Source organism: Cottoperca gobio, chromosome 6 (genome assembly GCF_900634415.1).
Source record: "Cottoperca gobio chromosome 6, fCotGob3.1, whole genome shotgun sequence".
NCBI lineage: Eukaryota > Metazoa > Chordata > Actinopteri > Perciformes > Bovichtidae > Cottoperca > Cottoperca gobio.
The window spans coordinates 14,212,584-14,284,672 of NC_041360.1; the positions used below are offsets into that span (position 1 = coordinate 14,212,584).

Below are 72,089 nucleotides of genomic sequence, written 5' to 3' on the forward strand. Positions count from 1 at the left end.
AAAAGCTCAAATATAACTACTAAATAGACCTTGTGGTGAGATTATATTATCAATTGATTAATTTGTGATTTATTGGTCTTTATGTGTCTTTATGTGTCCCAAGCTACGTTGTACCACTTGTAATTACACTCTAATAATGCTCATACTTAAAATGACATCTATTGTGGGGTTTTGTATACGGTACATTAAACTTCTGCTCAATCGGTTAATTTACGGTTTCCTCGTATTCTGCTGGAGGTACACGTACTGTATGTGTATATCCAATGTGCACTTAAGAGCAGCACAACCAATCAGATTGGATATTTATATGTAAACATACTTACGAAATGTTTTAATTATTTATGATTCTTGCTACATAGTAGCTATACTAACTACAACTATGTATGAGATGTTGAGAAACTGCCACTCCTCTTTTCTCCTCTTCTCACCTCTCTTTCACTCTCTTCTCTCCTCTTAAATGATCTTCTCTGTATCCTCTTCGCTCCTCTCTTCTGCCTCAACCTTTCTTGTCCCTAAATCTACAAACAACAAACTGTTTGTAAAGTATTTTAGTGGACCTTGGACCCCTAAGCTCTCAAAGCCTGAAGCATTGACAAGTCAATCATGAGTTAGAGTGTGTGTATGTGTGTGTGTGTGTGTGTGTGTGTGTGTGTGTGTGTGTGTGTGTGTGTGTGTGTGTGTGTGTGTGTGCGTGCGTGTGCGTGTGCGTGTGCGTGTTTGATTCCAGGGATTTGACATTCAGAGAAGCAGAGGGCCTATCTTCAGAGTTTAGCTTCTGTGAAATCTACTGCTACCAGTGCAAATCTCTATAACAAAAACTCCCAGGTGCTGACAAATAAATGAGACAACCCAGGCTGTGGTGCAGCATGTGGGCAATGTGTTCTTCAGCACGTCTAATATGGATGACATGGCCTTTTTTCCCGAGATCTATTTAGAATATGTTGGCTTCCTGAGTGTCTCATCTGCAGAATAACTCATCCTAATTCTCACGATAGTAAATCCCTTGTCAGTGTATTTGCTTTGTCTCTGTGTGTAAATACCACACAATGCAATGTGCAGACAAAGAGGTCTTGACTGTAAAACACTCACTTGGCTCATTATACACTGTAACGTACCATAAAATATAAAGTTATGCTACTACTCCCCAAAGCCTGTTGCTTTATATGAATAGTTGCAGTCAAATCCGCTTGTTAAATTGGCCTTAAATGGTCAGATGTATTATCCATAGGCATGGAAAATCTCTGCACATTCTTCCCATCCTTAAATCATGCATTTCCAACCATCCCTCGAGGTCCCAACCTAGTTTAATGGCAATGCTTCATAAATGCCATAAGGTGAGGCCTGCTCTCAGCCCGTCATAGTTGATCTATGAGGAGTCAGATCACTTCCTGCATGTAATGTATCACATTTCAGCACTTTCCATACGTATACAAATAGGTGAAGTACAGTGATTATTATCTGAACATCATCACACTGTTATCACAAATATAATCTAAGCTATTTTCAATGGCTAAAATAACATGGAGATGGTGAACAGTAATATACGCATTGTTGTTGAGCTGAGGTAGTTAAATTGTTCTGCTCTGGTTGCTGGGCTTTGATTACTGCAGCCTCTGGTACAACTCTGGATAATTAAACACACACACACACACGCACACACACACACACACACACACACACACACATTCAAATGGCAACTGGGTCAGACACTGCCCTACATTGTTTTTCAGAAACAGGAAGAGCAAATGAAAGCAAAACAGAAAGAGAGGTGAAGAAACAATATAAGTAAGAGAAACACAGATGTTGTGATGCCGTGACATTAGCACTAGATAGAGTAATGAGCTGGCCCATGGTGTGTATCTGGGTGGGCGGCTATGTTAAACTACAGTGTAATTACACAGCATTACAGAGGCAAAGACAAACGTCCAGACAAAATGGAATGAGGCATGGAAACACCAACAGCGACGTACCAAAACAACGCTTGGCACTCTGTTCATGCTCATGTAGTCTATACACTAACACCCCCGTGGCCAGTTCAGTCCTTCTACATCCTAAAAAGGACATTCAAGCTCTGACCAGCCTAGCACCCCCTGTCTATTTTACAACATGTTTTACTTGAGATGTGCAATTCGGCTAGGCTTGGTGATCTGATTCTGAAATACTCCTGGAACAGCCGAGCCAACATGAGTTCATTGTTACAAACTCAAAAAATCCCACATGATATGGTATTTGTCACATTCTTTTTTTTTTTTCACTTTTAAATGTTGCTCTGGACATCTAAGGCAGTGCAAAGCGTTTCATCTACAGAGTGGCTACTGGAATAACGGCGCTATTTAGGATCATAAAGAGACACAAAACCAGCGGGTTACAGTTTGCAACACTACCTTTACATAAGCAGTATTTTTCTCTCTGTGATCAGTGTAATCCAGAAGAATGCATTTGATCAATGGAGCCACTTCATTTTGGCTCATTTTGTTCAAACAAACATATCCTCATCATACACACATCCTAAACAACAAAACTGCTTTTCCTAAAACTGTATTGCTGTCATGTTTAGATACTGTATATGCCTCTCATATCTCTATAATGGTGCAGATAGATATGCAGGGTCAGTGATGAATTTGGACACAATCATACATTTATATTTACTTATATTTGCTTGTTATTTTTGCATTGAGGTGCTCAACAGTAAATGTTGTTTTTTCGTTTCGACAGCAATAGTGATGAACAAAGACGACAATCCGGTGGCTGTAGATTTTCCTCCGCAGAGGAATCAAAAGAAGAGCCCTTCACAACCTCCTCCATTCCTAATGGAAATTGAATTCAGCAACCAATCCAAAAAGATTGAAGGCCATGGAAATATAAAGATGGCGATATTGAATGGTCACCATCACAATAGCAATCCCAAGGATGTCAGCTACTAGTGTAATGGGCATTTAGAATGGATGCTGGGGCCTGCAAGTTTTTTACTCACATCCAAAAGAAGCATTTGAGGTCTTCATAATACAACATATGGAGAACATGTGGGTGAAAGGCAGTCAAATGTTTTTTTATTTTTTTTGTGTATACCTTGTAAATCCTTTCAAATAAAAAGAACCTGATAGAATTGACTAATTGACGTAGTACTCACTCACAAATATACACTGAGCATCCAGCAGATTTAGCACAAGGGGGTGTTAGCTGTTGAGTAGTTATTTGCTTTCACCATAGGCAGCACAAATACAGGTATTTCTGCTGTCACTTACAGTATAGTGTGTATTCCAAAAGGCTGCTATAAAAAAATATATTTTCTGATTTATCAGTCCAATCAGCAGTAGCTCTTTAGTTTGAATTGGTGACTTGTAAGCGTTACGCATCTCTTTAACGTGCTGTTGATGCTGTAGAATTGTATCAGCATTTTGCTGAGAGGCATTTCTAATAGTATGCAACATTAGAAAATGTTTGATAGATGCCAATTGTTGGTTCTGGTCATGTTACCACACATTAATTCAAGTAAAAATCTAATAGAAAATATTCTAAAAATTCTAAAAGATTGTGTTAAATGTGATCGCGTACAGATTTAGTCGGTAACTGAACACTATTTTAATTTACACTGGGTATGGGTCTCTCTTGTAAAATATATAATGTGTTTTGAGTAAGGTCCTGGTTATAGATTATTTTTTAAAGATTTTATTTGTGTTTATCTGCATTAATAAATGTAAATAAAAGTATAGCCCCCACCTACATTATAAACATAGAAGTCAACTCTATTATTCCCATGTTTCCCCATTCCCAACAGATTGACAGGTCTTTAAGACTCAAATAACTATAATAATATATATATAATAATAATGCTGTTAAAGGTTTGTTTATAGTTGTCAGCTAAACACAACATGCAGATTTTCTATCTTTCATATGACTCAAACTCTTGAATTACACAAAGTTACACAAAAATACTGCCATATATGCTGGCTCTTAATGAGGTGTTCAGGTGACTATGCAAACATCCTGAATGTGAACTGGATTTCAAGATAACTTTGTATGGAATTACCTATTTAAAGGCAAAGGAACGTCCTATTAAAAGTCCTATCACTGATTTTGCAAATGAACAATAGGATTGTGTTTCTATATGTGGGATGTACATTGTTGTATTATCACAGAGGAATTAATTATCTACAAGGATAGACACGATCTTTCCAAACTGGCAGACAAGGGCCAACTTTTTAAATGTTAAATAAAGGAACAGGGACAGTGCAGAAGCCACTTTAACTCCTCAACAACTTCATGGAGAAGCTGTCACAGAGCTCCGTGGCCACAGACATCCACCGGCGACAAACTGCTGATTACGGTAACCAACATTAATCACTGTCTGGAGACGAGCAGCCAGAGGAAATATTGTTTACCTTCAAGATTACCAATATTGCATGAATGAAACGACCTGCCCACCGTATTCTCACACCGTGAGTGCCTCATTAAATATACACTAATACTTCTCTATAAACGCCGAGCACTGCAAACCACTACAGTAACTGCTCGAAATGGGATTATAGGGGCTATACTTACATGAGCTGTGTCGGAAACTGCGATGCCAAAGACCCGTCCTGCCATACCAGGATCAGAAACACCCAGGCTCGTACCCTGCAGGTATCCATTGTAAAAAAGGGGGGAAATTCCCCGAAGCGCGTCAACACCAAATGTGCTCCGCTCCCCTTCGCCGCCGATGAATGGGAGCGGTGTGCAGAAGCAGCCTGAGTGGCAGTCTGTCTCGCCCTCACAGATTAACGAACCCTGACACCTCTAATCTGATCACCCGGCCATCCGGCGCTCTAACAGGTACTGAAACTGGATCACTGGATCACTGGATCTCTCTCTCTCTCGCTCTCTCTCTCTCTCTCTCTCGCTCTCTCTCTCTCTCTCTCTCTCTCTCTCTCTCTCTCTCTCTCTCTCTCTCTCTCTCTCTCTCTCACACACACACACGCGGTTGTTTTCCCCCATATGCTCCACGTAACACACATGTCCCTTTTATCTTGTAATATGACTTGTGTCAGTTCTACTCTTTAGTGGCTTGACCTAAAGCAAATTTGATCATCCCAATTTATTTATATTATAAAATCTAATAGTGTCCAATAGTAACCAAAACATTACAATGTATGTGATATTTCAAAATAAGATAGGCCTATATGTTTTGGTCCAAAAAGCAACACTCTCTCTATATTTGTTTTCCTTCACTTCAGGTGCACATAATTTGTTATTTGGAGCAACAAATTGTTTTCTTTTACCTCCCTATAAAGAAACACCTGCTAAAAGGAGGGTCTGACCACAGGTACCACACACACAGGCGCACACACACTGAATACAGATGCAGGTTTGGCTCTTTAAAATGCCCTACAACCTTTCAATTCCTGCAACCTGGAGGGATGGGAGAATTTACTGGCTTTGATAGCACAATCTTTGCCAGTCGCTATCAGTCATCCTGGTAGCATGAGTGGCAGTGAGCAGAGACACTGTCCCACAAGGGAATCCGTGCTAGTGTGACAGATTTATTGATTTCACACATATAGTGTAAAATATTATGGGAAAAGTACAGTAAGAGCCCAATAAATCTCAGTACCATTAATCATACCTGTTTTATAAGATTGAATTCTGTGATGTGCTGCGCATCCAAACACGAATGTATAATATATCCAGTATATAAAAATCACAGTTTCTGTCATCATTTTAAATTAAGAGCATCAACACTTTGATTGAATAATTAAATAAAAAAGCGAAAACATAAACCTCATGTGTTTTAGTGTGTACGTGTGTGTGTGTGTGTGTGCGTGTGTGTGTGCGTGTGTGTGTGTGTGTGTGTGTGTGTGTGTGTGTGTGTGTGTGTATGTGTAGCAGGGCAGGGCAGGGCAAGCGAGGTGCTTGGGGATTTGGTTATCAATCGTTGCTTGGCAACCACACACCATCTCTCGTGTCCTCTCCCCTTCCCCCTCCTCTCTTTCCCCCCCTTTCTCTCTTTATGTCTCCCATCGTTACCTCTCCCCCTGCTCTCACTATACTGCACTGTTGCTTCTCCCCCCTCAGTTTCTCCACCTTTCTCATCCCTTCACTCCCTGTCACATCACCCTCTCCACGTTCTCTCTCGCTACACCTTTCTCACACTCATTTCGCCCAGCAGAGGAACCAATGCAAAAGTAAGTGAATGGTGAGAACTGGAGAGGTGGCGTGGAGTAGGGGAACATAATGGCAAAGAGAGTTGTCGAGAGGATGGAGTACTCTTCTGCAGACATTCCCATTCAATACTTTTTTTTTTTTGGGAACATCTTCACACTACATCCAGAATAGGAAGAGGTGTCAGACTAATGTCTGCGCTGCTACACCTCCCCTCATGTATAATCTAAGAAATGGATATTAGTAATAGCATCTGTCAGACAGACCCTGAATGAGCGTGTATTTCTGTCTAAAGCCTGAGACATATTCCATAGACGCTGTATGGTTCTATTATTGAATTTATCTCACTTTTGCTTTTTGCTTTGCATGTAAGACTAATAACCCCATAGTCTTTTTTAGCATTTATTTCATAGCATTTTTACTCCACTCAAACTTGGAATTCCCAAACCATATACACATAACTATTTTGTAAACAAATGAATAAGCACCTAATACCATTTTATATGTCAGCCCAATAGGCTAATCCTGATTTAACATAAGAGAACCACCTGTAGACGTGGACATCTCTGGTAATGACGTTAACGTGATAATGTGTGAAGGCCCCACTGGTTGAGGATCAGCTATACAGTGAAGGTTGAGGTTATTTGATAAAAGATACTGCCATCTAGAGGTAATTCCTCAAAATTATAACAATGAATTTGGTCCCTTCCCCACTTCCTACCTCCCTAATTTTGGCATCCTTGCTCGAACCACACCTGTCTTCGACCTCAGCCGTCATTTTGATCTCTGCTACATCTCTGTAAAGATCTGTGATGTAAACACCCAGCTAAGTATTCAAAAGGACTTCTGCAGATGTCTCCAGGACAACATTTGGCCATGCTGACACACACAGACTCACAAGATAAAAACAACACCAGCGTTGCTCTTGTATGAATAAATGAATACAATGTAGTCTAAAAGAACAGGGTCCATAGCCTACTTTAAATATAAAAGCTAAAGAAAACACAATGAAAAATTCTTGAATTACAAATGACCTGCCTGTTTATTCCTCTGCATTTATTTAACCATTTTAGAGTGTTTACCTTTCTACATGAAACATGTAATAATGAATCAAATGTAAAGATATTCAATATTTGATAGCAGTAAAGCAGGGTATCCCGATTGTTGTGATTATTATAACATATGATAATGAGGGTGAGCATATCCAAATTAAATATAATTCAGCCAAGTATTGAGCTGTCAGTGTCCGACCCCCACATATAAGCAGGAGACACTTAACAACGGACACACTGGACAGTGTCTTTGATCAATATTGGAAATCAAATTCAGGGCAGTTTCATTAACTCAGAATCAATGTTCTGTAAGTCGGTTATGTAAGATGAATGATTAATTGTATGAAGGTCACACCACATTAAACAATACTACAGGAGAGTGACTTGCAGTCAACATAAACATATCAGTCATTGTCCTTAGATAAGTATATATGTCCCAGTAAAATGAGACAAATTTATCAAAAAACTATTATTTCCCTTGATAGTTAGTTGTTATGCAACCAGGTTTGTAATACATTTTGAACAAAGCTTCACTTCCTATGTAATTATGTGGAGTGTTGTACCCTCTCTGGAAGAAGTACTACCACCTACTACCACCCCAAACCAGATATCGTCACATAAGCACTTTTAAAATGTGATCTATATTCACTTATCCTACCTTCTAAAAAAAACAAAAAGGAGACAAAGACAAAAGTCTGCAAAAGAAAACTTCCCTGGCAGCACAGTGGCATGCCGTTATAATATAGCCTGTACAATTCAAATGACTTATAAAGCAGTAATTGCAACTATATGATCCCCAAGCCCCAATGTTCATTCATAAACTTCCAGCCTCACTGTGAACTTGTTTTCCTTTCCCGCACTGTCAAAGTTCGTAATTCAAGAACTTCAAACCACAAGCAGCATCTAGAATCCAAGTGATCATGTCCTACCTCGTAATAAGAGGCATCATGAAATACATCATGAAATACACTATAAGCCTCCTATTTCACAATAAGAGGCTCTTATCGTGAAGGGCCATCATTTTATGATGCTGTTAAGATGCTATGAATTATGTTTCCATTTAAATTCAGACTGTCATTTATTTATAATCAATCAATCTCTACTTAATAAAACATAACATCTATACAGGGACATAGGCTTTGGCTTTGTTTACTTACTCTAACGTTCTTTATTGAATTCTTATTGCTTAAAATGTTGCTTACTAAATTATTTACATGCTAAGTGCTGTTGTATTCAGATAACACAGAAGTCACTTGATAAAACAATTTTAGAGTTTTGGTGGTATTTCCAAATAAAAATGAATATGTGTGTAATTCTGGAATTATATTGCCATCCTCTTCTTTTAGAACCAGGATGCTCTTCTCTACAACCTCCTCATATGTTAGCTCTGCCTCAGAGAGGCCATGTCTTCACATTACAGCTGAATAAAGCATCAAAGGCATGACATGCTGTTGTATACATTTAGTTTCAGGTTCTTCTTTACAGTAAATGCACTGACTTCAAACTCAATAAAAAGAAAGGCAAAGTATGCATTGGCACATACTGCTTAGTCTTTTTAGTTAATGCTGATAGAAAGTGTTCTATGGAGGGTAATTTCCCCCCAAAGAGACACTTTAAAGTGTAAATGAGCTAGGTCTGCCACTCTGTATGCAACTCCTAATTTGAATGGCTATTTGCAGAGCAAGAGGTCATGGTCCACAGGTAGCTGTGGATCAAAACTTAAATGCAGTTGCCCTTGAGCGGGTCTTATTAATAGATGGTGATTAAACTACTCCAAACAATAAGGAATAAAGTGTTGCTGAGGGGTTCCTTTCTTACTGTAAATACGCCCTTTATTAAAAATAATATTCTTATCATGTTGGCACCATCTGGTAGTAGTATCAAGAACTACACTGTGGCAGGCAATACGGACTGCTTTTTTTTACATAAATGTGTACTCTGACTATTATCATGACTATACTTACACAGTGTGGTCCTTATTTAAGAACAACACATGTTAGTTTACATTTGTCAAAATGTAGTTTAATTGTTCAGAACAAAACCAAGCACAACTCTGCGTTTTTAATATAGCTCTTTGTAATATTTATTCTTTAGACTCAGGGGAAACAGCTGATTTTTACAGCACAATTTGCATAATATCTTAACACATCCTGTGTACAACCACAAAACCATAACATTAGATTCTTTGTTTTTACACTGAGTGAAAAACAAGACAATTTTACAAGCATATTTCTTTACAGTCAGCATACAGATAAATCTATACATATCTCTGTCTCTTTTTAAACACAATCTGTAGGCAAAATATACAGACAAACCATCAACAAAACATGCAACATCCAAAACATAAAGTCTCAGACAACTATTGAAGTTGAATAGATTTTTTTTCCCTATGTGTTTCAGCTGTGTACTGGAGGTGGTTGCACAGATAGTCATTGGTTGACAGCACATGTTTTGATTACACAGTCAACTCCCCTTATACAACTATAGACACACATTGCTGTACAATTATAAGTCTTTTGTGATTTTTTTCGACACTCACATGCTCAAACTTCGGACAATATAAACATTCAATCTTTGTAGAAAATAAACACTTTATATACACATGTCAAAGGACTTGAGTCACATTCACACCCGTCAGAACAACAACAAATAGATGGTTTCACGATTACAGGCAACAGCTGATTTGAACAAACAGTAATTAGCTTGAGGGAAGTCTAATGAAACACGAGGGGTTAAACAGACATGGCTGAGCATTTAGGGAATATGTCTTATTTACTGTACTTTGTACACAGACTGGTCAGTAGACTATGAGCAAGATGTAGTAAGAGTGATTTCTCCCCAGATTGTGCATTGTGTTTAGGAACCCCAACGTGTTTGCATTTCTTTTTCTTTTGCCACATAGATACAAAATGCACACCACAATATTTTCTGCCACCACATACACCATGATTCAGTTCATTTCAGTGCAGAAACACAAAACACATAATCTTGCATGTCATAACAGTTAAAATGAGACAAGGAAAATAAACAATGTAATAATAAAGTGCTTAAGCTCCATGTAGATGTCAACAGCTGTTAACATCAATTTATATTAAAATCAGTAAAAAAATCTATTTATTTAATATTTTCTTTCCATGATGTACAAATCAAAGTAATTTTTCAATAAGACATTTCTTTAGACCATATGTTCACAAATATAACATTTAGTTCCAAAAAACAAATGCATTCAAACACATCTATGTTGCATAGAATTAAGAACCAATGTGTCTGGAATAATAAAAATAAATCAAGGTTGGCACAGCAAAATAATTATTTGAATAATCAACCACGTTCCCTTCCTTATTATATTTTCTTTTTGTTATCCTTTGCTATGATTTAAGTGACATCTTGTCTAAGTGTGTTTGTTGTTTCCTCTGTTATATTTAATTCTTTAAAAAATTGCATCAGCCCTGTGATATGCCTAAATTCAACAACAATCTTTCTGAGGGTCACTTCATAGTGTTTTTTATTTTTTATTCTTTAGTTATGGTTGAAGAACATTACAAGAAGAATTAATGGGTCACCTGCTCCACATTAGTACTGAGACTTGTCCCCATCTAACTTATTATTAATATGACCGAACCTCAGTGGGCCAGGCAGTGAAAGAGGCTGGTTCACTGTGTTGCGGGAGCCACTGACAGAAAACAGCATAATGAGTTTTACAGCACATCCAGAAACACAGATGAACCTTGACATTTGACTGGTAATAACTTTTTTTTTTCTTCATTTTGAAATTATTTTTAGGTAAAACTCAGACTAGGGTTGTTGACTAATACACAGAAAGCAGAGCTGTCATACTGAGGTGATGACAGTTGCAGACACATGTACGGTTTTGACACAACTTGTGAATTACATGTCCATACCAACAGTGTAATTACACGATGGGCTGAACAGAAAGTAATATTAGCATACACTGAGAAACTTCAACAGCGTTAAAGTAAAAATGTTGTACACGTGACACAGATGTGATAAACTCTTCTCATCCTCAACAGTTGGCTTGTTACTTTCAACATAGCGTTTTGTGTTTTGGACTTTTAAACACACACTGCTGTTCATTGTATTTGTATTTCAACCTGCCTTTCACAGGAGCATGCCAGTGAAATCGCAATATGTCAATGGCATTTAACATTTTGAATCCATCACAGCCCTGTTGAATATCTAATGGTGCATCAGTGTGATCAGAGGACTGAAGGAGCTATTTTTCATGAACATCCTTGAGCTCACATAGGTCCACATTCACATAACGGCTATTAAGACTGCCTACACCATAGACTGAAGTAGCCTACTGGATTGTCAGTGCGTTACCCACGGCCTCAACCAGAGATCATATGTGTATATTGTATTATATATAATCTAGTGAGAAGAGAACAACTCTTATACTGTATATTGTATTTAGATATATTCTGCATCTGATATAGTTGTATATGATATAAACATCACACTGTACAATGTGGTTCTCTGATATGCTCTGTAATCTGCATGTGTGATATCTACAATCTGTGGTGCTGTACATGTATCTTCATCCCATAGCAAAAGTCAACTGTCTGTCTCTTTTTTTTTTTCTTTTTACATGAAACTGAAAGACTATCATACAAAAACATTGCACATTCCTTCATATTTAACATTTCAAGACCACTGATGTCAACGCACATCACAACCATCATATGGGCACTCCAACAATGACTCTTATATGAAGAAAACACAATGCTAATTCAATTTATGATCAAAGTAATTTTTTTTTTCCAGCTTTCCCTCCGATAGATATGTTAGCTTAGTTACACAGCCCCAAATCAACAAAGGCGTATGTGGATCATTTGAATTGGAACTATGGTAAGAAGGACATCACTGCACTCAGAGCCATATTGCTGCTGAGTGTGTTTCAGCGCTTGCTGTGGTATTTGCATGTTTGCATCCTACAAGCAAAGTCCACAGCCAGCACAGACTCAATATGGGAAGAGGTGGACATGTGTGCTGGCAGTGTTGGACTGATACAGTTGTTATGGTATTATCACATCACTCATGAACTAAGGAAGTGAATGAAATTGATCTTTTTTAGTTCCTCTTCTTAAGCTTTTTATTTTCTCTTATTCGTCTGTTTGTCAAATTGGATCTCTGAACTTCTTCTGGCTTCACCTTTCATCCATCTATCCCATCTCCATCTTTTTGTTGTGGCTCTCAGGGGTTGGTCTGATTGGAGCTGACAAACAACTTGTGCCAGCTGACCACTCTTTTCCTCATGTCTACCTTGTCCAGCCAGATGTAGGCCTCCCCTATCAGGGTCTTCTTCATGAACTTGCCTCCGTTGGACATCAAGAAAAGCTGGAAATACATTGGAGAGAAAAAGCAGATTGGTCATGGCTTAAAATCTTGAAAAGTGCATGGGTAAAAGCAGGTTATTCAGCATGAATAATGCAAGTACCATTTGGGTGAAGTGGTTACAACACAACAACATTTGATATATTGATTAGTTTAGCATTTAAATCAGGATGACATCTAGACATATTAGTATTACCCTTAATTACAAACAAGACATGTACATGTAATTATGTTTGTGACTTGAGTCAGTAAGCATGATGTTGTACGATTTGCTAGTATTTATTAAACTGCAACAGTCTGTGAATTTACTTATTATATAATTTACCAGCTAGTCATATCCTGCAGCAGGAGGTGTAATCTCCCAGCTGCTACATGAGGCAGCAGACCAGTATATAAAAACGTACCATAAAGAGGTTTATGACTTGTATCATCAAACATCATTACAAGCATCCAGTTTTAATTAGCTGCAATAAACCATGTTGGAGCTGCTGGATGTAAACTGAACTGGATAAATACACCAAATTACTGCAAATATATGCAGTACCAGTCAAAAGTTTGGACACACCTTCTCATTCACATTCACATTGAATGAGAAGGTGTGTCCAAACGTTTGACTGGTACTGCACATGGAAGTAATTTTCTATGAATATTAGGCCAACTAGATGTGCACACTATTGTTTTAACGTGATCATTTTGAAGCAGTTTTGTGTGACACTTCATGCTTGACAGGTGGACAAAGCCAGATCCATATCTGCCAGTCTCCAACTGTGTCATTTGGTGGCCGGTTCTACCTGTATGGAGTGTCCAGTTGAGTTGAGGGGGAATCTGAAGGTCTCATTGAAAGAAGGCTCTCTGTCATGTCGACAAACTCTGGTCTTCTTCTTGATGATCCTCTTCTGAGTGGCTACATTTACCACATACAACTTCACATACAGGTCTGAGGGCAAATGAGATAAATCATGAATATGGATTAATGATGCTGCAAACTATTTAAAGTATACTCACACTCATGCACGTGCACAAATACAAACTACTTCCAGACCTGGTAGGTGGTCAGGGCTTTTGAACTTGTAAGTGATGTTCCTGCATTGAAGGATCTCCAAGACCAGTTGGTCCCCTTCTGTCTTTACCTCCTTCTTGAGAGCCACCTTGATCTCCCCTATTACTTGTGTTTTACCGCCTGAAAATAAGAAACAAAAGAGATGTGGGTGATCAGTTTTTGGAATACATTTGGATATTTCTATATTTCTTTATTTGGATAGCCCTGGCTGAACCCTGCGCTAAGTACCTGCAGGCAGATTCCTATGGTTGCACAGAAAAGCGGATTATTTAAATTATTCAACAATTATGCATCACTAAACCTGGGTTCAGAGCAGAATGAAAGCAGGTCAGAGAACATTTTTGCTGTTTCACACGGGTCTTATTAACTGTCATGTGTCTCTATTGATATTTAAATGTAAGGGTTTTCTGAAGACAGGCGTTAAATGTGATGAGTCGTCCGGCACCATGGAAATGACCTCCTGACCCTTATCTGTGTAACAGCTACCAGGTTTAAGCCTAAAATGACCTTGGGCTCTTTGTTACACATTGTAACAAGAGATGGAAGGGCGGCACCATGACATCTGAGCTACCTGAAATGTAGATATAGTTATGACAGCGGGTAGGATAGTGTGACATCCACCTCACTTCCACCACCCCAGCCATGCATTAAGTCATTATGCTGCGTAAATATTGCTTCCTGACAATAAGCACTTAACCAAGCATTTGACTCCACAGTTCAATAGAGTCATTATGAAACACAGTTTAAACTTGTTTAAAAGAGTGTCTGGGTAAATAAGCAAAAATAAATACATAATGCTGTTATACAAAGTAGACAGCAGGTGGAGACCTACAACCAAGTAACAGCTGTAAACAGAGGACATTTCTGGAACTTGCCTTCATTTTCCGGAGTCCCTAGTTGGTGTTTGTCGGTGCCGTTAGGAATAGTCTTTCCGCTGTGAGAGAAAAACATATGAGCATCATCAGACCTCTTGAATGATGCATAAGTGTCAGCTTCAAGCATTACTGGAGGTGCTGAGAAAGAGCTATAAATGGTCTTACATGCGTGGGACTTGAAAAATGGCACTGTCCACTCCAGTGCCCACTCCCTCTTCCCCATCCAGACCTCCATAGGTGTCTCCCACAAGACTCGGGGCAGACAGCACCACTGACGCTGAGACATCACCCAGTCGGTGTCCTGGTCCTGAGCGTGGCAAGAGCGAGTGTGATGGTAAGGAAATGATCTATCAATCTATCTATCTATCTGTCTGTCTGTCTGTCTGTCTATCTATCTATCTGTCTGTCTATCTATCTATCTATCTATCTATCTATCTATCTATCTATCTATCTATCTGTCTATCTATCTATCTATCTATCTATCTGTCTGTCTATCTATCTATCTATCTATCTATCTGTCTATCTATCTATCTATCTATCTATCTATCTATCTATCTATATATCTATATATATATATATCTATCTATGGTTTTCTTTACAGCAAATCATTTGAACAAAGCAAAGAACAAAGCACGTCTTAACTGACTCATCTTTTGCATGCATGTCCAACAGAAACACTTCACACCCCCAGTTATCACTCACTCACAGTGACACTATCTGTCACACATAACTTTGATTGAGCATCACATAACAGCATATCAGGGGAGGGACAGATCAGCGTAGATGACAGCTCGTCCTTGCATTTAGCAGAGCATTGTGAATGACCTTGGTTAACTCATTAAGATCACAGCAAATCCCTTTCCTAGAAATACATGAAGGTCACTAAGTTGATTTCATTAATGAAAATGAATAGTGTGAGAATATGGATGTTTTCGATATATTTCATTATTTCCACTTGGCTCCTGGCTGCTGTTGAGTTCTGCTCATACAGTATGAAAGAGTGTGATTAGTTCAGGGAATATGTGAAGTGTTTCTGTCTAGACTAAGGGTTGATATACATTCTTTGCCTCCGTGATCTCAGTGTCCGCTGCCTACATTTGCTTTAAAACAATGACTAATAGAAACTCAATCCATGGAACAAATAGCTTGGAAGTCCATTTCTATAGCCATGAAAACACAATTAGATAATAATAAATCAAAAAAAGTAAAAACACGCACATGCACACTCTCAGACATTTACAGACTTACATACATGAAAATCATTAAATGAGATTTATGTTGTTACTTCAATTATTTACACATTTGGTTATATGGCTTACATTTGTTTCTTATCTATTTTTTTGGTTTTAGTGTTATTGGATTATGGTTAATAAATTAGGATTAATAATATTTAGCAGTACATTTTTCCTATGTTGCCTCACCTTCCCTCGACACTTCTGTTCCTCTCATGGTTAGCTGACCGCTTTACTCTCATTGGCCGGTGAGTGAGCCTCCTGTTCACTTTTGAACCTCTTGGTGTGCTTGTGTTTCCTGGTTTGACTGGTTCAGGCTCACATGTGTTTCCCCTTTGTTTTAGGAGGCAGGTTTGGGAGAGGATTGGGTAGGAAGGGGAGCCATACCTGTGTGTGTCTGTGTGCATGTTTTGTGGCTTTTCTAAGGGTTCATTCATATGGCACACACATGCACACACACAGAGCGACTGCAGCATCACAAAGTCCTCAGTGGCCAGGGAATAGTAGCCAGGGAAGTTGCAACTGCATGCTTAAAAAGCTCAGACACTAACTTATCTTATCTAAGGGATGACAACATAGTTCTTCCTTTTGAAGACATCACACTAAATATTATGCATGAACATAAATGGATATTGTTTAAATGTTGTTAATATGGTACAAGAGGTGAGGGATTGCCATCCCAGTTTGGTTTCTATACTGGGGTTGGAGATCTCCACACTTTAGGGCTCTGTAGAAACCATATGTTTGGGATTGGCACATGCACATTTCATGTAGAAACAGAAGGATCTGGAGCTCTTATTTCGGAAATAAATATATGTTTGTTCAGTTTGTTCATAAGTTGTTAAACTCTTCTGCTGTGTTAATAACTCACAGCAATATACCAACTGTATGTCCTTCTTAAGATACCAAAGGAAGCAAGATATTTAAGAGATGGAAATGTCAAATACTGTATTTGGGATATTTAGTGCAGATTTATAAATATTTAATTTTAGATTTAAAGACTGAAAAAAAAGCTTACAAGTTTAGGTTTTGATATATCTCAGTTATTTTTCATCTACCTTTGATTTTCTTTAGTGACTATATTAGTAAGATTGCTTCAACTAGGAGGAGTCAGAAATGTAATTATTGATCAACACAAATCACTTTGTGCTCAAAAAGTAAGATGTGGACAGCAGAAGGCAAAGGTAAAATGTTAAGGAGGTGAACGCACAGTGGTTTAGGTTTTCATGAAACAATCTCAACAAAGCTTGCATGTGCAGGAAAAAGGAAGCATGTCACAGGAAGTATATCATGGGAAGGGGCGGGATTTACTTGGTTGCAGGCGGGACTGTTGCACAGCCGCCTCGGCGGCAGCAATGGCTATCCCTGCGTCCTCAAGGTGAGCCTGAGTGACGCTGCTCTTGCTTTGGCTTCTGGAGGGGCCATGGGAGCGCAGTTGGCCATCAGAGGAAGACTTGGAGCTGCCTGGGCTGCTGTGAGACTTTTCCAAAGGCATCATCTGCATGTCTGCAGGAAGATGAAATGGAGGGTTATGACTGCTAATAGGAGAGGAGAGAGATGAATCCACACAGTTAACAGCTCCACAGTGGTCCTTAATGTGCCATGTAGCAGTTGACAATCACATAGAGTGTAATTACAGCTGTCAAGCAATTATTAAAATGTTTGTTTCTATGGTAACAGCTACTGTCTCTATGACAACTAAGTGACACATTTACGAATTATAGTTTTTGTCGCAAATGGGCGCACGCCAAGGATAGTCAGTGTCATGATGTGTCATATAGAAGAAACAGATTCATGGAAATTATGGACATTGAATATGTGTACAGTATGAGTGTCTCCCAGGCTAAATACAAGTACTTATTGAGGATCTTATTTTACCTTTGGCTGGATCAGGGAAGATTCCATGGCTTCTGCTCTTGATTACAGAGTTTTTAGGTGAATCATGACTCCCATCTGGTCCTTGGTCTAGTCCATGACCAGGCCCCATCCCAGGGCCTGACATATGGCCTAGGCTGTGTCCCTGACCATAACCCTGATCTGACCCAGACCCTGGAGGGCCTTGAGCAGCATGGTGGGCTTTGCTGTGCTCAATACTCTCACTCTGCTCTTTCAGAAACAGCCAGCGAGGAGTGTTGTCAAGCAGGGCAGTGTTGGACAAGTCAATCAACACCTGAGACACAGTTAACACACACACACACACACACACACACACACACACACACACACACACACACACACACACACGCACACACACACACACACACACACACACACACACACACACACACACACACACACAGTGAAATTAAGAGAAAAAAATACAACTATTCAAGACTCTAAAACAAAGCCCAACGCTCAGGTACAACAGGTAGAAAAATATACAAGGGCACACAGAGAGGAATTCATTTGGTAGATAACAGCACAGAGTGTGTAAATGCGAAAGAAATGTAATGCATTCTGCTGTTAGCACAAGATGAATAGCACTGCTCTCTCTACATATTTACAGACGTGAAGCGAAGCTTGACTTCACAGTTTGTGAGAGGAGGGAGATAAGGTTAATATTATTAGGTTGTTTTAAGAAAAGTTTGTGCCAGCGAAAAAATAAAGCAGCTGAAACCGTTTCTTTGAGGAAGTGTTTTTGACATTTTCAGTTGCTTTTTTTGAGATTCTAAAAGCACTCACCTCTCCGAGGAAGTCATTGGAGGAGGATCTGTCATAGTCCCACACTGTCACCTCCAGCGTCTTCTTCTTTAGCTGGATAGAAAAAGTGAAGAAGAAGAGAGATTATGATGAGGGATCTTGTGTGCATATGTATGTTTGAGTGTGCCTATGTTAGTGTGTGTGTGTGTGTGTGCGTGTGTGTGTGTGTGTGTGTGTGCGTGAGTGTGCGTGAGTGAGTGAGTGAGTGAGTGAGTGAGTGAGTGAGTGAGGGAAGGAAGCATGAAAGAAAACAAGCACACTGTATGTGCATGAATGAATGCAAACCTAGAAGGGTTGTTTACTGTAATAAGCAATGAAGCAATGACTTTTCATTAGATTTAGTTTGTTCCAATACATGTACACACATTAACTTGTGAATGTGTATGTGTATATAGGAATGTGTGGGAGGAGATGGAAACAATTCTCAGGGGGTGAGTGGGTGAGTGGGCGAATGAGCGATGTCGCAGCATTTTTAAGGCCGGCAGGCTCCAGCCAGCAATGAGACGTAATTAACAGAAGGCAGCCCCAGAGAGCCCACTGAAGGCTTCTATTCCCTGACCACTAAAGCTACTGCATCTGCACTCATCATCCCTTAATGTTGTAATTACTGTCTCGATGGTGTCTTTTTCACAAACAACACATGCTCCTAGCAAACATCCAAGAAGAAAACACAAACACCCATAAACACAGTAACACTGGCATAAGCACACAGGCGTACGATTACAAAGTTGTTATCACTCTCTTTGTTAAAATGACACGCAGTTAGCCTGTCTGTGTTGAGACTGCGTGAGAGCAACAATGATGGTTGTTAACTTGAGTCTTGGGAGTGCAGATAAGAGGTTGCACAGGGATACGGAGGACAGCCCCGGAGGCAAGGCATGAGGACAGAATCCTAATAAGGATATAATAAGATATCCACGGAGGGACAGTTTGTGTATGTGTGTGTTAATGTCATTCTGCACAGTACCTGCTCCAAATGAATGTTCTTGTAGATGACAGTCTGGTTCCATTCTGGGTTCATGGTCTTCTGGGCATACTTGGTCCTTCTCTTGTTATCAGCACTGATAAGTCATGATATTCAGAATGATTGGTTGTCAGTATGGTGAGTTACATTAACATTCTTCTTCCCTGCCTGACCCCATGGCAAACATTTACCACATTGTAATATGCTCAATAACTGTGGACTTAATAGATGCTTTTAAATTAGTCAATCTCCTGCTGTGGAGACATCAGAAACAAATTCAATGTTCTTTAAATTGTCTTAGATGCTTTTACAAAATCACAAAGCACTTCAGAGATAGAAGCTGAGGAGAGTTAAACGTGAGAGGCATGAAGAGAAAAAGCAATGACAGGAGTGTTCTTAAACACCATGAAGTAGAGCAGAAAATTGGACGAACAACAAAGGCCACAACAAAAGGATGGAAAACCACTTTGGAGACATAATTTACAGAAAGAAAAAACGTAACACCAACGAAAAGCAAAGATCAGCACCACGCTACCTTGCATTCTGGACAACCATGACTTGGCTGAGGGAGTCCAGAAGAGGAAGAGGAGGGCAGATATCACAAACAAGAAAAGCAAAAACACAAAAAACTGTCAGAGAAGCCCAGAGAGCCCAAAGAAAAGGCAGTAAAGGATAGAGAGCTGAGGCAATCAATATTCTCTGCAGGGTGTATTACTGTTGCCCAAGCAATGTATGTGACCGAGACCAAAAAACCTCACAATGATTACAACTGGCTTATGGGAGAATGACTAATTCACTATTCTGAACTGTTGTTGCAATACCGTGGCCGTGCACTCTACCGCTAATGTCTGATCAATACATTTCAAAATAATCTTCAAATGAAACAGCAAGGGGAACAAAAATTCTCTCCTACAGATTCATTCTAACCGTGTAGTAGAGGGCTCTTATAATCTCATAGACAGGTCTAATGGGGTCATAATCTAAGAGCAGATCCTGTTACAGAGCAGATGTAGGCTGTATCGATCCTTTCTCTTGCTATTCACGGGCTCTTGGGTAGAAGCTCTTGGGTGGATCGGCCAAGAGCAGGAAGCGCGTGACATAATACTAGGGGACAAACATTCTCAATTCAGTCAAAGTGGGAAGAGAAAGAGGGAACTTGTGAATTCAGCATAGAGTATGTTTGCACACATGTATGCTGTCTATGACCAGATCATTGAACATATTATAATGTTGCAGTATGGCAAATGATCTCCTCTCACAGCTTTGTATAAAGTCTAAAACACCCATCCATTGATCCATAGAGATTGAATCAAATTGAATCAAATTACACTACAAATAAATGCCTCATGTCATCATATCCAGTCTCATTCTCTCACACAAACTCAGGTAGTTAGTCAATTCCGTACCAGACAAGTCAAGATAAAGTCAGAAAGAAATAGGGGGAGAGAAAACAAGACAGACACAGAAGCAGAAAGGCAGACAAAGACCAGACATTCGTGAACACTTAAACACACTCAAAGCTCACCCTCTGCCAGGCAAGAGGTAGACCTTGACAAAAGGGTCAGAGTAGCCATCGTTGTCCCTCTGGGCCAGGTTTCTAGCCTGCAGGACATGGACTATCAGGTTTCCCAGGTTCCTGTCATAGTTGATCTGGAGCTGAGGGGAAAAGAGTGGACGGGAGGCTGTGTGAGAAAGACAGCAGCTGAAAACATTTCAGTTACATCACGTTACTTCTTGTAAGTGTTTCAATACCTGAATTTCTCCAGTGATGGGATGAGGTGTCCTCATTACCTCTATTGGCTACAAACAAAAGTGGGGAAGAGCATACAGTGGTTGTAAAATGATTGTTTCATGACCTGACCCACAAAGACCCAAAATTCAGTTATTACTCTGAGAGTAGGTAAATGATGCTCTGACTTCCCTCCTGAAATATATATTGTAAATGTACAGATGAATGGGTTGTCCTTGTAGAAAATAAAGTTTTCTCAGCGGATCTATGAGCCTCAGGAGAGTGTTGACTGTCTGAGATGTGTAATTGACTGGAAAAGTCCTTCAGTGAAGTTTGAGAAGGTTAATCAATTAATTGAGGTAGTTAGTCAATAAAAATTGTCTTTTTCAGTTAAGACGATAAGTACAAATACATTTCGACTGTTTGTTTCCTGTTCTATGCTAGGTATTCATACCTATTTGTCATTACATAATGCATCCTATTTCTTCTATTAATCGCGACATGCCTTTCAATAATAAAGCATTCAAACATCTACGTATAATATAGCAGTTATGCATATATTGCATATATTTCATATATAAAGACCACCCATACAGGGTCATGCACTGTACCACACTATTTTCTTGTTCCATTATAATTGGCCTGTCACTCTCTGATGAACACAGTCTCACCATTTGACCTTCACATGCAACCTCCCCTTGTAGCTTGATATATGTAAAATGTAATACTGATGGAGGTGCATAATAGACCAAACAGTGTTCTTGTGACTTAAAAAAGATCAATACTATTATTTAGTCTACATTTATATTTTACACAATGTATTAACCTCTGATATATAAACCAATGTTCACTGTCTATGCTTGAGATAAAGCAGCAAAAAAACATGCTAACAAGTCAAATCCACAACCTTGTGTCGTTGTTTCTTGTTTATGGCAGGGGATGCGGGCTGGCCGGGGCTTGGCACACCACTGGAGCCAGCTGATCCAGTACCCGAGTGGAGGAGGGCAGAGCGCTCCAGTGCAGAGAGGACCCCCAAACCCCCAGGCCCAAGCCCTGTTCCAGCCATACCAGGAGCCAGCTGCTGGGACACCTTCTGCAGTTCTGCAGCCAACTGATTAGGATCCACACCGGGGGAACGCTGCCCACCTACTGAAACGAATATACGTATAGTAATTCACCCTGTACTTATGTGAAATAGGTACACAGATACATGCATGCATGCAGACGTATCAACAAATCCTTGTACATACCAGCCTTAAGCTGGACATGGTGCTCCAGGGCTTGTGGGTGCTCAGGGTCAGACAGCATATTAAGGTCGCTGTTTGGATCCATACAGGAAATTTATAATGGAATATCAACCAGTGTATTTTAGCAGTAATCAGTCATAGCGTGATATTTGTCAGATGAAAGGATGTGAAATGAAGAGGAGGGAAAGGAGGGAGGAGAGAAGGTGTACATGGGTGCAGGGTTACCATATTGCAACTAAACATGTTGGAGTTTCAGTGGGATAGAGGGGTAAATGATGACAGATGTAACTCACAGTCTCACACAGAGCTCCGCCTCTGCACATGGCTGGCCCATGATGCATTGCACTTCTTCATAAGTCTTTCCCGTCAGAGGGTTTCGGTTCCACTCCAACACCTGCATTCCTGTAGTGTGATAAAAAGGTAGAGACAAAAGGGTGTTATCAATTCCTACACAATATGTTATAGCCTGTCTGCAAATATACTTCACCCGCTCTCTGTATAAAACAAATCATGATTCAGTTTGAATAAAAAAGCCTACATGCTCACACAGCAGAAGTGATGATTACATTTATAGTACACCCAGTGTGAAACAGGAAACTAGAGTTTTGCATATAAGTTATAGTCAGCATAACCCTACCCCTAACCCTAACCCTAACCCATGTCAGTTATAGAAGAAGTCAGACAAAACAACACATCTCAAATAGTTTTCAAATGTGTATATTATTGATATAATATACAAAAATCAGTGCACAGCAAACTCAAACCCTCCAACATAAGGCCAGAGCTTTATGAGGCCTCGCTTACACAACTGGAATCTGGTCTTCCGATTTGACTTCTGCTTTCGATGCAACTCACCAGCTGCTGTGATAATAAATATTTGAATTAATATCTGCATATCCTTCTGCATAAGCCACTGCTCATTTAGATTAGTCCCTCTGCTCTCTCTATATTAGTCACTGTATCCTCCCCCACTTTATTACTCCTTGTACCTCAAGGCATGTTCTGCTGTCAGTGAAACATAAATAATCACATTTGCATATTTACAATTCAGTATACGCTAGAAAGTAAACATTGCCAGCATGACCACTATTCATGACCATGACCACTATTCCTATTTATTTATCACAGCTAATATGGCCATGCATATAAATGAATAGACCAGGAAACAATACACAGCTGATCTGTCCTTCACCCCCTCTCCTATGTAATAGCAAAGTCACAGCAGTCCATTTAAAGAGAGAAACTACAAACAAAATATCTTCAAGTTTGGAAATCATCATTGATATCCATTGGTGTCCAAACAATAAAAATTAGAACATCAATTATTTGAAATTCTAATAGCTTAATGTACAAATTGAGGAGAGATGTCTGAACGTTCATAAACGTTCATATATTGTGTATGTGTGTTTGTCTATGCCTGCCTTTGTGTATTTGTGTGTTTATGATGATGCTAAATCTAGTCTAATGACTAACACAGCCCAGTGCTGTGGAGGGTGAGTTGACCGTCTTTTTTCTGTGTTTGGATGTGATGTGTTGGGGAATGAGACATGACAGACCACAATACAGAAGGCATCAGCAGCCGCTCACATCTCCATCTGGAATTCAGTGATTCATGCAGGGATTTTCACTTAAGGCTTTTACACTGCCCTAAAAATAATAACAGTTTAAGACTTGCGTTTACAACAATAATCTTTCAGGCCTCGGAAATTATTTGTTGTCATGTAGACTACAGCAAAGTCAAATGAATGCACCTCCTATACCTTCATTTTAAAAGCATGTTCTCTTGTGGAATGATGGAAATACAGTATGTAGTAGTTTGTCTTACTATTTCAAATTGAACATCGTATTTTCCCTTTTTTTTATTCTAAAGATAAATGTTTTATTCCCTGATTAAATAATAATAGTACCAATAATAAAAATAAAAATAATAAATAACAATAATAATAATGCACATTTAAAATAAGCTCAAATAGCCAGCTGGTGCTGATAAACACTAATTCATAACACCTCTTTTTCTCATTCTCCTCTTACCCTCTACGACTTGTCCTGTTTGTTCTGCCACACCACCAGGGATAACCTTGGCAATGTATGCTCCAATCTGTCCTCGGCTTCCCGGAATCTCCTTTCCACCTACCACACGGATCCCAAGTCCGTTGCCTGAGAGAAAAATAAACATGCAAATCCTAATTAAAGCAGCTGATAAGTGATACAAAGTGATGTGTGCATAATTGTTGTATGGTATGTCTGTATGTTTTGTGTTTGCCTTGTACCTGACACACTGGTGTCCTTTGGGTCTCTCATCAGCTTAATATGAGTGTGAGGGAAGGCGTAAGGGACCAGTTTCATCTGAGAAAGATTTTAAAAGAATTTACAATATGAATAATATAGGCTTCCTTCCAGAAAACATTTCAGGTTTACTGTTTGACTGGAAAGTTAGGTAAGTATACAGCATATAGTAGTGTGAAGTGGGATGTTGGTAGCTTGGATCTCACCTGTCTCCTGTCTGACATGTTTCTGCTCTGCGGATGCCCTTCACTTGGCTTATCAAACCAATCTGTGTCCTCTCTCCTCAGGTGGTAGGCTAGACAGGAAGAGATAGTGGTTAACAGCCTACACACAAACACACACCTACTGTATCTCCGATAGCTTGACACATCTCTGCTTTAAACATGGTAATGATTACTTGGGCAGAAATCATTCTTGCAATCAAGCTTTGGAAACAGTTTCTAGTATGCGTCACAAAGTTTGTCAAACATTCATTCCCACTTGTACAAATGCAGGAAGATCTCTGATCTGTCCTGACTGGATAGGTGAAAGCAAAGACGTATAAACTCTGCTCCACCCTATCCATGCTGTCTTTGGGATCAAATGATCACTACAAGCACTTAATGAAGGATGAACACATTTCAAGAGTTAAGTTTCGCATGCGTTTGATACCATGCAGTGCTTTCCGTCTCAGTGAGAGGGCTCTTTTTTGTCCACATTTTCATAGCTGCTGTATATGAAACATTGTTGTTGAAAGAAACCCTTGGAAATTATGTATTGCAATTAATAATTTCAGACTGTAGGTTTGAGTTGTTCCATTGTCTGTTTTAATTCCAATAAATATAATAATATTTCAATATATCAATGATAATCTTCAATCATAATAATACACCTTGTTTATATAGCCAATTAAAAAAATAAAATAATTTAAGGGGTGAAGGGGAGTAATATCTACACAGTATTTAAGTCCTTACCTTCCACTGTAGCTTATAGTATAGGATCAACATCCATTTAACTGTGAACTGGTACTGTAATGTATTTGTGATGTATTATAAATGATGTGGTCTGTGACCCCCGTTAAGCTCATCATACAGACATCTAAAGCCATGGTAACAAGGCAGGTTGGTGGAGAATGTTCTACGTCAGCAATGCGAGTCAACACTTTGGTGTTTAATGAAATAGATTGTCACTAAGGTTAGAATGTGCACAGGTCTGCCAAATGTCTCTGTATTATCAGTGATCTAATTCCACCAAGGAGATGCACCAATAATGATGAAGAGAAATGGCCTGATGACTTTATACGCTGAAGGTAAATGTTGCCTGTTAGAGAAATTAATTGGATTAGAAAGCACTTATCAGTTCTTACCAGTATTAGTTTTTTGATCTAGAATCAGTAAACAGTGGCAACATCGACCTTCAGAATTCTATTAAAAAAAATTGGATAAAATGCCTTAACATATATGAACTGCGATAGCAATTGAAACATATTTTTGTGGTAACACTTACACATGATCACACAATATAGACGTGATTGTTTTGCAAAAGTGCATGAACATGAATACTGGAGATGGGTCTGATATGCTTTTAGAAGTACTGTGATGTGATGTCATTCCAGAATGATGTATAACTAAAGTCACTGTAGTTTATGACACAAAGAAAATAGCTAGTGCCATTAAGATGGGGTCTGACATGTCAACTACTAAAGATCTGCTAAATTACATATTGTTTACTACTGAGATGTGGGTCATTCTAGAATGAGTCTGGTGTGTTTACAAAATCAACCAGAGAAGTGGATCATTCAGAACCATGATGTGCGGCATGGAGGCATAAAGCCTTTATGTAACTATATGGAATTGTGATGCTGTCTCACCTTCTATATTCCAGTTTGGGCCTCCAGCTGGGGTACAAAGTTAAATGTTTTTTTTTAGAAATGCGTTCAACACATCTAACAAACTACAGGAACTGTGCTATGACTAAATTTGTATTGTAAGTATACTTCAGCACATGCACTGAAATCAGTAGTCAATGTAAGATGCATGCTTGAAATTACTGCAGGTCTGATTTTACTAGCCTATCAGACAGTTTACAAATTGGAGCAGTAGCATCATGAACAACATAAAACATTTTAGGGGAAAAGGTCATCTATCAATTAATGTAAAATTGAGCCATAGCAGTACCATGAAAGTAAGGGTTTTTAACTAGTACTGTAAAATACTCTACCGTGTCTGATACTTTCATGAAAGATTCTGGCATCATCTCTGTTCAAAGCCAGCATGGACTCACTTAGTGCTGTAATCAAGGCAGATGGACACTTTTACCTTAGGTCAAATATTATGACAAATATCATCTTCTTATCAGGTATTTAACCATACTGATCCTCCGCAAATGATCCATAAAAAAAGTAAAAATTGCTAAACATATCTGTTACTGTTATGCATTGCGATACTGATCTAATAATCAATGTGGATGACAATAAACCTTCCTAATCAGGGAAGTGTTTTTCAGACGTCATTTCATATTTTATTTTTTGCAATGTTTAAGTATACTTGTTTCTACTAAATGCATAACATACTGTATCTAATTAAATCTTAAGAATAACTTTCCAAGTGGTATATTGACATCTACACAAAATAGATTTGCCTAATCTAATGGAACACTACCAATCCCACACTTATAAAGATGGAGATAGTACATGTCAACATCTGCTATCAATTCCTAGGGGACATGGACATCTCACATGGCAATGAGACATCCACAGCAACAACCAACAAGCAGAAAACATTCACTTTATTATAATGGAAATGGAAAACACATATACTACACAACATGCAAGGATGCACAGATACAGATAGAAAATTAAAGACATATATGAATAAAGACATATAGGTACATACAAAAAAATGAAACACAATAATATGGTGCTTATTGTAATTTGTAACAGTAGGCATAATTGCGCGGTAGTCCTTGAGAGAAAGTCATTGCATTGCAGTATGGGTTGAAATGTACAAAAACTCCTGCAAATTAGATTACTCATAAATTGGTAGGTGTGTGTCACTGACTTGCCAGGAGTTAGAGAGAAGTAACTACACAAAGTGAATGCCTCCACTGCACCTGCAGAACACTTTGGTACATCTATACACAATGATTCAGCAGTATTCTTTTTAACTTACTGCTTGCAGTCGCTTTCCAAAATAGCTGAAAGGCTGTCTAAGAAAAGTAAATATACTTTTTTTCTGAGGCGATGACCTACTTTTCACAAAGACACTATATTACTCTGCACCTTGGTGAAGGAGGGCTGGAAAAAAGACAGAGAGAATCCCTAGACACTCCTTGTCATACCTTTATGTAAAAGTCCTTTACGACAGGTTTCTGAAGCTTCCAGATGGTCTAGTCTATACAGCAGCTCAAACCGTTTTAACCAAATATTTTGAAAGATATATATAATTATTTATATTTTTAATTATATGATCTTTATCATATTATTCAACACAATTTACATTCATGAGGCACTTCACATGAGAAAATGATTAAATATAACATTGTTCTATTTAAGAATAACTTTCACATTACACATTTTAAGTTTTTTTCATAAAGACAGACTTCAAAAGATAAAAAAATACTCTTGCCCTATCAGTACATTTCTAAATCTCATGTTTACAATTATGTGCCACAACCCTTTTTAAACATAAATATTTATGCTGGAGTGAATTCTCAAAAACTGCGTTAAATCTACCATGCATTCAATGAATGTGCCCTGTGAAGATACTAAGTTTAGGATGAATGTCAAATATGTATTTCTTGGTATAATAATAATACATGTTTGGCTCTCGCTAAGAATAAGGCAGCTTTAATGTGGACATCATGTATGAATAACTTCAAGTCTATAGATTTTGTGCATACCAGTCGTGTTACCACTGAGTTTTAGAAGTAAGGATGATCATTTAACTGTGAAGAAGTAAAGCCATTGTAAAATAAAAAGCCAATGCATGCTAATGAAATCACATGACAAACATGGGTAGAACTGATTAGTAACATACATAAACTCAAGTCAAGAGCATTATGTATCGGTGAGTAAAATATTACATGAAAAAAAGGAAACAACATGCAAACATCTAATGTGACATTAACCGTGAAAGAGGGAAATAAAGAAGTGAACAACCAACAACAATTATCTGGAGCACTGATTGAAAAAGAACCAGTTAATACAAAAACTCAGTAAGACCACTCAGCATTAGCATGCATGACAAGCAGGTCCACACAGTCAAGTTGCTGCAACAGTGTCAGGCTCCATTTACCTTCGCTGTCAGACATGGCGCCTTGTAAGTCATCCATGATGAATGCGATGTCTCGATCATAGCCTCTCGTCCGAGATTCCTCCCTCATATGTTGCTGTACCTCTGGCAAAGAATGGCTGGACCCAAATTGGTCCCTGGAGTCAGCAGAGATCGGAGGTAGAGGTCCAGCTGAGGCTCTAGCCATACCCATAGGCTTCCCCACTGGACTCAGAGGACTCTCCTCCTCAGAGTTCTGAGCCACAATGGGGATACGGCCCCTACTTTGGCTGATAGGTAGACTGGTGGGCTTTGCTCTGGCAACCCCAGGGGCAAATGCTGCATCCAGGACCTCTCCTTCTGTTTTAAGTCTAAGTGAGGAGCTGGATAGGTCTCGTTTGATAGATAGATCCAAGCCATAGACAGAAGACGGGCGGGAGGAGGGGCGTGATGAGGGTCTGGAATGGTTGCCACTTGGGTAGGTGCCATCATCCTGGGCAGTGGCCCTTATATTGGATCCAAGTCCGAGGGACTGCCCAAGATTAAGAGAACCAGCTAAATTTGCACCCAGGGAGGAGCCCAGATATTTTTGCTGCTCAGACAAATTCTTTCTTAGTCCAAATGTAATCTCATCCTGAAGCAACCTAGCTGTAGCAGCCAGATTTGTCACAGAGGAGGCCCCAGATCCCATGTAGCTGCCAAAGTCCAGGTCCCTATTCTCCTGAATTGGAGAACATTTTGTGATGGCCCTAGGGTCTGTTAAGGCCTTTTTGTTCTTCATCTGTTTCTGGTAAAGCACAGCTGCTGGGAGTTGCTTTGCAGCCTGTTTTTCAAGGGTGAGCCTGCCGATGCTATATTTTTCTCCTTTAGGGAAGTGGCGAAAACTGCTATCGCTGGGAAGATACTGGGGCAGGCTCATGCCTGTTAAGTGTTCTAGTCCCTCATTTCCTCGCCTGAACTCCTGCTTGATCTGCTGCTTCAGTAGCTTCAGCTCATAAGGCTCCTCCATAGTGTCATCTTCTCCTTTACCATAACCCTGAAGACGAGATGAGCCTAAAAAATCTGCCACCTAAAAGGGGAAAATAGTATGCTACACATTAAGTGTTTTTCAACATAAATGTGAATTAAAGTGTCTACATGTGATTGCAATTAATTGAGGTTTGTTGCACAGGGCAACTGATCTAGCCTGTCCCTCCCACATGTATTTGTATTGACACCTTTAGGAACAGATAAGATACTTTTCATAGACATCAGCATCCGTTTGGCCAATACACTGTAGAATAAGACCAAAAGGCTGCACAGGCCATACAAATTGTATGATAGGAATAAAAAAGCAGTATAGCAAGGCATTCGACATTCCGTATGTTCAGTGACTGCAATGTGTATTACCTGGCCACAGGCTCCAAAGTAATAGGGGGTATCATTACAATCTAAATTTACAGTCATCACTTATGAAAAAAAAAGCCAACTAGGAATTAACAGCTGGGCAAGAATATGCAAAATTCAATCAAACTGCTCTAACTCTGAGAACTGGTCAAAATAATACTACTGATAAATATGAAAATACAAGTATTTATTTTGTTTCTGTCACTTTGGATCTAATCCAATAAATAAATTATCATAGCGTATGCGGATCCTGCTCTTGGGGCAGTTCTAATTCAGTTCTAAATTCTAATTTAGTTCCTCATCCTCTCATGTTGGACTGAGGACGGACTAGACGCTATGGTGACACACTATTGCCATTCGATGTACCTGTAGTATTACATTAGGCAGGATGGGTCAGGGCTAGCTGGTTAGCATGCTCATTTCAGTAGATAGCTCTGCAACACATTACATACATGTCTTTGACATAACGTCAAAACTGTTAATTCTTCACATTCAGTCGATAATGTATGTATGAATAAATTATTTTTTTATATTATATTATTATTATTTTATATTACTATAATTCTGGCCATATATTACACATTGTACCTTTAAAATCAAACTAAAAATAAAGCTGTACATGAGGAGATTAGAAAAGGTACAAATAAGGATAATGTAACAGTACACTATTTACCTCTGCTGTGCGCCTGACTTCTGCTGCCCTGAGTAGTCTGTCTGCCTTGGACAACTCCTTATCAGGCATGTTGAATCCAGAACCCAAGCCGGTGTTGCTCATTCCTGTTGAGGCCTTTGTGAGCTCCCCTATGTCCTCTATCAGCACGTAGTTCCTGGAATTGTGGTGATCAATATCGGCATAGAAGGAATCAGCAGAAATGCTAGACATGGGACTAGAGGCCATGCTCCTCTCCCCTAGCCCTAGCCTCAAGTCCAAACTGCCATACTTGCCCCCCAGGTGAGCAACCCCATAACCACTTTCTGTGGAGGTTGGCACAATGATCAGAGGCTGGTTGTGTATCACTTCATAGTTGGTGGTGATCTTAGGCTCTATATCAGAAAGGGTGGATTGCCGTTGCTTACCCTGCTGCAAGAGCAGAGCATGTTGGTAGCTACTAGATTGAGCCTGGGCATGGGAGAGGGATAGGGTTGGGTAAGGAGACACCTGTTGATGGTAAAGGGACTGCTGCTGATATAGGTTCTGTTGTGTGTAGTGGCTGGTGGTTTGGGTCTGGGGAACATACTGGGCATAGTGAGAGTAGGGACTAGTGAGTGTGTTGTACTGGGAATCAGCTTCTGTCTGGGGGGGGATGAATTGGTCAAACTCCGACTGGGGAGCTGTCCGTGGTCTCTCCAGGCCATCGCCCCTGGCCTCTCTGATGTTGCTAACCTCACTGTCTGACATGTAGTCTCTTTCCTCCGCCACCCCCTGGAGATAGGCCCTCTCTCTCTTTTCTCTCTCCTTCAGTAAGGCCTCCTTACGGCGGTTGATACCCATCTCCAGGTACCTACAGTAATAAGAAAAAAGGGTACATATTGTTTTTAAATTTTAGCACTAACAAGTCTATTGATATTACAACTAAAAAGGCACAATTTTTCTGGGTTCTCACACAGTAGTACCTTTTGTATGAGTGTGACATGTGTGAGTGTGGAGAGGTCTCACTGAGTGATGTCAATGCAGCCTTTTAGCCCATAAACTATCAAGGTAAGAGGGGAATCGTGCAGATTAATTCGGAATAATGAGTGCATGAGAGGGATAAACACAATGGTATTAGTTGTAAACAATTTATGACATATTCATTGGTTACTAACATTAGTTTTTAATACAGTAATGTCAAAGGGTCCAAAAAAAGTGCAAGCTTATAGTATCCTAAATGTATTGATGTTCAATCTGTCGCTTCTCACCGTAATTTGGCATCAATCTCCTTTTCCTCTTCATCTAGCTCAGCTTGTTTCTTGCGAAGTTTAGAAGATTCTCTCTCCACCAGATCAAGCTCCTTGTCAATGTCCTGCAGGATCTTTGCCCGGGCCATTGTTGTACTGCGGGCAAGACGGCGACGAGCAGAGTTGGAGCTGTAGCCCGACCGTCCTGTCAGAGAGTCATCCTCGGGAGGGGGGTCTGGTAGTGTCCGCTTTACCTTCTTACCTGTACCAGAGGGAGAGCCTCGGCTCTAGAATATAAAAACATATGATACATCTTTCAATCATTGAATAATTATAAAAACACAATTAAAATGCAATTCACTACATGCTTTACTATCATTTTTGTATTCAAAGGACCAATGTGTAGGATTTTGTTGCATCTATCGGTGAAGTTGCAGAATGTACCCAACTGAACATTCTCCGCTCACTCCTCCCTTTCCAAGCATGTTGTTGGCCTTCAGGTAAGGTAAAAAAAGAAATGGCCCTCTCTAGAGGCAATGTTTGATTTTCCGATTCTCGGCTACTGTAGAAACATGACAGTGCAACATGGCAGACCATGTGAAAGAGGACCTGCTCTCTATGGAGATATGAAGGGCTTATTCTAAGCTCACAAAAACACAACAATTATTACTTTCAGTGTGATTATAAAGTAATGAAAACATAGTTATGAATATTATATTCAATTTCTGCAAGCACAAATCCCCATCATTCCTACACAGTAGTCCTTTGAAGCATTTCCATCATTCTGAAACCATCATAAGCACAGAAATTATCATTATCAATAATAACAATAATCATATTTTTTCCATTTATATTCTGCTATGACTTACAGAATAGCTGTCTGCATAGTATCCACCCATCCTGTCGTCTGTGGCAGGACTAAGGGATTTAGGATCAGACAGAGATTTCTGACCAGCCTTTAATATCCGAGGTCCAGAGGAAAATCTGTTTGGGTCAGCAGTCAGCATTCTCTGCCCTTCAAGTGACTTTTCCGGGGACATGGGGGAGACTGAGGTGTAGAAGACTTTAGACTTAGAGGGGACATCTGCTTTTAGTTGTGTGCTGTAGCCCACCTCAATTGGTGTGTACCTTCTGTCATAGTCTGTCTGACAGCTCAGACTACCTCCTCTCTGAGAGTTCTCTGGAGCTGATATATGTTTGATGATTTCCACCCTAGTGTCCATCTGGACAATGGGTCGTTTGATAGTTCCTGAGTGGTCAGTTTGGACAGATATTTCTGCCACTGTTTGGATAGCAATGCTAGAGACCTTGGAGCCATGTTTCCCATCACTGCTATGTTTTCGAGAGCGTCGTCGAGCTTTTGTGGGAGCATCCCATTCATCTTGGTCCTCATCATCAGTCTGAGCTGAGCTATCAACATTTCTTTTGTTCTTCTTTCTCCTTCCTACATGCTGCTTCTCTGCTGAGTCTTCATCGTCTGTCTGCACTCCACTATCAATAATTCTTTTCCCTGTGTCTTGATCAGCTTGAAGCCTCTTTACTAGATTAAGCTGATCCTGACTTTCCTCTAACTGTGTCTCAATAGATGGAGCTGTGGACTCATCTTTGACAGGCCAGTACTGGCCACTGTCCCCTACCCCTGCATATTTAGCTTCTAGTAGGTTTCCTGTGGTACCAGTGCTACCATAGTGCTCATCAAGCTGGCGCTGAAGTTGCAGTTGGAGTTGTTGGATTTGCTGCAACTGCTCTTTCTGCTGGGCATAGGTCTCCTGCTGGGCCACAATGTGGGCATGGTGCTCTTCCTCTTGCTGCATGAGAAGCTGCTGTTTCAGAGCCTGAAGCTCCTCAAGCTCCCTTTGGACCATAAGCTGCTCCTGTTCACGGTAACGCTGGATCTCCTGCCTCTCCCACTCCAGTTCCTCAGCGAGACAAAGCTGCTTAAGCTTTTCTAGCTCTAGAAACTCCCTCTCCATCTGATATTGGGCCATCTTGGTGTTGTCTAAGCCAGGGAATAATGGGGAAGAGGCTAAGGCATCCAGAGACGCAGCTATTGCTTCCAGGGTGGTGTCTGAGTACATGTCCGGATAGCCTGTTATGATGTCAGCCAAAGCTGTGGGTAGAAGCTCCTTAGGTAGCCCTGTATCAAAAGGAATTATCTGTCCAGGGTCTGTACTCGGAATAAAACCATACGGATGTGGCAATGACTGGTTCTGGATTGTTGATGTAGGATTCAGGGAATTGCTAAAGATGGAGCCTGGTTGAGTTGTAATTGCATATGTGGAAGGATCTGGGGCAGCAACAGAGGAGTAAACTATCCCATCTGAGGTTCTGAGAACTCCATTTGCACCAAACCCAGCTGCAAGGACCTGGGAGTATGGAGCAGTAGTCATTCCAGGATAGCTTCCAGTAGCTTTGCTAGTGTAGTCTACAGCTTTACCTGCCATAATAAGTCCAAAGATATATATTTTACTTCATCAAATACATTATAATTTCAGAAACATGTTCAAACGAGTTAAAGGTCATGCAATTTGGATTTGAAGAGACTCTCATTTAGCATGCATATCTGCAGTCATTTTGGCTAGCAAGATGCAAAACCAAAATAGTGAGGTATCACACGCAGGCACACACATGCATCTGTATGAAGACAAAAGAAAAAACAAAACAAGCAGGTGTTAATATTGAATGAAAACATGCATATCATACCAAAGCAAAGCAAACAATTACGTGCATGCATTTATAGATTTAAAAAGAGCACAACCACATATGCCTTCAATAAGCAAAATATTAAACTGTAACAATATAAAATAAAGAGTAATGGCACTTTGTAAATGAAAATGAAAGTTTCAGGTCTATTAAAACAATTAAATGCAAGCAGTAAAAAAATACTTGCAAACATGCAGAAATATCCCCAAACTCACCAGCAGAAAGTTTGGCAGCAGTGAGGTCGATAGCGCCATCTGAAGATCCACTGAGATAGTCATAATCATTTTTCGGATCATAGGAGAACAGTCCTGCCTCAGTCAAGTTGGTCTCAGACATTGAGGCTTTTATACCATTCATGCCTTTGATACCATATAGTCCAGCATTATCATATTGGTAGTGGTCATCTCTGTAGCCAAAACGGTTTTCAGGCTGGGCAGTCACTGGGGGCTGTGTTCTGCAGCTTCCTGTAAATGGTAGCTTGTAAATTACATCACAGCACACACTCCTCCTACCAGCTGTAAGGTCGACTGGAGTCCCATCCTCCTCTATAACAGTGGTCACCACTCCAGAGCTTGTGTCCGACAAAGCTACCATAGCTCTGACTGGTCTATAGTTTGACAGATCCATGGCCCCTGTGGCCTCTAGAGAAAGGACAGGGCCTCCATTGCTGATAGCTGCTGGGGAAGTGATTTGCTGTTTGCCTCCTGAGGTGACCAGAGCTCCAAAGGAAAGATTAATCGGTATGTCTTGACCTGTGGATCCTATAGCACTGACTACGGGCTGGGAATTCACAGGTCTGTATACAATCTGAGCTAGTGGTTCGAATGGTTTGTACGTTGTGAGAGGCAGAGGCAATGATGTAACAGGGCCCTGCAAATCCAGTGGTTTCTCTGCTGGAGTGTTCTTATATGAGGCAATGGTTGCTGTGCATGTGACTATTGTGATGCTGTCAGTGACCACAGACAATGTGGTTGCAGGGGTGATTTCTGCACTAAGATTGACTATCTCAGGCTGTACTGCTGTGATTTGACGGCCACTATAGTCACTTGAAAAAGACTGTCGACAAGACTCAGGTGGTGTCAGGTCCATGCCCAGTTCAGTCATCTTTATGCCAACCTTCATGGTACGTAAATCAATAACATCACCAGAGTAGATTATCTTCCCATTCTGTTTCGGCAGAGGTTGGACTTTAGCTATGTCTGGTTGTATAGTGATTGCTACACTGGGTTGAGGAACTTGTGGAAGTCTTTCATGAACAACAGAAACAGTGGTCCTCTGGACCTCAGTGGTGAACACCTGTGTGACCAGGCTGGGGAGGCTTTCAGGAGGCTGGCCTGAGGTGGAAATTGAAGAAGAATACATGTGACTCATACTAGAGACCACTTTTTCTGGTCCTCGAATCTCTTGGCTCTCAATAGACTCTTGCTGAATTTTAGTTATAGTGACTGGAGCCACATATACACCCTGTGGAATGTCCTGTGCAGTGGGCATTGATGTTCTCCTGGTATATGCCTCAGTGGTTATTATCTCCAGAGGGTGATCATATTCTGATGAATAAGTTAAAACCTGTGGTCTTTGTTCTGATGATTGAATAGATCCTCTCCTGTAGGGGACCTGAACAGCATAACCATCAAAAGGGACATCTTTTTCAGCTGGCATGTTTACTACATGTGGCAATGGAAATGATTGCTGCATGGTGAGGGATTCTCTCCTGGTGGCAAAGGCCTCAGTTGTAACCACCTGCGTAGGTGTTTCATATTCTGCAGGGTAGGTGAACATTTCACTTGTGGTGTATGTTGGCTGTACTATGGACGTTACAGATGTCCAACTCCCACTGGTGGTTTCCCCAGTTGAAATAACTCTCACCGGCATCCCAGCCACCGCCTGGGGCTGCAACACTGATGACGGTATTGAAGCTCTTACACCAACCTCCATTGTCATACTATCTGTGGGTGTCTCACGTTCAGGCTGCAACGCTATGACCTCCAGTAATGGTGTTGAGTGTGACATGACTGAGGATGTACTTGCTCCATAGACCAGTGGAACATAAATAACATGAGGTACTTCTGGTTGTACTGCCATTTGTTGGACCTCCATCACAAGAGGTGATGGTGGTATTTCACCAATTGTAGGAGTTATAATCCTAGAAACTGTAGTTTGTGGTATTGATTTAGCCACTTCTGTTGTTGGGGTAGCATCAACAACAAGAGGTACAGGATGAATTACTGGAGATACTGTTGCTACTTCTGGTATTCTAACAGCAGTTTCAGTTGTTATAACCTCTGTAGGGAATTCCAACTTTGTAGGGAGTGTCAATGCTTCTACTAAAATAAGTTGGTGTTGCGAAGATAGCTGCCCTGTTACTATAGGCATAACTTCTAAAGGCCGAACAGTTTGTGGTATTGATGGGATTTCAGCAATGGCCGGAATATCGTTGAAAACTGGAGGCAATTTTTGCTCTGTAGAGTGAGGGATTGGTGATCTTACCATAACTGTCTCGGTGACTATGGCATTAGTAGGCATATCCTGTTCTTTGTGTAGCATTTCTATTTGAGTTGCAAATTGTGGATAAAGAACAGTTGAGGGGACTACAGCTGGTCTATCTTGGGCAACTAGTGCAACTAAAGGTACCTCAGGCTGCAATGGTACAGTAACACATTCTGTAAGAGACCATGGGTGCACATGTACAGTTGGTACAGGGGCCTGAAGAACGAATGCTTCAACTGAAACCTCTGGCAGAACTGTTATGACCTCCGTGGCTATGTTTGGAGGTTGAGCAATAAGTAGTATAGGCTGGGCTCTTGCCGTGGCTTGGACTGTTAGTGGTTGAATAAAAACCTTTGGCTCTGGCGGCATTGTGATGACCTCATACATTGTTTTAGGTGGTGGCAGTGGCTGATTATATGATTGTTGCTGTTGCACATATGGTTTCTTAATTGGAAGAGGTACACTATGTGCCTGAATAGATGTGTCCTGACTTGATGATACTACTATGACATCAGCAACGGATGGTGCTAACACTCTTGAAGGCTCATAGTCTCTCCTGGCGTGCACTTTATTAGCCACACCTTCAGAGTGTGTCACTTGCTCTACTGACACAGTTGGAGCTATGGTTATTGGAGATGGATGCCTTACAGTAGGGACAGAGGCTCTTCTAACTGTAGCCTGTGCCGATAATGCCTCAGTGGGTGTTTTCTGCTCTGAAGGTGTGGTCCGTACCCCTGACACGTTTGCAGATGGAATGGAGCCTTGTCTTACAGGTGCCTGTACTGTTATGACCTCTGTTGGTGAGCCAGGCTCAGATGGAAGTGTTATCACCACATAGGTCTGCAAACATTTGGCGTGTCTAGGAGACAAAGGTGATTTAGGAGATGTTATACCCAACTTAGATTCAACAGGTCGAGTCAGGCTAAGTGACAGAGCATTTGGAGGATCTTTGGCCCTGGGTAGTGTTGCAGCTTTTGGGGCCACAGTAGGGGGAGGTGGCTTGACACTCTCTCCTGGCTTGTGGCTGAAAACTAGTCCAGCTGGAATTGATGCAGGCTTAGGTGGTATGGGTGGAGGAGGCTTGGCGGTTTGACTAGGACCAGTTTTATCAGAAACTTGTGCTACTGTAGCTGTAGCAATTGTCTCTGCAGTTGCAACCAGTGGCTTTGGATAAACACTTGGCTTGGGTAAAGTGGTAGGAGGTGGTGGAGGTGTACCTGCTACAGGTATTTCTACTGTTTCTACAACTTTTGCCTCTACCATAGGTTTAGGTGGAAGTGGTGGAGCAGAAGCTACTGGCACTACTGACATCTTTGTGAATTGTGAAGCTGTATCTTTGCTGGGTATATCTGAAGCTTTTTGACTACTTTGTGGCAGAGACACAGTGGCAACTATTGACCCTGTGCTAGTTAAATCTTGTGGGATTTGCCCAAGCACAGATATGTTTTCCATGCTTGGCACTATGATGACTACATGCCCTTGTCTGGTTGGGGTCACTACTTGAGGTACAGCCGCACTATCTGGTTGCATGTCATCCATTCTTGGCTGTATATCCACAGCTACGGACTGCATTGGCTGGCCAGCCACTGTGGTTCCCCTAGCTATGGTAGTGGTCATAGTAGGGGTAACGTGCTGAACAGTTCTTACAAGTGGCAGCTCTGGTAATGACACTGAAGTAGACCGAGGGGGAGGAGGGGGTGGGACCTTCTTCTTGGTTTTTGTCGTTGATGCTGGAGCTAGTGTAGACTCCTGGGCTGTTTGAGCTGGAGCTGGGATTACTACTGGGCTCATTGATGGGATGGCTGCTTGTAAAGGGACCACTTTGGCTTGGGCTTGAGCTGGGGTAGTTACAAGTGCTGATACTGGTAATGGGATTTGTCCTGAGATTTGAGATGTAGTTGAAACCGGGTCAGGCACCTTTAGGACTATGACTGGCCCAGGGCAAGAGGCCAGAGTGATAGATGCAGAAAATATGTGGGCTGAAGTTGGAGTGGACACTGCAACAGGTGTAGTTGTAACTAAGTTTGTAGGGTGAGCTGATACAACAACAGGTGCTGGACTCTGAGCTGAGACCTGTATAACAGCAGGAGCCTCAATAGGCACCTGAGATGGAAATGAAACCAAGTCCGGCATTTGAACCACAACAGGTACAGAAGTAGACATCCTCACTTGGGCTGGAGTTGGGGATCCAGCTGTAGAAGCCTTCACTTGAACTGCTGCAGTTGTTTGAGATTTGGATGGATCAGACACCACATCTGGTATTGTAACTATAACTGTGGTTTGAGTGGGATGAGAGACTGAGCCACCACTTGACGTTACTGCTGCAATTGTGGCTGGCAATGGTGGTAAGATCTCTGGAGGTGATTGGGTTACAAATGAAGTTGGAGGTGTTGGTGTAGAGAGCGGAGTTGAATCTGATGAATGAGGTGTTTGCACCTGGAATGAGGATGAAGATGTAGCATTAGAGGCCAAACTGGAATCTGGAGTAGCTGGTGAAGTTGGAAGTGACATTGGTGATATGGGGGAGGGTGTAGAGGTTAGTTCTGGTGCTGATATTGGAGTTGGAATAGGTTTTGGCTCTGGAATTTCACAGACCACACAGATAGGCTCCATATCAAAGGTTTCAGACAAAGGTGGGCTGATGGATAAATCTTCTTTACTCTCAGATTCATCACTGGGGGTAATATCAGAGGAAATACCGACACCATACTCGTCTGCAAGACTATCCTCCTCTTCCTCCCCAGATGAACACTGAGTAATCTTGAGATCTGGTATGGGGAACAATGCTCTTCTGAGTGCAGGATCTTGAGGAACCATAGGCCTAACAAAACCTATAGAACCACCAGGCATACTGACAACAACACCAACCTCAGAGCGCTTAGGGGGTTCAGAGGGGCGTGGTGGAGCTGGCCTTTTCTTTTTCTTCAATGGCATTTCACTATAAGTTTCAGTGCCTGTAAAAGACATATCAATGTGTTCAGTGAGTGATGCCTCTTCCATGGGCATGGTAACCACACAAGTCTCAACAATCGAAGGAGTCCTAGTGACCGAAGGACCTGATGAGGAAGATTCCATGGCAGTCTGGGACTGTTGAAACTCTTGCTCTATCATTATCAGTTCTCTCTTTTTCTGCATCATCTCCTCATAAACCTCCTCTGGAGACCTGAGTTGTTTGAGACACTCAGAGCTAGTATCCTGTTTGAGTTCTTCCTCATGAGATTCGCCCATCTTAATTTCAGGCTCCTCAACCAAGGATTCATAAAGATAGTCCTCTATTGCCATTCCTCCATAGAGTGGCTCAATATCAGGAGGACTCTCCCCTGGAATATCTTTTGTCTTCTGAATAATTTCCTCATATGCTTCTTCTGCACTTTTCAATGGTTTTGTCACATTATCGTTCTCTTTGGATGGATCAGAAGGAGTGTATGGTATCACTGTTACTGAAGGCTTACGTCCCCTCTGTACAGCTCGCCCAGCCTCTGGTTCTGATTCTATACTGGCAGAGTAGTCAGAGCCAGATGTTCTACTGGTTTCATCCGTTACGGTGACCTGTCTCAGATTCTCTGTGGAGGAAGCGTCTTCAGTTGGAGACAGTGGTTGGCCGTGGGCTTTAAGTTCAACTTTGCCTTTCCTAAACTTTCCTAGTTCCTTTATCTTCTCATCCTCAGAGGAGTCTTCAATGGTGGGGAGAGGCTGGGTTGGCTGTCTGTGCCTACCTTTGCGATGATGTTTGTCCACACTGACTTTCCTGTGACTAGGGCTGCTATCACTATCCTCTTCCAGAGATGAAGCTGAGGTGGGTGAAGATCCTGGTGTAAAGCTTGATACCTGAACACTAGATGATCCCTTTGACACAGATTCTGTAATGCTCTCTACTTCTTCATCAGGACTTTGTCTCTGTCTCAAGACTGGTATAGCTTTCTTGAAAGTAGAGCTGGGTATTCTTTCAGGAGAATCCTGAGTAGTTGCAGTGTCAGTTTTCTGGAGGGCTTTTTTCTTGGCTGGGCTTTCTTCATTCTCTGTGCTACTTTTTGAAGACGGTGATTTGGCTGTCACTGAAGTATTATCAAGCTCAACCTCTTGGATAGCTTCCTCATCTGCTAAATTAATTTCTTTCTCATCTTCTGAAAGAGACATTTCTTCTTCATCACCCATACCCATTATCTGCTTACGGATGAATTCTTCATCATCCATAGAGTCATAGTCAGCACTTTTAATGTCTTCACTGCTGGATGAAACATTGCTAACCTTCAGCTTTCTTCTCTGGACTTTAGGTGAGGGTGTGAGCTCACTGTCACTGCTTTCAACTATTGCTTGGAAACTTAGGAGCCTTCTCTCAGCTTTAACCTCCTCCTTTACTGGAGTGGATGGATCTGTATTTATATCATGTTTACTTGTATCACTAACCACCTGACCATCATTGAACTCCTGTGATATGGGTAAAATCTGGGGTTGATCTTCATCATGCTCCTCTGCTTTGGATTCGGGCTTTGTAGCTGTCACAGGGACAACTGTGTTTTTTCTCAATTTAACCTGCCCCGCAGGTTGGGAGACCTTTCTTTCTTCCATAGGCTCTTTCTTGATTTCATCTTGCTCCTAAAAATGTGAAATAACAAAATAACAGTAAATGCATTTCCTTGAAAGAACCAGAATTTCTGGGAATAACGCTACCAGATATTTCTCCTTGTCTTTCTTGCAACTGCAGCATGCTATTAAGAATAATTCTGAAACTAGTCTAATGCAGTGCAGAGATGCATCATTCACCCAAGTTTTGTCAATATACGATAAGCAATAAGAAATGACAAATTGCATTAGACACGCGAAGAAGCTAAACAGAATGTTAACACAGAGAAATTAAAACCCAATAGTCTAGTTGTAGGATACATATTTCCGCAGCAGTCATTAAAAGTCGATCCCAAGAAAATACTAAAAGCGATTGCAATAAAATGAAGTATAATAGTAATGATTAAAATAATGCTTGGTGTACAACTTATTACCCTACTGTTAGAGAACATAACACAGACTGTGCATAGTTTGTCAGTTTTGTAGCTACACTTTAAAATACACAAACATCGGACAACATTGGAATATAGTCTTCAATCTACATACTGTATAAACTAACTCTAGGGAATGTACGGTATAGACAAAGAATGGCAGTATCTCTCCATAGTATCTTTTATACAATATACATTTCAATATATCAAATTGAACATCTGTTAATACAATGATTATTTTTAATACAATTGTTTAAGAGGACCCATTCTTACTTTTATGATGATGTCCTTTGCAGATACTGGTTGTGTCTCTGCAGATGAGGTGATGTCAATAATCTTGTCAGCCAACTTATCAGCAATTCCCTTGCTGTCAGCTGCTATGACTGGTTCTACTTCCAATACCAGCTGTGGTTCTTGTAACTTCAGTTGCACTTCAACTTGCTGTAAAGATTTTGGTGGGTCTGTCAGTTTGATATGATCATCAGGCTGTACTTCCTTAATAATATTCTCTGGAGCAAACAATTCTGGATTTGTTTCACTCCATGGGATAACTGCAGCCATTGCAACCTCTGCAGCAATAGGGGAGGTAGGTAAAATTGTATCTTCAGTCGCTGGAAAAGAGGAAGCTGCAGCTACACCTGCTTCAGCTTTGACTTTTGGAAGGTCAGGTTTAGACTCTTGAGCTTTGGAAAATACTGTTTCACGGAGCTCAACTTTCACTGCCTCTTCTCTATTTTCCACTGTTAAAGTCTTGGGAACATTTTTGTTTGGCACTTCAACCGTTGGTGTTACTGTTGTCGGTTGAACAGTAGCCATAGTAGATATAATAACTTCTGCTGTGGATGCAGCCACAGGCTGTTTTTCTGCTGTAACAAGTGAAACCGTTGCTGTCGTGGGCATGCGTGTGATCTCTGTCTTGATTTCTGCAGAAGCTGCTATAGCCATGGCTTCCATTTTGACAGATGTAGGTTCCCTCTTTGCTTTTTGGGTTGGAACTGTTGGTACAGCCTTGATGGGGGCCATAGTGGGCTCTGATATTGTGGTGGATACATGGGAAAGTTGGGGCATTTTTTCTGAGTTTCCCAGCTGTCCAGACAAGGCCCTCTGAGTCTGGCAATTCAGACACAGCCATTCCTTCTGCAATTAAACAAACAAATGCAACATATAATTAGAAAATACACTATACCAAGATTTACAAAAAAAACTTCACAGGCCCAGTTACTTATGTTTTTGGTGTACTATATCACATTTACAATGGAAAACTTTCCATTATATATTCAGTTGATGCTAAAACAGCATTTTGCAGATTTCTCATCAGATCATCGTTCAAATTATAGGCCTAGAGCAGGGGTCGGGAACCTTTTTGGCTGGGAAAGCCATAAAAGCCAAATATTTGTATTTCCTTGAGAGCCATATATTTAATACATTTGAATGCAAATGTAAATGTGTTTGCCCCAGGTTTGATGAACCTTTTGGAAGAAAGCCAAAGTTCAGTACGGACAAACATAGAGACGTCTACATTTGAATGGCAGCACAACGTTTGGCCGCTCCAGGCACCTGTACCGTAACTGTACGCATAAAAGTGCAACGTGTTAACACATACACAGACACACATCCTAATTTCTATCTTCGGTAACGTAATGGCACGGACAGTTGCGCTATTTTATAAAAGAAAGCAAACAGAGAAGTCCCATACTGGTCGTTAGCGGACGTAACTTTGCTTTTGTGTGGATTTTAATGTGTGCATCTATTTGCACATTTATGGTACAGCACAGGCGCTAAACGAGGTCCGGCCGTGCGGACCTGGTTGTCGCATTTTTCTACAGAACCGCTGATCCACATAACCTTTACACGGTGCACTACACTACCTTGAGTCCTCACCAACAAGCATGAAGCTAATCGGTCGAAGGGTTGGGAGATAATCAAAACTCAGACACACACACACACAAGCAGATATACACACACAAAGATTCCTGAAATTTTAGTATGATACCCTATAGCACTCAAAGTAATATAAATTAAATCTTCACCCAGCACTCCTTGCTGGACAATTCAAGCAACCAATGTATTAACACAGATATGTCAACAATAAATACAATTTTCAAAAGAAGCTTGTGGTCCCTAATATTAACATGTTTGCTGGCGTGGCATTACACTAGAACTTACGACACTTGTAAGACAGCAATACAAATGCTTACCTTGCAAAAGAGCTAATCACATTTATAAACAATAGTATTACTTTAAACTCTAAACTCCAATAATGGACAGTTAAGGAGAAAAGGAAGGCAATCGCAGCAATGCGCTTCCTCTGCTGAGCCAGGGAGAGCAGTTCTGATACAGAGGGCAAAGGAGGAGATTACATTGCACTCATATCCTGTTGAGTTTTTAATTGCTTTCTCTATGAAATGAAGTATCAGAACCTATTCACATGTATTACATCTTAATTATGGAACCACAACTGTCACATGTGCACAGTAATGTGTATGCCCTTTATAAACAGCAGAAGTATCTGGATGTTTCTCTAAACACACACATTTTGTCTTTGAGATTAGTACTGGTTCAGGATGCAGTGACATAAATTAATAACATAGTTCACAGGCTCATGTGCTGAGTTGATCTTTAGTAAGTGATGTAATCTACCCTCTGTCATACCCTGGTTTAGGCCTGCTCTTAGAATCCAGCTGTGCTGGACATTTTATCTGTGTTCCCATAAACAAGCCCAAGATATCACACTGTAAGAATGAGGGACAGTCAAAACTGGCATAATATCATCACTTGAAGTCATTTGTATTGTTTTGTTCTACTGTAGGTTATAGCGTAACAGCTTAAATCCACTGCAAATAGTGCATGACTGAAAATATAAATGCAACATCTACCCTGAGACTGTGGTTAGAGAACACAGCAAGAAAAGCATGATAAACTGCATTTCTGTAAAATGCTTTCACTGACTAATAAATATATACATAATTACAGCTAATACATCATATATACAGTCTTTGATAATAACATCCAAACAGTATTAATGCAAAACATTGCTTTACTTAGGAGAAACATGACACTGATGCATCAACTTTGACTGATACTGAGATGCTTTTGTTCAGTCAATTGTGGTTCAGTCAGGGATGTGATGGGTCAGGGATGCGCCCAACAATAAAAAACAAAGCCTCATCAGCATAGTGCATGATGTTCAAAGTTCGTGTTAACCAATAAATAATTTAAACCTCAATTGGTCATGTGATGTGACACAAGGTTAGCCTCACTGATGTTTACCTTTGAAGTTTGACAGAAACTTTATTTTATGAGATTATTACAGCTAATCTTTTTGACAAACCTGTAAATCTCAGTATTCTGGCTTGAAAATCTATCAATGATATAATTCTCGCATATCCCTCTCCTTTTTTTACTCCTTCATCATGCGTGTAGGATTTAATCACAGCTAACAAGAAATGTGCTCCTGTCACATTTATGCTTATCCGTAAAATGATGTCACTACAGAGGACATTCACCTGATAAATTACTAATCACACACTTTAGCTCTTTCTACTTTTCTGATCATCTTCTAGACCCACCACAATGGCCTTATCAGAGGCAGCTCATATGCACTGATGCTATCTGTATAGCTATGGAAATAAATGTTGGAGGAAGATATAGTTCAAAATCTATTTTATATTTGTAGATGAAATCCTGAGATAACAATCATTTGGGACAATATAATAATATGAAAAAGCACAACATTGGATGTAAAATCAAATCCATCCATCCATCGTCTACCGCTTATCCGGGGTCGGGTCGCGGGGGCAGCAGCTCCAGTAAGGAACCCCAATCTTCCCTTCTCCGGGCCACATCCTCCAGCTCCGACTGGGGGATCCCGAGGCGTTCCCAGGCCAGTGAGGAGATATAATCTCTCCACCGAGTCCTGGGTCTTCCCCGGGGTCTCCTCCCAGTTCGACGTGCCTGGAACCTAGGGAGGCGCCCAGTTGGCATCCTTACTAGATGCCCGAACCACTTCAACTGGCTCCTTTCAGCGTAAAGGAGCAGCGGCTCTACTCGGAGTCTCTCACGGATGGCTGAGCTTCTCACCCTATCTCTAAGGGAGACGCCAGCCACCCGTCTGAGAAAACCCATTTCGACCGCTTGTACCCGTGATCTCGTTCTTTCGGTCATGACGCAGCCTTCACCCTGGTCTGCTACCCCCTAGGCACTGTCCCAGACTTCCACGCAATGTTGATGAGGCGTGTCCACCAAGACAGCCCCTCAACACCCAAAGCCTTCAGCATTTCTAGACGGATCTCATCAACCCCTGCGACTTTGCCACTGTGGAGTTGTTTGACTACCTCAGTGACTTCCGTCAGGGAAATTGACGATGATCCCCTATCAGCTTCCAGCTCTGCCTCTACCATAGAGGGCGTGTTAGTCGGATTCAGGAGTTCCTCAAAGGGTTCCTTCCACCGCCCAGAAGGGTCCCACCCTTGCTGTACACAGCTTGGATGGTTCCCCGCTTCCCCCTCCTGAGGTGCCGGATGGTTTTCCAGAAGCACCTTGGTGCCGACCGAAAGTCCTTCTCCATAGCTTCTCCGAACTTCTCCCACACCCGCTGATTTGCTTCTGACACGGCAGAGGCTTCTAGTCCTTCGGTATCCTGCAACTGTTTCCAGAGTCCTCCCGGATAACATAACCCAGAAGGACTCCTTCTTCAGTCGGACGGCTTCCCTGACCACCAGGGTCCACCACGGTGTTCGAGGGTTACCGCCCCTTGAGGCACCTAAGACCTTGAGACCACAGCTCATCACCGCAGCTTCAGCAATAGAGGTTTTGAATATCACCCACTCAGGTTCAATGCCCCCAACCTCCACAGGGATGTCTGAAAAGCTCCACCTGAGGTGTGAGTTGAAGATCTCCAGGACAGGGGCTTCCTCCAGACGTTCACTATTTCAAACAATAGTCAGAGTTTTCCCCCCATAACCCGAAGGCGTAGGGAGGCAACCCTCTCGTCCACCGGGGTGAACTCCAACGTAGCGGCGCTCAGCCGGGGACTTGTGAGTATCCCCACACCCACCCGACGCCTCACACCTTGGGCAACTCCGGAGAAGAATAGAGTCCAACCCCTATCCAGGAGTACGGTTCCAGAGCCAAGACTGTGCATAGATGTAAGCCCCACCAGATCCAACTGGTAGCGCTCCAACTCCCGCACTAGTTCCGGCTCCTTCCCCCACAGAGAGGTGACGCTCCACCCAGAGCCAGCCTCTGCTGCCCGGGTCTGGTCCGTCAAGGTCCCTGACCATCACTGCCACCCGTGTGACAGCGCACCCGACCCCAGCGGTTTTTCCCATGAGTGGTGGGCCCACAGGATGGATGGATGGGAGGCACCACGTAGCTTCTTCGGGCTGTGCCCAACCGGGCTGCGTGGCAGCCACCAGGCGCTCGCTGTCGGGCCCTCCCTCTGGGCCTGGCTCCAGATGTAAAATCAAATCAATTTCAAAGAGAGACTGATTTCAAAATAAACATAATGCAGTATATTTTCACATGCTTAACATGGTTATCATTACCTACGTTAAGAAAATCTGGGTAGCCTGAATTTATTTTCAACCACTGAAGATATTTGCACACTGAAACTAACACATTTAAACAATACACAGGTTGTCAAGAAGCCGCATGACTGTCAAGACCTACATTTGCATAACTTATTAAAATTCAACATGATGGCCTATTCCCTATTCTTCTTCTGCTTCCCTGTAAGAGGACAAACTTAAAAAATAAATTCAGACAAAGAAGGATCAAACAGCATTGTTCGCTGAGGGCTGAGCCATGGCAGTGCATTCTTGCTGGTCTGCTGTATTCTCCCTAACCTGCAATAAGATGGCATTACCTTAGACACCTCTCCAGGTGCTGGAGAGGTGTCTAAGGTATAAGTCTCAGTTTGACAACTGTCCTTTGTGGAGAACAGATGGACAGAGCAATGCAAATGAAGGGTGGCACTTTTGCATTATAATTATATACCAAATTAATACCAAACTAATCCACAAAGATAAACATTAACACACCCCACTGCACCTGCCTTGCATCTGATAATTAAATTTAACCAAAATCTAAACTGGACTGCAATAAAAAAACAAACCATCACAGTCAACAAAAAGACCTAATCCCATCACATTCCCCTCTAGTGCCAGTCCCTTCCTCACAGCCACACAGTCTCAGAGCCATGCATTGGAGGCACAGGGCCTAGAAATTCGACATCATCCTTTTGTCTAATTAAATCTGTTTTATGAGTAAAGAGCAGGAGCCCCAAGCAGAGAGCTGTGGGAGAGGCTGCTCCCCATGATTAGTTTGTGAGCTGGATTACCAAACCTTCACAATGACAGCAGTCTGGAAATGATGCTCTTGACACACAGGCGTGCTGCATTATGCCGGATTTGATGAGCTTTATAAAGAAATACCCACTTAACTTTATGCACAGCAAGACACATTCTGCATTTATGCAACACCTTAGGAAAATAACATAATTTTTTAACCTAACCTGATTTATTCTTAAATATTTTATAATTTCATTCAAATGACACACATGTGTATCATAGTGTTAAAATCCTACATACACATTTGGCACATTTCACCATGTATTATGGATAACTGACAAGGGGAATAAATCGTGTTCACTATCAGCATTGGGGATGACACATGTGTGGTTCAACAAAGATGTTGTAAAACAAACGTAAAATCTAAATGCCCAAACATCTATCAAACTGCTCTTAAAAGGAACATACGTATGTCACTATTTCCCCCACTAATGAATCAATCCTGTAATTTGAGTTTGTATTATTTGTACAAACCCTCCTGATCTATGACACAGCAGTCACTGGGTATCAAAGTGGTCCTGAAATTTACATTTTATAATAGCTAGACTGAGGGGATGGCCTTTGGTCTGTGGACTACACCACTATTTCTCAGCCTTTCTTCACTGCTTTCCTGTTGATTCTGGTGCTTGTAAGTTTCTTATTGATTTTCTGGCAGATGCTTTTGGCACAAGCTGCAGCTGGCTAATATACTTGGCTTTCAGCGGCCCCCATAGAGCAGAACTCCTCATAAATCAAACCCTCTGATAATAGAGAACATTGACCTACTAATCTGTAATAAGCAGAGTGCTTTATTCAAAAGACAAGGAAATACACCCCTTGCTTTTTCCCAATCTAACAAATGGCACATCAGCAAACTTTTCGTTGATGTCAAGATGCAATAGGGTGAAGATTGGGGTAGAAGACGGAGTAAGAGGGTTTGGCATAGATAGAAAGCAAAGACACTAGGAGGTACAATAACAAAGCCAAATCTCTTAGCTAACGTCCTATACCTTCTCTTCTGACAGAAAGCCACAGCATGTATTAATATAGCAACATCCGTTTCTCATATTCAGGGAAATCATTGCAGTTTGAGGTGTCACAGCCTTCAAAATGTCATGAAACATCAACAATACTAATTTCCTTTCAAAAGCAAATAGAGGAATACAATAATCTGCAGCGACAATAAATAAATACAACAATAACTTAATTGTTCACACCAATATAAGACTATTTCAAGAACGCAGCATCATGCCCAATCCCCATCATGAGCCGACTAAATTTGAGCAAAGCTATCTTCATTGTACCTTCTGTAAGAGGCTTTGTAAAAAGAGTAGGGATGCAGGAGATAGGCGGTGCTTGGTCTCTCCTCAGAGTGACTATTTTTACCAATATTACTAGGTGCACCAGAGGGTGTCTCCTCCTTACCATGGGGCCAACAGTTTGTTGTTTGGTCTTCAGCCTGGTGTGTGTGAAGAATATAAAACTTTGGGGTTAATGCAAAAACTTTAAAAGTGCCATATTGCAGGTTTGCGTACTCTGTGCTAAGGCATGTGCGTCAGAGATATTGCATTTTGTCATGAATCAGTCTCCCAATGCGACAACATATAAGGTAAAGACTGCTTTCTACTAGAACAACTAAATACAAGCTATTTCAAGCGAAATATATAGCCGCATGGTAACAAAAAACTGGGGAACTATCATTCATGCTGTCTCATCTGTAATACACAAAGCTTTAGCTGGCAAAGCATGACACACGTGTGTCCTACTTATCAGGCAACAGTCACTCCCAGGATTTTGATGGCATCAGCTGAAGCAGAAAATATAAAGGGAAAAAGGGATAGACTTGCTGCCAGCACTCGGTTTGCCTAAAGTGGCCTTCTCATCTATCCAACCTTACAAGTCCTTTTCATGTTTAAAAAGGAGGCACTTTTGCCCTTCTACTAAAAAGACATAGACATTAATGATTGAAAAGTGGCCAGCACAGCCTCTTTGGATAAAGCAGGTCATTGGACAGCAATAAGTATGGTGGCTCATCCTTTCCAGTGGTGTTAAGGCCGAGCTATTTCTGTTTTCCACGGCTATTAAGAGGAATGAATCTATGTTGTACACAAAGCAGCATCATCCATGCTTGTCCCTTCCCCCATCCAACCTCAACCCTGAGGCCCCCTCTCTGGTGTCCACAAAAAACGTGAGAAGTGTCAGTTACATAAGAGGCACATCTCTTCTATTTTATTTCTTCATAATAATGCACCATGTGGGCTGAGCATGTGGTACTCTGTCTATGGGAAACCACACTGAAGGCAGAAATAAAGAGAAGAGAAAAAATAATGCTCACAGCCACTCAATCACAACAGAGATGAGATTTGTTGTTTACTGAGAGTCAACAGAATGCAAGAAAATTGTCCCCACAAACTGCAGCGAGACATACTTTGTCTTTCATAGAAATTAGGACTTTACTATTGCCAAAAATGTAATAAAAAGTCACATTATTTCAATGTCTTTCTACAGATTTGACCAACTTTGTCACCTGTTTACCTTGATCTTAGATTATGAAAGTATTATTCGAAAGCCTCCTGTAAAATAACTACCATAATTGACATGGCACATTATTGAATTGTACCGTGCAATAAATACTTTCAGCGCAGTGTTGTACCATTTGAGCACCTTTAAACCAACCATTGAAATAACAAAGAGAGAAGAACCTTAATGTATTCACTAAATCTAGATGAGTCTGAATATTTCCATCTAACAAAATGTTTAAGGTGTTAACTGCTCATACTGTTTGCAAGGAAAACAGACCAACCCTGACAGGGAGAGCTGTTCAAAAAGCAAAGTATTACTGTACCTAACATATAGGATATTAAAAGGCTACACAGGGTACACAGCCATGCATTCAAAAATGACCTGCATGTGTGGGTACGCACAAAGCAGGTATACACGTGCTTCTGCCCTCCACAAAACAAATGAAGGGGAGATTTTTGAATTATACTGAGCCACAGATGAGAGAGCAGATGGCCTCAAAGGAAATGTCTGCTGCTCTAATGTACTGTGTTGGACTTAATCTATTTTACCTCTTCTTATTGGCATATCACAGGGCTTTTCCATCTCAGATCTTTCACAGGGACTGGAGATTCCCTGGTCCCTGGTCTGCTATGGCAGCAGATTCCATCTTGCTAATGCTGTTGCATAACCCTCAATCACTTTAGTACATTTTCAGTGCTGCCAGTCTGCTGAATCCGTCTTCTCATGATCCGTTATGTAATAACTTGGGTCACTCTAGTGGACGGGTTGCATCCACCACATTTTAGTATGTTTTTAATTTAGTTTGAGACCTCTCAAAGTAGGTCAATAATGCAAATATATTACATTAATTAACTGCACACAGACCTCTGTTAAGAGGCATAGTCCAAAACAAACTACTCAAACAAGCTCTTCATGAATTTCCTCTGCTGTGGCATACTCATCTATTATTCTACCACAATTGTAATTCATGTTTTTGCCAAGAAATCAAATCAACAATAGTTTGAAATTCAGCCTATTGTGTACCATAATCTCAATAGAAATAAAAGGCTGTATGGCAGCCAATCTACCAGTTTTTTCATCTTATTACACTGCAAAAGAATATTCCACAAAGTAAAAGTACTAGAAATCAAAGGTATTGCTTGCACACTCCAACCCAAATTAAGCTGTCCTTGACTACCAAATAATTGACAATACACAGCAAGGACAATAACAAGCATAATACACCGACACTCCATAATACAAAAACAGTGCTATTCAATAACAAAGAACTTTCAAATAAACTGTTTCATAAACTATAATATCATGTATATGCTCAGATGCCCATGTGGCAATGCTTTTGATTGAAGGGCAAACAAAGACATCTCTGACATGTATGCTACATATCACAGAACATAAGGCAACTATTTATAATACATATAGCTATGCTGTGCTCTACTATTGACATAAAAGCAGACCATGTACCTACAGCCATGTTGTGATTTACTGAAGCTGATGTTGTTTAAATTACTTTAACTGGAAGTGACATAAATGCTAAACAAATGCAGTGAGGAGCATATTAGGCATTAGACACTACAAAACTTAAAGATCTGTATGATGATCTTCTTCCACTGCATTTTTATAAAGTTACCAATTAATTTGCCTTTACTCTGTATTCACTATATCTTTAATCTCCAATATTTCCAAACTGTTTGTATCTAAATAATTTGTTATGCATCCACTGTGCCCTGTGTATTTTATTACAGTGTCAAGTTTGTTATACAGTATATGATTGATGTATAATACCGTGTAAAATGTTCGATACTTAAGCTCTGAATTAACACCAAGACATAATAATCACTCCTGTCAATTAAACATGAAGCAACTCAGTTGAAATTGCACGGTTTTAGTTTAAAATCATTAAGGAAAATGTGTTATGGCCAAACCCTAAAACATTTCTTAAAATTGATGTGAAAATGACATGTAAAAAAAAGTATTAATTGCACTCACCGCTCCTGTTTGAGGCATAGGGTTAAATCCACAAAGGTTGCAGACAATGTTCTTGCATTCGGTGCAGGTATTGTAATTGGGAGGATCCTTGGAGCCCATGTTGAGTTCGATCTTACAGAGGGGACAGGTAGACAGAGCTGCTTTAGAAGCAACTTGGGTCACTTCTGTGGATTTTGGAGGCACTGGTGGATCTTTCTCTACTTTGGCCAGTGCTGATTGAGCAGGCTTGGCCTTTTGAGGTGGCTCTGATTTCTCTACAGCAGGTGGTTTTGTCTCCTTTGCTGGGGGCATCTTAGGAGAAACTGGGGGTGTAGCTTTAGGAGAGACATGAGTTGTAGTGGACATCTTACGTGGCGTCGGGGGTGTCATTTTAGGTTCCTCCTGAACAGCTGAGGTTATCAGTGTAGATGCAGAGCTGAAGATAGAGGAACCAAAACCAAACATCTTCCCAGTCACTGAATCAGCAGGCTTTGCAGCAGCATGTTGTGTTTTAGGACTACCAAAGCCAAAAAAGCTTCCTGGCTCCTGTTTAGCAGGCTGAACTGGTGGTGGTTGAGATTTAGCAGGGGGTGTCACAGATTTAGAGGGCTGTTGTGGTGGTTTTCCAGCTTCTTGTTTTGTAAGACCTGCCTTGATTTCTGGCTTTGTAGTTTGAGAAAGCTGTACTTGTGGGGATTTTCCAACAGACTGCTGCTGGCCTTTTCCTTCTTCAGTAACTACAAGCACCTGTGTCTTTTGAACAGAACCTGGTGTCTCCATCCTTTGGACTGCAGTCATCACTGAAGCCTCAGCTGTGGGCATTTCCTCTTTCCGTAGAGCAGCTTGAGTTACCTCTTTTTTGACTTCTGTAGATTCTGTAGACTTCTCCTTCTGGACTAATGTCAGTATCTCTTTCTGTTCAGAGCCAAGAAGGGTAAAGCCCTTGCTAGGGGATGGCTGTGGTTTCACTACAGGACGTCCAGTGGGCTCAGATGCTCCTAGGGCTCTCTGCATCTGGCAGTTCAGACAAAGCCATTCTTTTACCTGAAAAAAAGATATGCAATCAAATGTGTAAATCACTGTTGGAAAACAAGCAAACACAAGAAAAAACAAGCAATATTTGTTCCCTGGTTTTTCAAATATTTTACAGGACACATTTAAATTGATTTCATCACTTAAAGGAGTTAAAAAGATATTCAAATACCACAAGCATCTTTACGTCACATACATTTATTCACCAATATTTAATTTATACCAGTTATAATAATGCAATTTTTAAGATGAAGTCTGTTTATTCTTAATTCATGTGGGTCTAGAATTTATAATTACTGACAAAATGGACATAATAAATCTGCTGTACAAACCATGAGGTTAGCAAACCAATGTATTTTAAGGAGTTATTTTTCAGCGGCAAGGACTTGTGTGCTATTACATTAAAACTCCTTGTTAGAGCAGTTAAAATGCACTTCAAATTATAAACATCTAAATTAATGTCAGCTATTTAAAGCTTGTAACTTGGCCACTACCCTACCCATAAACAATGTTGAACATATTTGTAAAATACTAATGCATATCAATCAATGAAATAAAGTAAGATTAAAGCTAATACAACGCTTATGGGGACTGTGGTTTACCTCTGCTACAATTGACATTGTATTAAATCCACATTGGTTGCAAACAGTAGTCTTGCATTCTGTGCAAGTGTTGTAGTTGGGAGGGTCTTTGGAGCCCATGTTGAGGTCGACCTTACAGAGTGGACAGCCTGATGGAACAGCTTTTGGAGAACCTTTGATGTCTGTTGGTGCCTTGGGAGGCTCTGATGCAGCTTTGTTGACTTTGGATTGTACTGTTGAAGAAGTCTTTTCCTGCTGGGGTTTTTCTGGTTTCTTCTCAGTTTTCTGGACAGCGGGTGCCTTGGTGTCCTTTGCAGGTAACATTTTAGGAGAGGCTGGTGGTGTTGTTCTAGGAGAGACATGGGCTGTAGTGGACATCTTACGTGGAGTTGGTGGTGTGGTTTTAGGTTCATCATGGACAGCTGAAGTTATCAAAGTGGATGCAGAGGTCAAGAAAGATGACCCAAAGCCAAACACCTTTCCAGTAACTGAATCAGAAGACTTTGCTGCTGTAGGCTGTGTTTTAGGACCACCAAAACCAAAGAAGCCTCCCGATGCTTGCTTTGCAGGCTCAACTGGTGGTGGTACAGATTTCGCTGGAGAGGTATCAGTTTTTGGAGGCTGTTGTGGGGGTGGCTTTACCGCTTCTCGATGTTGTAGAGGAGCAGACTTAGCAATAGAAGTCACAGCTTTTGGAGCCTGTTGTGGGTGTGGCTTTCCTGTCTCTGGACCTGGTGGAGGAGCAAACATAGCAGTAGAAGTCACAGCTTGTGGAGGCTGTTGTGAGAGTGGCTGTCCTGCTTCTGGAGCTGGTGGAGGAGCAGACGTAGTAGGAGGAGTCACAGCTTTTAGAGGCTGTTGCTGGGGTGTACTAGGTCCTTTTGTTGTCCCTCCTGAAGGCTTTTGTGAAGTGGGTGAAACGTCAGTCTTTGTGGTAGTTGATGAAGCAGTTTTGTCAGGCAATGAAGCAACTTCAGGTGTAACTTTCTTTATTGGTGCACCAAGGGTTGGGGATTCAGTTTCTTTGGTTGTGGCAATATTAACAAGCTCATGTTTGGGTGCGGCTGGTTTACGGAGGTCCTCCTGAGTAGTTGATATTGGGGTCTCTTTCTTCTGTGTGATAGCAGGGACCTCTTTGATTGTTGAAGGTTGGGTTTTTATCATTGGAAGGCCTAGAGGTTCAGAAGCTCCAAGTGCTCTCTGCATCTGGCAGTTCAGACAAAGCCATTGCTTCACCTTTAAAACAAAAACAGAACATGAGTAACATTCCTTGCATTTGCTAATACCAAACTCTCAAAATAGCACTTTGTTATATTAGTCCAAATAAAGACTTTGTTTAACTGAAAGTGACAGCAGAGATTGGAAAAACAAATTCAAATTTCCATAAAATGTCATTAGAAGAACAATGAAAGCCAATTTCCTTAACTAACAATTTTACAGTCATTTCTAAATTCAAAATTCCAACCCACAAATATTCCAGTGACTCAATAGCCTATGTATAGAGATAAAGCTGAACATTCATCCAACTGTCTGCTGACAAAAAATGCTGAATGACTAATTCTACATGAAGTAAGTATTTAGTCATTCAATTACCTCGGTTGCATTTGGCATAGGACTAAATCCACATTTGTTGCAGACAGGGGTATTGCATTCGGAGCATGTGTTGTAGTTGGGAAGATCTTTGGAACCGACATTAAGTTCCACCTTACAGAGTGGACAGCTAGACTGGATCACTTGGGCAGCTTGGGAGGCTTCTGGTTTTGCAGGCTCTGATGGACCTTTGTCTACTGTGGCTTGTTCTGATGGAGGAGCCTTGGCTTGCTGAGGTTGGTCTGGTATCTTTTCCGCATTTGTTTTCTGAGCAGCAGGCGGTTTAACCTCCTTCGCTGAAGTCATCCTCGGTAAAACAGGTGGGCTGGACTTTGGAGAAATCTGCTTGGCAGAGACTTGCACTGGGGCAGACATTTTTCGGGAACTTGGTGGTGTTGTGCGGGGCTCCTCCTTAACTGCAGATGTTATCAAGGTGGATGCTGAGCTGAAGAGGGATGAACCAAATCCTAGCATCTTCCCAGTCCCAGTTTCAATTGTTTTTGAGGCAGAAAGCTCAGATTTAGGACTACCTATACTGAAGAAACCCCCTGATTCTTGATTCGTTGGCTTTGCTGCTGGAGGAGCAGATTTGGCAAGTGATGTTTCAACAGAGATTGATTCTTTGTTTAGTAATTGTGGGGGCTGTACTTCATCAGAGGAAGTGACTGGTTGACCAGCTAATTTCTGACCTTTTTCATATTTTTCCTCTTTCTTTTCTGATACTTCTTTAGTTATAGGAGAACTTGGTGGAGTGATATCTTTTTTATTCTGGATATTTGGAGGAACTTGAGCAGGTAGTGGTTTATTGAGGTCTGACACAACAGCTGCACTCTCTTTGATGGGCGGTGCAGTGGAGATAGGAACCTCCTTGGAGGGTGGTAAAGCAGTTTTCTCTTCTTTTGTTGGGGCTGAAACAATACTTGTGGCCTCTTTTGCAGGTGGTGAGGCCGTGGTTGATGTTTGGGTAATGTCCATTTGAAATGAGGCTTTAATTTCTTCTTTCTTTTGTGGTACACCTGGTGTTGGACTGTCTATCTTATATTTGTCTGGCACTTCTACTTTTTGCGTGGAAATAATGTCTTTCTTTTGATTGGTAGTGGCGTCTTTTTGGGCAGCGACAGGTGTGGGAACTTTGTCGGGTAATGCCTGGGGTTTCATGAGTGGAGGCTCTACTGATTCAGCTGCTGTGAGAGCTCTTTGCATCTGACAAGTCAGACACAACCACTCCTTCATCTAAAAGGGAAAACCATTTTATATTAGTGTTTCTGTAAAAGATTATAGGTGAGAGTTCCGTCACATATTTTGAATGTAAAATAATACTTATACAATTGTAGATATTATATCGAATACATCATTAATACACACATCTTGAGTAAATCTCACTTACTTCTGACACATTTGGCATGGAGTTAAATCCACACTGGTTACAGACAGTGTTCTTGCATTCGGTACAGGTATTGTAGTTAGGTGGATCATTGGACCCCATGTTGAGTTCCACCTTACAGAGTGGACAGGTAGACTTGTCTGGTTTGACAGCTACTTGGGAAGGTGCTGCAGCCTTTGGAAGGTCTGATGGAGCTTTTCCCACTTTAGCCTGTACCGATGGAGGTGTCTTGGTCTGCTGGGCTTGTTCCGGCTTTGTCTGTTGTTCTTTCTTCTGGGCAGCAGGGGATTTGATTTCTCTTGCAGGGGACATCTTGGGAGAAACTGGCGGAGTAGTCTTGGGCTGGTCCTGAACAGCTGAGGTAATCAAAGTTGACGCAGAACTGAAGATGGAAGAACCAAAGCCTAACATTTTCCCACTCGCTGACTCTCCCGGCTTTGAAGCATCAGGTTGAGTTTTACCACCACCAAAACCAAAGAAGCCTCCTGACTCTTGCTGTGTTGCTGCTGTAGCATTACTCTGCTTACGTTCAGTTTGCCTTATCTGGTCTTGGGATTTATTATAACCTGGTGATTTCTGGAGCTCCTGTGGCCTCTTCTGAGAAGTAACTGGGCTGGACTGTTTCTGATCCTCTGGCTCATTAGCAGCCACGGTTGTAGCTGGCTGTGCTGTTCCAGATGGTTTCCTCTGAGGTGGGTCTTTCTCTTCAGGTTCAGCTGGGATGATGTCTTTCTTTTGGGGTTTTGCAGGTATCACAGAGTTGACAGAAGCAACTCCTTGGTCTTGTGTTGCTCCTACAGCCCGCTGCGTTTGGCAGGTGAGACACTAGCCACTCCTTCACCTAAAAAAAGAAAAGAAAAAGGTTCCATTCTAAACTGTTAGGTAATCTGTGTATAATATATTTTAAAAAATACATGCAAGGCATCAAGTGTTTTCTGTTATATTTCTGCAGCTTTTATAAATCTAGTAATCAATAGTCAATAGGGATTTCAATGTTTAATATTGCCATACAATATTAAGTGAAGACATGTATGATTTGAACGCAATGATGTGCCAGCAAGGGACACTTTAAACAAAGTAAATGTGGTGTAACTCTTTATAGTGTGTAAGCAGTCAAATGTAAAATGAAATTGTAATAAGAAACATATTAGTTTTTTCTCTATTCTTACCGCTGTTTCATTTGGCATAGGGTTAAATCCACACTGGTTGCATACAGTGTTCTTGCATTCAGTGCAGGTATTATAGTTGGCTAGATCCTTGGAACCAACGTTGAGTTCAACCTTACAGAGTGGACATGTTGACTGGCCTGGTTTGACTGCTACTTGGAAAGCTGCTGCAGCTTTCGTAACTTCTGATGGAGCTTCGTCTACTTCGGCCTTTACCAATGGAAGTGTGTTGGTCTGCTGTGCTTGTTCTGGCTTTGTCTGTTGTTCTTTCTTCTGGGCAGCAGGGGATTTCAACTCTTTTGCTTGAGACATCTTGGGAGAAACTGGTGGAGTAGTCTTGGGCTGGTCCTGAACAGCTGAGGTAATCAAAGTGGATGCAGAACTGAAGATGGAAGAACCAAAGCCTAACATTTTCCCACTCTCTGACTCTGCTGGTTTTGCAGCATCAGGTTGAGTTTTACCACCACCAAAACCAAAGAAGCCTCCTGACTCTTGCTTTTTCTCTGCTGTAGCATTACTTTGCTTACGTTCAGTTTGCCTTGTCTGGTTTGGGGATTTATTAGGACTTAGTGATTTCTGGGGCTCCTGTGGCCTCGTCTGAGAAGTAACTGGGCTAGACTGTTTCTCATCCTCTGACTCGTTAGCAGCCACGGTTGTAGCTGGCTGTGCTGTTCCAGATGGTTTCCTCTGAGGTGGGTCTTTCTCTTCAGGTTCTGCTGGGATGATGTCTTTCTTTTGGGGTTTTGCAGGTATCACAGAGTTGGCAGAAGCAACTCCTTGGTGCTGTGTTGCTCCTACAGCCCTCTGCGTCTGGCAGATGAGACATAGCCACTCCTTCACCTAAAAAAAAGACAAGAAAAAGGTTTCATTCTAAACTGTTCAGTAATCTTTGTATAATATTTTTTTGTACAGCCATGCAAGGCATCAAGTGTTTTCTGTTATATTTCAGCAGCTTTTATGAATCTAGTAACAAAGAGTGAATAGGGATTTCAATGTTTATTATTGCCACACAAAATAATAAGTGAAGGCATGCATGATTTGAACGCAATGATGTTCCAGCAAGGGACACTTTCAAAAAAGTAAATGTGGTGTAACTCTTTATAGTGTGTAAGCAGTCAAATGTAAAATGAAATTGTTCGAAGAAATATTTTAGTTTTTTCTCTAGTCTTACCGCTGTTTCATTTGGCATAGGGTTAAATCCACACTGGTTGCATACAGTGTTCTTGCATTCAGTGCAAGTATTATAGTTGGCTAGATCCTTGGAACCAACGTTGAGTTCAACCTTACAGAGTGGACAGGTAGACTGGCCAGGTTTGACAGCTACTTGGAAGGCTGCTGCAGCTTTCGGAGCTTCTGATGGAGTTCCGTCTACTTCGGCTTTTACCAATGGAAGTGTGTTGGTCTGCTGTGCTTGTTCTGGCTTTGTCTGTTGTTCTTTCTTCTGGGCAGCAGGGGATTTCAACTCTTTTGCTTGAGACATCTTGGGAGAAACTGGTGGAGTAATCTTGGGCTGGTCCTGAACAGCTGAGGTAATCAAAGTGGATGCAGAACTGAAGATGGAAGAACCAAAGCCTAACATTTTCCCACTCGCTGACTCTGCCGGCTTGGCAGCATCAGGTTGAGTTTTGCCACCACCAAAACCAAAGAAGCCTCCTGACTCTTGCTGTTTCTCTGCTGTAGCATTACTCTGCTTACGTTCAGTTTGCCTTGTCTGGTTTGGGGATTTATTAGGACCTAGTGATTTCTGGGGCTCCTGTGGTCTCTTCTGAGAAGGAACTGGGCTGGACTGTTTCTCATCCTCTGGCTTATTAGCAGCCACGGTTGTAGCTGGCGGTGATGTTCCAGAAGGTTTCATCTGAGGTGAGTCTTTGTTTTCAGGTTCTGCTGGGCTAATGATGTCTTTCTTTTGGGGTTTTAAAGGTATCACAGAGTTGGCAGAAGCAACTTCTTGGTGCTGTGTTGCTTCTACAGCCCTCTGCGTCTGGCAGGTGAGACATAGCCACTCCTTCACCTAAAAGAAAAGAAAAAGAAAAAAAAGATTCCATTATAAACTGTTAGGTTATCTGTGTATAATTATGTTGTATAATCATGCAAGGCAGTGAGTCATTTTCTGTTATGCCCCAGCAGTTGTCATAAATCTAATAGCACTGAGTAAATGGGGCGTCCAATGTTTATTATTCCCAGAATGATTGAAAGCATGCATACGCTGAAAACAATGAAGAGCTAGCAAGGGACCCTTCTAAAAAAAAAATGTGTGTTATACTTTACAGTCTGTAGGCAGTCAAATGTAAAATCAAATTGTTATAAGAAATATATTACTTTCTCTAGTCTTACCTCTGTTTCATTTGGCAGAGGGTTGAATCCACACTGGTTACAGACAGTGTTCTTGCATTCAGTGCAGGTATTGTAGTTGGGTTGATCCTTGGAACCCACATTGAGTTGGTCCTTACACAGTGGACAGGTAGGCTCCCCTGGTTTGACAGCTACTTGGGAAGCTGCTTCAGCCTTTGGAAAGTCTGATGGAGCTTTTCCCACTTTAGCTTGTACCGATGGAGGTGTCTTGGTCTGCTGGGCTTGTTCCGGCTTTGTCTGTTGTTCTTTCTTCTGGGCAGCAGGGGATTGGATTTCTCTAGCAGGGGACATCTTGGGAGAAACTGGCGGAGTAGTCTTGGGCTGGTCCTGAACAGCTGAGGTAATCAAAGTGGATGCAGAACTGAAGATGGAAGAACCAAAGCCTAACATCTTCCCACTCGCTGACTCTGCCGGCTTTGCAGCATCGGGTTGAGTTTTACCACCACCAAAACCAAAGAAGCCTCCTGACTCTCGTTGTGTTGCTGCTGTAGCATTACTCTGCTTACGTTCAGTTTGCCTTATCTGATCTTGGGATTTATTATAACCTGGTGATTTCTGGGGCTCCTGTGGCCTCTTCTGAGAAGGAACTGGGCTGGGCTGTTTCTGATCATCTGGTTTGTTAGCAGCCACGGTTGTAGCTGGCGGTACTGTTCCAGATGGTTTCCTCTGAGGTGAGTCTTTCTTTTCAGGTTTAGTTGGGATGATGATGTCTTTCTTTTGGGGTTTTGCAGGTATCACAGAGTTGACAGAAGCAACTCCTTGGGCTAGTGTTGCTCCTACAGCCCGCTGCGTCTGACAGGTGAGACACAGCCACTCCTTCACCTTAAAAGAAAAAGAGAAAAGAAGAATCATTATTAACTGTGTAGGTTATCTGTATAAAAATGTGTTTTATAATTATGTAAGGCTTAGAGTGCTTTTCTGTTATATTTCAGCAGGTGTCATAAATCTAGCATAAAAGAAGTTAATGGGGAGTCCAATGTATATTATTCCCAGAATGATTAAAAGCATGCATACTTTGAACAGAATGAAGAGCCAGCAAAGGACACTTTCAAAAAAGTAAATGTGGTGTAACTTTTTACAGTCTGTCAACAGTCAAATGTAAAATGAAATTGCAAGAGTAAATATATTAGTTGTATCTAGTCTTACCGCATGTTTCATTTGGCAGAGGGTTGAATCCACACTGGTTACAGACAGTGCTCTTGCATTCAGTGCAGGTATTATAGTTGGGTAGATCCTTGGAACCCACATTGAGTTCAATCTTACAGAGTGGACAGGTAGACTTCTCTGGTTTGAGAGCTACTTGGGAAGCTGCTTCAGCCTTTGGAAGGTCTGATGGAGCTTTGTCCAATTTAGCCTGTACCGATGGAGGTGTCTTGGTCTGCTGGGATTGTTCTGGCTTTATCTGTTGTTCTTTCTTCTGGGCAGCAGGGGATTTGATTTCTCTAGCAGGGGACATCTTGGGAGAAACTGGCGGAGTATTCTTGGGCTGGTCCTGAACAGCTGAGGTAATCAAAGTTGATGCAGAACTGAAGATGGAAGAACCAAAGCCTAACATTCTCCCACTCGCTGACTCTGCCGGCTTTGCAGCATCAGGTTGAGTTTTACCACCACCAAAACCAAAGAAGCCTCCTGACTCTCGCTGTGTTGCTGCTGTAGCATTACTCTGCTTACGTTCAGTTTGCCTTATCTGGTCTTGGGATTTATTATAACCTGGTGATTTCTGGGGCTCCTGTGGCCTCTTCTGAGAAGGAACTGGGCTGGACTGTTTCTCATCCTCTGGTTTGTTAGCAGCCACGGTTGTAGCTGGCTGTGCTGTTCCAGATGGTTTCCTCTGAGGTGGGTCTTTCTCTTCAGGTGCAGCTGGGATGATGATGTCTTTCTTTTGCGGTTTTGCAGGTATCTCAGAATTGACAGAAGCAACTCCTTGGTGCTGTGTTGCTCCTACAGCCCTCTTCGTCTGACAGATGAGACACAGCCACTCATTCACCTAGAACAAAATAAAAAGGAAAAAAAGGTTTGATTATAAACAGTTAGATTGTCTATGTATAATTGGGTTTTATTATCATGTAAGGCAGTGGGTATGTTTTTGTTATATTTCAACACCTTTTATATATCTAGTAACAAAGAGTAATGGGGAATCTAATGTTTATTATTCCCAGAATAAATGAAGGCATGCATCATCACAACAAGAGCCAGGAAGGGACACTTTCAAAAAAGAAAGACATTTGGTCTAACCCTTATACAATGCTTACAGTCTTTCAGCTGTCAAAAGTGAAAATAAATTGTAATAAAAAATATGTCTTACTGCTGTTTCATTTGGCACAGGGTTAAATCCACACTGGCTACAGACAGTGTTATTGCATTCAGTGCAGGTGTTGTAGTTGGGTAGATCCTTTGAACCCACGTTGAGTTGGACCTTACAGAGTGGACAGGTATACTGGCCTGGTTTCACAGATACTTGGAAAGCTGCTGCAGCCTTTGGAGGCTCTGATGGAGCTTTGTCCAATTTGACATGTCCTGACGGAGGTGTCTTGGTCTGCTGGGATGGCTCTAATTTATTCTGCTGCTCCAGCTTCTGGGCACTAGGGGACTTGATCTCTTTTGCAGGAGACATTTTGGGAGAAGCTGGTGGAGTAGTTTTAGGCTGATCCTGAACAGCTGAGGTCATTAAAGTAGATGCAGAACTAAAGATGGAAGAGCCAAGGCCAAACATTTTCCCAGGTGCTGACTCAGCTTTCATTGCAGCATCTGGTTGAGTTTTACCACGACCGAAACCAAAGAAACCTCCCGACTGTTGCTGTGTCGCTGCTGTGGCATTACTCTGCTTACTTTCAGTTTGACTATTTGTCTCGGACACTGCAGACTTTGCAGCATCAGTTTGTTTACCACTGGGTTGGCTTTCCTGATCTGGTGGCTTCTGTGGTCCTGTCTTCTGTCTTTCCTGTGGTGTTTCATGACCAGGCGCTGGGATGGCCTGTTTCAATGGTGCAGTAGCAGCATCAGGTTTGCCTGACTGGACTGATGGTGTGGACAGTTTTCTCTGTGGTGAGACTGGTTCTGAGGTCACCTTCTTTTGTACAGCAGGGCCTGGTCTCTCCTTCTTTTGAAGTGTGCTTGGTTTGGAAGTATCCTTCAACTGGACTGCAGAAGGTGAAGGAACTTTACTGGGTGATGTCTGGGACTTCAATGTGGGAGGCCCTGGGGGCTCAGACGCTCCAACTGCTCTTTTCATTTGACAGTTTAGACAAAGCCACTCATTTACCTAAAATACAGTAGACACTCGTTATGTGTTGCTTTGGAATTGGAAATTACAATAATTCACAACAACCTAAGTATTTAGCAAAACATAGTCCTTGAAACTGCACTACAGGTCAATGAGGTTATTCTAACAAGGTTTACAGATCTATACACAGATATAGTGTAAATGCATACATTATATAAAAAAAAACATTTATTGTTTATATATTCTTTCACTTACCTCTCCTAAAGGTATTGGGTTGAATCCACATTGGGTACAGACATTAGTTTTGCACTCGGTGCAGGTGTTGTAGTTTGGAAGGTCCTTAGATTCGATGTTAAGCTCAACCTTACACAGTGGACACGGTGGCCTGACTTGCAACTAGAATATGTTTGGGAGATTGTTGCTGCCTTTGGTAGCTGTAAAGGAGCTTTGTCCTCTTTGCTCTGGTGGGATTCTACTGGTTTCTTCACCTGCTCTGGTTTCTGAACAAGAGTTTTGGGCTCTCTTGCTGGTGACATCTTGGGAGAAACTGTAGATGTACTTTTTGGAGAAATATTGGGCACAGCAGACATCTTACGAGAGCCTGGTGGTGTAGTACGTGATTCTTCATGAACAGCGGATGATATCAAAGTGGATGCTGAGCTGAAAATGGAGGAACCAAAGCCAAACATCTTCCCAGTCACGGAGTCCTGCTTTGTATCTGGGGTGGTCTTACTCTGGCTTAGTCCATGTTGACTTGCCTGGTCAGTTGGTTTCTGAGAATCTGATGCACCCCGGACATCCAAAGGAGTTTTCTGAGAAGGATTTGGGTTAGCCGGTTTGTCATGTTCTGGTCCTTTTGCAGCCTTAGATGCCTGTGTTACTACTGCAGCCTGTGTCTTCTGAGGAGAACCAATACTCTTTGAAGGTACATCAAATTTTGATAAGTCCTTCTTTAGAGTTTCCACTTGATTAGGAGCTGTTATCTTCTGATGTAAAGCAGATGGAGACATTTTGTCAGCTGCATTGTGAGGTTTTGTAGGAGTTCCTGTGAGTTCAGATGCCCTCATAGCTCTGTGCATCTGACAGTTCAGGCATAACCATTGTGTTACCTGCAAAAAGAAAATATGTCAAATTAAAATAAGAAATATTTACAAAACCTGCATGCAATCACGTCACTATGTCAAAATTATGTACTTTTTATTGTTCATGCTGTCAAATGTCAATTTAACCCTCTATAATTTTGCATTTTATTGTAATTTCAAAGTAAATTGGGGAATTTTCTCATCTTTTCTCTTATTACCTCTGATACATTTGGCATTGGATTAAATCCACATTGGTTACAGACGGTGTTCTTGCATTCAGTGCAGTTGTTGTAGTTGGGAGGTTCCTTGGAGCCAAAGTTGAGTTCCACCTTACAGAGTGGACAAGTAGACTGCCCTGCCTTGCGAACAGCTGCATCCTTCAGAGGCTCTGACAGATCTTTTTCTACTTTAGCTTGTGGTGATGGACATGTAATGGGCTGTATTTTCTTCCCTTGCTCATGTTTCTGAGCAAGAGGTGATTTGGGTGCCTTTGCGGCAGGCATTTTGGGAGAAACTGGAGGAGTTGTTTTGGAATCATCTTGGACAGCTGTGTTTATTAAAGTAGATGCAGAACTGAAGATGGAAGTGCCAAATCCAAACATTTTTCCGCCCAGTGATTCAGCAGACTTTGCAGCATCAGGTTGAGCTTTAGGACCAAATCCAAAGAATCTTCCAGATTCCTCTTGTGCAGTTGAGGTGGTATTACTCTGCTTACGTCCAGTTTGACTTGTCTGGTCAGGTGGTTTTTGAGGACCTGTCTTCCGGCCTTCCTGTGGAGTTTTCTGACTAGGAGCTGGGCTGACCTGTTTCTGACTTTCTGGTACTTTTACGACTTCATCCTTTGCTGGCTGCTCAGCTGGTATTTGTGGTTTCATCTGAGGGGAGCCTGGTGCAGAGGTCTCCTTTATTTTAGATTCAGCATGTGTTTGAATCTTTTGAGGTTTATCTAATGGGGGATTTTCCTTATTTATGGCATTGGCAGGTGCAGGGACTTTATTTGGTGAGGCCTGTAGTTTCATCATGGGAGTTCCTGGAGGCTCAGATGCTCCTAGAGCTCTCTGCATCTGGCAGTTGAGACATAACCACTCCTTCACCTATATTAGAGAAAACAGTTAATAAGTTACATTTAGATCAGTGTTGTTGTACAATGGAAAATATTTTATTAACAACATATTAATTACATTATTCATTTAAAAAAGACATCATGAAATAATCAATGTTCAATGACTTTATCTGTACTCTACATAACTATTACTCAGTAGTCTTACCTCTTTATCATTTGGCATGGGATTAAATCCACATTGGTTACAGACAGTGTGTTTGCACTCTGTACAGGTGTTGTAGTTGGAAGGATCTTTAGAGGCCACATTTAGTTCCAGTTTACAGAGAGGACAGGTAGACTGGCCCACTTTGGAAACAACTGGAGTAGCTGATGATTTTTTTGGCGCCTCTGATGGAGGTTTGTCCACATTAGGTTGTACTGATGGAGGACCCTTGGCCTGCTGGGGTTGTTCTGGTTTCTTCTCCTGTTCTGATTTCTTGGCAGTGGGGGATTTGGAGTCTTTTGCAGCAGGCATTTTGGGAGAAATTGGTGGTGTAGTTTTCGGATCATCTTGAACAGCTGAGGTTATCAGAGTAGATGCAGTACTGAAAATGGAGGAACCAAAACCAAACATCTTCCCTGTCACTGCAGGCTTTGCAGCATCGGGCTGACTTTTAGGACCACCCAAACCAAACATACTTCCTGACTCTTGCTGTGAAGCAGCAGTGTTTTTTCCCTGCTGCTTTTGTACCGTTTGGCTTGTCTGGTCTGGTTGTTTCTGAGAACCTGTCTTGCGGCTCTCCTGAGGTGTTTTATGACCTGGAACTGGGCTTGCTGGTCCTTTAGCAGCTTCAGCCTTGTCTGGCTGTACTGCAGGTGTAGATACTTTCCTCTGAGGAGAGCCTGGTGCAGTAGTCTTTTGTAGTAAAGGCTGTGCTGGAGTAGTTTTTTTAAATGAGGAATTGTCCAACGATGGGTCTTTCTGAGGTTCAATTCTGCCAGCAGCTCGTTTGACCTGGCAGTTAAGACAAAGCCACTCCTTTCCCTTTAAAAAACACAACAGATAAACAACTTAAACATGCACAAGTTTTAATAATAACAAATCACAATGAAAGCCCTAAACTAAAAAAAGAAATAGAGAGTCTGATTGAGGTGTCATATTCTCTCTCACACACACACACACACACACACACACACACACACACACACGAGGCGTATGTAATCTTGATAAACAGTATGATGTGAGAAACACACAACCCAGCTTAGTCCTTGTTTACGGTTTTGGTAACATGCACTGTTTAACGCAGTATTTAACTAAAATGAATATCAGAATTTTGTGGATTTTGTGGATTAAATTAAATTAAAGTTCGATTTAATCAATTAATCTTATCAACATAAAATAGCAAATGTAAGCTTATAAAAATGTAAGCCAAGTGACAGTACTGACAATGTTTCAGTGGTTTAAACTATACATGTTAAAACATCCACTTTCATAGTGCTTGCAAAATGCACAGAAGGATCTCTCCATCCCGATCCTGGTTGCCAACTGTTTGAGCCATTAGTTTAAGCAGTATCATATGATCAAGTAGCCTTGGAATGTCCTTGGCAAGGTAGCCTACTAACTGTGCATTGAATTACAGAGTCAAGTGTCAGGCCCTTTGTGCTTCATCATGCCATGTCCATTTATATTTATTTATACATTTATATCCATCTTGGTATTCCCTACAAGACAATCCCCATGAGGTGTGTGTGTGTGTGTATTTTTCCTTTTTTGCATACAGCTGTTAAAGTAAGGCTTTTCTCTATCTAAATTACAGAAACGGTATTTAACGGTCAACAAAAAGCTGATAAACTTTCCAAGAATCATGAATAAATTCACTTTAAATTCTAGACTGTATATGACCATACAATAACATTATCACCCCCCATAAACTTCATAGCACTCCTTTTTTACTTTAAATAGCTGTAAGACTAAAAGGAAAGACAGTGAGTGAAGCCCTCGTCGGCCATGTCTGGCCAACGGGTCTGACACATAGCTTTCTCACTGTTTAGAGACTAGAGGCATTTTAAGTAGATTATTAAAAGAAAATGGCTTCAGAACTTTGCAACTTTAGTCCAAGCATTGGACATTGATAGCATTCACAGGTCTTCCCAGAACAAGACCACTCCAATTTGGATGCAGTTAATATCTGTTTGGTGTATTATATATAATATCTAAAACATGCCTCTGTCATAAACTGTATTTGAACTCTGTAACCTGACAATGATTGCTGCGATGTAATCTATTTATGTAAATGAGTTATACCAATCGGGAATAACCCTCCAAACAATGAAATGAAAACTGCTTAATCAACCACTCAGGACACTAAAAGGGAACGTAATAGCTTCAAAGAGCTTAATTCACAAGTGTCATGAACATGCTAGAGTTCTGTATCTAAGTACTGAAGACCTTGGAGACATTGAGGCAATAATGTGACTGAACCAGCTGACATGTTTTAGGATCAATCTGATCACTCCGAAAATATAAGCAATTCACTTCCAAAACTACAAAATGATATAGTGATATATGTGACCTTTTTGAGATCAAATTTAAAATCATTAATTTGCTTCCTCTCTTTTTTTAATTCCTCATTCATTCATTTGTTAGTTAATTTAATTAATATCACACATATCTTACCTCATTGACATTTGGCATGGGGTTAAATCCACATTGGTTGCAGACAGTGCTTTTGCATTCAGTGCAGGTATTGTAGTTGGGAGGATCCTTTGAACCCACATTGAGCATCACCTTACAGAGTGGACAAGTGGATTGACCTCCTTTCAGGACATTGAAGGAGGCTGCTGCTGCCTTTGGAGTCTCTGATAGAGCTTTGTCCACTTTGACCTGTCCTGCTGGATGAGCTTTTGACAGCTGGGGTGTCTCTTGTTTCTTGTCTTGCCCTGACTTTTGAACAGAAGCTGGTTTGGTCTCCTTTGTAGATTGCATTTTGGGAGAAACCGGTGGTGTAGAGTAAGGCTCATCTTGAACAGCTGAGGCTATCAAAGTAGATGCAGAACTGAAAATGGAGGAACCAAAACCAAACATCTTCCCAGACACTGACCCTTCAGGTTTTGCAGCTTCAGTTTTAGCACCACCAAAGCCAAATAACCCTCCTGACTCCTGCTTGGCACTGCTTTGCTTGCGTCCAGTTTGGTCCGGTTTTTGAGACCCTGATGTTCTCTGGGTCTCTGGTGTCATTTTCTGAACAGAAGCTGGGCTGGCCTGTTTTTGGATTTCTGGTCCTTTAGCAGCTTCACCCTTGACTGGCACTTTTGCTGATGTAGACTGCATTTTCTGAGGTGAACCTGTTCCTGATGGTGTCTGGCTTTGAGGAGCAGAAACCTTGTTGGCCGTTGTTTTTTTCATGGAAGGTCCCGGTGGTTCAGAAGCTCCCTGGGCTCTCTGTACCTGGCAGGTAAGACAAAGCCACTCGCGCCCCTATACAAAAAATAAAAATATACATACATTTGGAATGATGACGTATTAATGCACACAAAGTACACAAAAACACATACAGTTCACAAAAAAAAGTGGCATAACAAATACATTTCATATCCTAAATGTTGAATGACTTAACAAGACCAATTTAGCCATGCCAATGCAATTAATTAATTGTTAATCTGATCTTAATCGAAGACAGTTTGAGAGAGGTGTTGCACTTCTTTTGCATAACAATTTGTGTTATGGTGTAGGAATAGGTGGCGTGTGTAATTGTAAATCAAAATCATATATGAAGTGAAACTTTCAGCAATTAAGACTGCACTTCATCCCCACTTGTGATTTGTGTTATTGGGCTATGTATATATATATATATATATATATATATATATATATAAATTGACTCTACTAAAACTGCACTGATTAGCAACACAACTTTCAATTGTCAATCAAAGAGAACCACATTAATATCAAAAGGTATTTACTGTAATAAAATGTTTACAATTTACTATACTATACATTAAATACAATCACATTTAGTTTGAACAAAGCATAGTCATAGGAAAATATAAAATAAATGATAAGCATCAAAATACTAAGCCAATACTTACATCAGAATCTGGAGGGCTGAAGCCACACAAGCTGCACACTTCAGTTTTACACTGTGTACAGGTTTTATGATTAGGTGGTTCCTTGGTGTGCATATTGAGTTCTGTCGTGTGACACACTGGGCAAAAGGACTTAACTACTGCTTTTGACTGAGATCCAGCTTTTGTTGGTCCCGGTGATGAAGACCCTGCTCGGGACAGGTCAGGTCCTTTAGGGCCTTTTTGCTGAGACCCTGACTTATCAGAGAACTGCTGCTGGGGTGTAGTCCTGAAGCCTTGCTGTTGTTGTCCCACCTTAGATGAGCCTTGTTGTTGCTGTGCAACTTTAGGGGAACCCTGTTGCTGTGGAAGGTTTGGTAAACCCTGTTGTTGTTGTTGTCCAATTCTTTGTGACCCCTGCTGTTGCTGTCCTACTTTGGGAGACCCTGGCTGTGAGTCAGTTTTTTGTGACCCAACCTTTGTGGACTCTTGCACTCCAGTCTTTGCAGGTTGTTGTGGTTGCTGTGCACCAGTCTTAGCAGGCCCTTGTTGTTGCATCCCTGTCTTAGGTGGAACCTGTTGTTGTGATGATGCCTTTGGAGATCCTGTTTGAACTCCACTCTTAGTCCCAAGCTGTGGTTGACCTCCAGGCTTAGGTGAACCTTGCTGTGCTGGGCCTTTAGGTATATTTTTGTGTGGCTCTCCTTTAAGATGACCTTCAGGCTGTGCTCCTGCCTTTGGAGTAGCTTGTTGCCCACCGGGCTTGTTTGGGGGTCCAGTCTGTCCATTCCCGTGCAACTGTGGTGTTCCTTGTTTAGGGAGAGCTGCTCCTGGCTGCTGTTCTCCAGATGGCTTCACCTCCTGCTGCAAATGTGCTTTCTTATTCTTATCTGCCTCCCCATCATCTCCAAATAAACCAAACTTATTCACAGCAGAGGACATGGCATTGAGGGGGTTTGCCCCTCTAAGGAATTTGGAGGAGAACATAGTGGGGTCTTCGTCGTCCTCCTCCTCCTCCTCCTCCTCCTCCTCTTCGCAGGAGCTGGAATCTACAGGACTGTCGGAGTCAGAGCAGTCTCCTCTCTGTCCTGGCTCTCCCGCAGAGGCCTGAGGGGGGGCTGGGGCTGGGGCTGTGGAGAGGGCATCTACAGCCCCACTGCTGCCGCCAATGCTGCTGCTGCTGCTGCTGCTCCCTGGACTCTCCTCGGGCTCAGCATCTACATCAGACTTCCTAAATGCATGAGAAACAAAGAGGAAATGTGAGATAACAGGGGACAAGACAAGAGGGAGGGATAACGAAAGAGCACATGGAAATATGTGAACAACATTTGCAGTACTGTCTGAGCCAATATGCTGTCTGGTAAACAAAATAAAAACCTGCTGCAACAGTGTACTAAGTATAATGGATGCAGAGGAAAC

General features: G+C 41.3%; 2 protein-coding genes across 3 annotated transcripts in view; both read right to left on the minus strand.

Moving 5' to 3' along the window:
* LOC115009736 (voltage-dependent calcium channel subunit alpha-2/delta-1) overlaps window positions 1-4,838 on the minus strand; it is a 64,911-nt gene extending 60,073 nt beyond the window's left edge. For both annotated transcript variants that reach the window (XM_029433934.1, XM_029433933.1), the window contains exon 1: window positions 4,543-4,838. In XM_029433934.1, the coding sequence (XP_029289794.1) occupies window positions 4,543-4,631 (89 nt within the window). In that variant the 5' untranslated portion in view covers window positions 4,632-4,838. The remainder of the gene's footprint in view (window positions 1-4,542) is intronic.
* Window positions 4,839-9,312: 4,474 nt separating this feature from the next.
* Window positions 9,313-37,283, minus strand: pclob (piccolo presynaptic cytomatrix protein b). The gene is made up of 25 exons (XM_029433259.1): window positions 35,071-37,283; window positions 33,022-34,589; window positions 32,174-32,439; window positions 30,948-31,776; window positions 28,913-29,957; window positions 26,838-26,906; window positions 26,488-26,514; window positions 24,845-24,933; window positions 24,623-24,698; window positions 24,384-24,509; window positions 22,646-22,754; window positions 22,356-22,423; window positions 22,013-22,251; window positions 21,129-21,176; window positions 20,902-21,032; window positions 19,912-19,938; window positions 19,380-19,473; window positions 18,395-18,466; window positions 17,591-17,882; window positions 17,024-17,218; window positions 14,646-14,787; window positions 14,481-14,539; window positions 13,588-13,725; window positions 13,337-13,482; window positions 9,313-12,548 (listed from the first exon to the last, which is right to left on the minus strand). Exons 1-25 carry the CDS (start codon window positions 37,226-37,228, stop codon window positions 12,405-12,407), a joined length of 8,157 nt encoding a protein of 2,718 aa, XP_029289119.1. The 5' UTR covers window positions 37,229-37,283; the 3' UTR covers window positions 9,313-12,404.
* Between the last annotated feature and the right edge of the window lie 34,806 nt (window positions 37,284-72,089).

Bases quoted from the DNA above. Each gene is read 5' to 3' on its own strand.
- pclob (XM_029433259.1), bottom strand. From the start codon at position 37,228: ATGCCTATAGTAACAGGGCAGCTATCTTCGCAACACCAACTTATTTTA. The intron at 21,177-22,012 runs GTTGTGGATTTG...TTTTGTTTGTAG, and splicing joins ACAAGAAACAACGACACAAG to CCAATAGAGGTAATGAGGAC. The intron at 13,726-14,480 runs GCAAGTTCCAGA...TCTTATTTTCAG, and splicing joins AGGGACTCCGGAAAATGAAG to GCGGTAAAACACAAGTAATA.